Source organism: Sciurus vulgaris (assembly GCF_902686455.1).
Source record: "Sciurus vulgaris genome assembly, chromosome: 16".
In the NCBI taxonomy this organism is placed as follows: Eukaryota; Metazoa; Chordata; class Mammalia; order Rodentia; family Sciuridae; genus Sciurus; species Sciurus vulgaris.
Window position 1 is genome coordinate 2,954,726 of NC_136477.1, and position 60,722 is coordinate 3,015,447.

Consider the following 60,722-nt stretch of genomic DNA (forward strand, 5'->3'; position numbering starts at 1 on the left):
GAAGCCGGAGCTCCGATCTTCAGGTGGGGCAAATCCCATCCTGAGATGCCTGCTGGAGACGTGAAGCTCAATGTGAGGTACCTCTCATGCATCAGGCTACTGAATACTGGGAGGTTTCATTAGTATATGACTGTTATACAGTAGATTTTCTTTCTTCTCCTTTTAAAAAAAAAATTAACTTTTTATTTCTTTACTTTCTTGCTTTCTTTTCCTTTTGTTTACCTGTTCCCTCAGAGTCTCTTTCTCCCTTTTTTGCATGCTAACATCCAATTTCTTTTGATTACCCTCTCACCCTTTCTATTTTCTAGAACTTCTGTATATTCTTTTCTTATCTCATTAACAGCCACACTCTACATCCCTCTGCATCCTCTTTGTCCTCCATTAGAAACTGCAGACCTTACTGCAAACCTGTTTGTTTTACCGAAGATAATATTTGAACTCATTTTGTTTATTATGACAATTTTGTTATTGTCCTCATAGGGGCTATTTGGTCTAGGATTGCATGGTGTCTGATTTGGGCACTGCTAATATTGATCTCCCCTTGAAGAAAAGGTTTTGGAAACCTATAGGGCCACTATAAGCCTATAGGGGGAAATCTGCAATACCCCAGGTCTGCACTGCTAGAGGGGAAGATACATGAACAACATGAAAAAACAAGGGAAGAAAATGATCCAAACAAATGTAGATTCTATACCAATAGAATCCAGTGACAATATGTTAGAAGAAATGTCAGAAAAGGACTTCAGATTATACATGATTAAGATGATTCACAAAGCAAAGGATGAGATAAGAGAGCAAATGCAGGCAATGAATGATCATACCAATAAGCTGAAAGAGCAACTGCAGGAAGCAAAAGATCATTTCAACAAAGAGATAGAGATTCTCAAAAAAAAAAAAAAAAAAAAAAAAAACAAACAACAACAATAACAAAAAAAAAAAAAAAAAAAAAAAACGGAAATCCTTGAAATGAAGGAAACAATAAACCAAATAAAAAACTCAATGGAAAGCATCACCAACAGACCAGACCACTTGGAAGACAGAACCTCAGACAATGAAGACAAAATATTTAATCTTGAAAATAAAGTTGCCCAAACAGAGAAGATGGTAAGAAATCATGAACAGAATCTCCAAGAACTATGGGACATCATGAAAAGAACAAATTTAAGAATTATTGGGATTGAGGAAGGCACAGAGATACAAACCAAAAGAATGAACAACCTATTCAATGAAATAATATCAAAAATTTCCCAAGCCTGAAGAATGAAATGGAAAATCAAATACAAGAGGCTTACAGAACACCAAATGCACAGAATCACAACAGATCCACACCAAGGCACATTATAATGAAAATGCCTAATGTACAAAATAAAGATAGGATTTTGAAGGCCTCGAGAGAAAAGCATCAGATTACATATAGGGGGAGACCAATACAGATAGCAGCCGACTTCTCAACCCAGACTCTAAAAGCTAGAAGGGCCTGGACCAACATATTTCAAGCTCTGAAAGAACATGGTTGCCAACCAAGAATCCTATACCCAGCAAAACTAACCTTCAGATTTGAAGATGAAATAAAATCCTTCCATGATAAACAAAAGAAAAGAATTTACAAATAGAAAGCCTGTGCTACAGAATGTTCTCAACAAAATACGCCATGAGGAGGAAATGAAAAACAACAATGGAGGTCAGCAAAGGGAGGAACTACCTTAGAGAAAAACCACTCAAAGGAGAAACCAAGCCAACTTAAAAACCAAAAATAAGCCAAATGACTGGGAATACAAATCATTTCTCAATAATAACCCTGAACGTTAATGGCCTAAACTCCTCAATCAAAGGACATAGACTGGCAGAATGGATTAAAAAGAAAGACCCAACAATATGCTGCCTGCAAGAGACTCATCTCATAGAAAAAGACATCCACAGACTAAAGGTGAAAGGATGGGAAAAAACCTACCACACACATGGACTCAGTATAAAAGCTGGGGTTTCCATCCTTATATCAGATAAAGGGGACTTCAAGCCAAAGTTAGTCAGAAGGGATAAAGAACGACATTTCATGCTGCTTAAGGGAACCTTAAATCAGGAAGACATAACGATAGTAAATATTTATGCCCCAAACAATGGTGCATCCCTGTACATCAAACAAATCCTTCTCAATTTCAAGAATCACATAGACCACAACACAATAATTCTGGGTGACTTTAACGCACCGCTGTCACCACTAGATAGATCTTCCAAACAAAATCCAACCAAAGAAACCATAGAACTCAATAACACAATCAATAACCTAGACTTAATAGACATATATAGAACATTCCATCCATCAATGAGCGGATACACTTTCGTCTCAGCAGCACATGGAACCTTCTTGAAAATAGACCATATGTTATGCCACAAAGCAGCCCTTAGGAAATGCAAAAAAATAGAGATACTGCCTTGTGTTCTATCAGATCATAATGGACTGAGAGTAGAAATCAATGACAAAATAAAAAAAGGAAATTACTCCAAGACTTGGAGACTAAATAATATGCTATTGAATGAAACATAGGTAACAAAAAACATCAGGGAGGAGATTAAAAAATTCTTAGAGGTCAATGAGAATGACGATACAACATATCAAAATCTCTGGGACACTATGAAAGTGGTACTAAGAGGAAAATTAATTGCATGGAGTGCATTCCAGAAAAGAATGAAAAGTCAACAATTAAATGACCAAATATTACAGCTCAAAGCCCTAGAAAAAGAAGAACAGAATAACAGCAAAAGTAGTAGAAGACAGGAAATAATTAAAATCAGAGCTGAAATCAATGAAATTGAAACAAAAGAAACAATTCAAAAAATTGACAAAACAAAAAGTTGGTTCTTTGAGAAAGTAAGCAAAATAGATAAACCCTTAGCCACACTAACAAACAGGAGAGAGAAGACTCAAATTACTAAAATACATGATGCAAAAGGAAATATCACGACAGACACCACTGAGATACATAACATAATGAGAAGTTACTTTGAAAATCTGTATTCCAACAAAATAAAAAGTACCAAAGACATTGACAAATTTCTAGAGACATATGCTCCTCCCAAACTGAACCAGGAGGACTTACACGATTTAAACAGATCAATATCAAGCAATGAAATAGAAGAAGCCATTAAAAATCTACCATCTAAGAAAAGCCCAGGACCAGACAGATTCTCAGCTGAGTTCTACAAGACCTTCAAAGAATAACTCATTCCAATACTTCTCAAAGTATTCCAGGAAATAGAAAAGGAGGGTACCCTACCAAACTCATTCTATGAAGCTAATATCACCCTCATAACCAAACCAGCCAAAGACACATCAAAGAAAGAAAATTGTAGACCAATATCCTTGATGAATATAGATGCAAAGATCCTTAACAAAATATTGGCAAACCGTATCCAAAAACATATTAAGAAAATTGTGCACCATGATCAAGTGGGGTTCATCCCTGGAATGCAAGGATGGTTCAACATTTGTAAATCAATAAACATAATCCATCATGTCAATAGACTTAAGGATAAGAATCATATGGTTATTTCAATTGATGCAGAAAAAGCATTTGACAAAATACAACACCCCTTCATGCTCAAAACACTAGAAAAAATAGGGATAGTAGGAACATTCCTGAATATTGTAAAGGCTATTTATGCTAAGCCCACGGCCAATGTCATTCTTAATGGAGAAAAACTGAAACCATTCCCTTTAAAAACAGGAGCAAGACAGGGATGTCCTCTTTCACCACTTCTATTCAACACTGTCCTCGAAACTCTAGCCAGAGCAATTAGGCAGACTAAAGAAATTAAAGGGATACGAATAGGAAAAGAGGAACTTAAGCTGTCACTATTTGCGGATGACATGATTCTATATTTAGAGGATCCAAAAACCTCCTCCAGAAAACTTCTAGACCTCATCAATGAATTCAGCAAAACAGCAGGCTATAAAATCAACACGCATAAATCTACAGCATTTTTATACGCAAGTGATGAAACAGCTGAAAGGGAAATGAGGAAAACAACTCCATTTGCAATAGCCTCAAAAAAAAAAAAATACTTGGGTATCAATCTAACCAAAGAGTTAAAAGATCTCTACAATGAAAACTACAAAACACTGAAGAAAGAAATTAAGGAAGACCTTAGAAGATGGAAAGATCTCCCATGTTCCTGGATAGGCAGAATTAATATTGTCAAAATGGCCATACTACCAAAAGTGCTATACAGATTCAATGCAATTCCAATTAAAATCCCAATGACGTACCTTACAGAAATAGAGCAAGCATTCATAAAATTCATCTGGAAGAATAAAAAACCCAGAATAGCTAAAGCAATCCTTAGCAGGAAGAAGGAAATAGGGGGTATCGCAATACCAGAACTTCAATTATACTACAAACCAATAGTCACAAAAACAGCATGGTATTGGCACCAAAATAGACAGGTAGATCAATGGTACAGAATAGAGGACACGGACACAAACCCAAATAAATACAATTTTCTCATACTAGACAAAGTTGCCAAAAATATGCAATGGAGAAAAGATAGCCTCTTCAACAAATGGTGCTGGGAAAACTGGAAATCTATATGCAACAGAATGAAAGTAAACCCCTATCTCTCACCCTGCACAAAACTCAACTCACAATGGATCAAGGACCTTGAAATCAGACCAGAGACCCTGCATCTTATTGAAGAAAAAGTAGGTCCACATCTTCACCTTGTTGGCTTAGGATCAGACTTCCTTTTTTAGCTATGGAAGTTTTCTTTATTGATTGCTTGATGTGTAACAATAATTGGCATCTTTTTCACACATTACAAAAAATTATAGTTGGCTCAGTATGCAACCTTTTAAGCATAGCCATATTATTTAACAAAAGAAGGGGAAAACCTATTCTACCCAATACAGCATTTACAAATGCACAAAACATGCCACTTTGGCTTGTATGTTGTCTAGATTAAAAAAAAAAAATCTCTTTTTAACATAAATAAGTTAGTATAATTTTTCAGTGTCTTTACAGAGTTATGTACACAGGTACACTTCAAATGGTTTTGTTTCATACACTTACACAGGCAATGAAGAAATACTGTTTAAAGATGTAGTATCCATTTCACTTATTCCACAAGTGTGCTTTTCTTTACATGCACTTTCCTTTAAAAACACTATTTTCCTTTGGGCAAATTAACAATTAGAGAAGCTTTAAATTAAAAATTATTTCATTTTTTTCATGTGTGTGTGTGTGTGAAGCTACTTCTCAATCTTTAAAAATACCTAGGGATTTTGAATTATTTTTGCTGTGTCTACACAGCTCAAAGGGAAAACTATGACACTTTCTTAACAAATTTGGTAAATACAGATGGTCAGTTCTGAGCATTCAGAAATCTCCACAGAGTGCCCCAGATTTTTGCCAATTACTTGAAGAGATTACCAAACTGCTGAATAATTAACTGGTAAATTCCAATTTTAAGGGAAACTGGGTGTGGCAGGGGAGGCAGGAGTTGGAGACACTGAGAAGAATAGTTGTTGCTGTTTTGGGGGGTTTTGTATTTAAAGACATTTGCTGCTACATAACGGAATCAGAAGAACTCCCAAAAAGAATAAGCTTCATGTAAAAATAAATAGTAACTATTTGTAGCCAGTTTTCAAATTTTGATGATTTTAAAAATGAAGTATCAGTCTCACTGAAAGGGACATTACATCTTTAAAGAAAACAATTCAAGCCCTTCCCCAAAATTGCTTCTCTTATGCAAATCAAATATTTTTCTCCTTGCTGTAAAAAGAAGCAAGTTCTTCATCCCCACCCATGCCAATTCCTCATCCCCACCCTGCCCTCCCTTCCCCAATGTTTATGTGCTACATAAAGGTAAAAACTATATACACAGGTAGTACAATGAAGCAAATAAGGAAAAACCTAATTGCACAATGCTACATCCAACGCTTTTAGAGGCAGGTCATTTAAGAGTGCCTAAAATTTTAGTGTTATTGTGTTGTTGCTTTTCAGTGCTTATACAGGATGTCCATTCCATGGAGTCAGCGATATGTATTTAAATTTTTTCATGTATATCTTCCTTGCTTCATCAAGCAATGATGTATCTGATAAACAAGGAAACATATCCTTAATTCGAGCTGTTTACGTTTGACGTCTTCGGAGGCCTGGCTTCTTGGGCGTCTGCTCCACAGAACCAGCACTTGGGGAACCGTCTGAAACATTTTCTTCTGTTCTGTTGGCTCTTTTGTTTTGAGGAGAAGAATCATCTGTTGCGGGTCGCTTCCTTATTCCTGCGCACTGCTCCGCTAACCCAGTCTGGCTGTCTGACGGGTCAGTCTTTTGGTCTACCAAGTGCGTGTCCTCTGAGTTTGCCTGGGACCCAATTAAAGGCACCGCCTGGCGGTTCCCGCAGGATCAGACTTCCTTAACAGGACTCCCATAGCACAAGAAATAAAAGCAAGAATCAATAACTGGGACAGATTCAAACTGAAAAGCTTTCTCTCAGCAAAGGAAACTATCAGCAATGCGAAGAGAGAGCCTTCAGAGTGGGAGAATATCTTTGCCACTCATACTTCAGATAGAGCACTAATCTCCAGAATCTATAAAGAACTCAAAAAACTCTACACCAAGAATACAAATAACCCAATCAACAAATGGGCTAAGGAAATGAACAGACACTTCACAGAAGAAGATCTACAAGCAATCAACAGATATATGAAAATATGTTCAACATCTTTAGTAACAAGAGAAATGCAAATCAAAACTACACTAAGATTCCATCTCACCCCAATTAGAATGGCGATTATCAAGAACACAAGCAACAATAGGTGTTGGAGAGGATGTGGGGAAAAAGGTACACTCATACATTGCTGGTGGGGTTGCAAATTAGTGTAGCCACTGTGGAAAGCAATATGAAGATTCCTCAGAAAGCTTGGAATGGACCCACCATTTGACCCAGCTATCCCACTCCTCGGCCTATACCCAAAGGACTTAAAATCAGCACACTACAGAGATACAGCCACATCAATGTTCATAGCTGCTCAATTCACAATAGCCAGACTGTGGAACCAACCTAGATGCCCTTCAATTGATGAATGGATAAAGAAACTGTGGTATATATATACAATGGAAGATTACTCAGCTATAAAGAATAATAAAATCATGGTATTTGCAGGCAAATGGATGAAATTGGAGAATATCATGCTAAGTGAGATAAGCCAATCTCAAAAATCCAAAAGGCGCATCTCACTGATAAGTGGATGATGACACTTAATGGGGGGGTGGGAGGGGGACAAGAATGGAGGAAGGAGGGACTGTATAGAGGGAAAAGAGGGCTGGGAGGGGTGGGGGGGAAGGAAAAAAATAACGGAATGAATCAAACATCATTACTCTATGTAAATATATGATTATGCAAATGGTATGCTGTTACTCCATGTACAGAGACAACATGTATCCCATTTGTTTACAATAAAAATAAATTAAAAAAAACTATTCCCATTAAACAAAAACTTCTCATTCCCTCTTTGTCTCCACAATCCTATTTTCTATCTCTATGAATTGAACTCCTCTAGACACTTCATATCAGTGATATCTTGTGAATTTGTCTTTTTGTGACTGACTTATTTAACCTAGCATAATGTTTTTAAGGTTGATTCATGTTGGAGCATGTTTTTAATGCTTCTTTTCTTTTATGCCTGAGTTAAATTCCATTGCATGTATACATCATATTTTGTATATCTATTCTATTGATGGATACTTTTTTTTTCTACCTTTTGGCTATTTTGAAAAATCTGCTATGAACATGAATGTATCTTTGAATTCTTGCTTTCCATTCATTTGAAGTAGAATTGCTGAATCGTAAGGTATTTTATGGATTGAATGTTTCTATTGTAAAAAAAAAAAAAGAAACAATTTAAAAAAACTTTTTTAGATATTGAAAAAAAAAAAAGAACACAAACCAATAATAAGTGTTGGTGTGGATGTGGGGAAAAAGGCACACTCGTACATTGCTGGTGGAGTTGCAACTTTGTGCAACCGCTCTGGAAAGCAGTATGGAGATGCCTCAGAAAGCTTGAAATGGACCCACCATTTGACCCAGCTATCCCACTCCTTGGTTTATACCCAAAGGACTTAAAATCAGCATACTACAGTGATGCAGCCACATCAATGTTCATAGCAGCTCAATTCACAATACAAAGAACCCAGTCAATAAATGGGCTAAGGAAATGGGCAGATACATCACAGAAGAAAATATGTAGGTGATCAACAAATACATGAAAAAGTGCTCATCATCCCTGTTAATTAGAAAAATGCAAATCAAAACCACCCTAAGATTTCATCTAACTCCAATTAGAATGGCTGTTATCAAGAATAGCTTGTTATCAAGAATAGCTAGATTACAGAACCAACCTAGATGCCCTTCAATTGATGAATGGATAAAGAAACTGTGGTATATATACACAATGGAATATTACTCAGCCATAAAGAATAGGAAAATCATGGCATTTGCTGGTAAACGGATGAAGTTGGAAAATATGGTAAGTGAAATAGGCCAAGCCCAAAAGACCAAAGGCCGAATGTTTTCTCTGATACGTGCAAGACAATATATAATGATGGGGGTGGGGGAGAAAAGCATGAAGGAAATTTGGACGCTGTAGAGGAAAAAGGGGTGGGAGGGGTGCGGATGGAGAAACAGTAGGATGAAGCAGACAGCATCACCCTATAATATGTATGATTACATGAATGGCGTGAATATACATTGTGTACAACCATAGCAAAAGAAAAGCTGTACCCCATTTGTGTGCAATGAATCAAAATGTGTCTGCAAAAATAAAAAATATTCTAATTAAAAAACAAAACAAAGTCCGTCCAGACCGGAACCCAAGATGGCTACGCTTTTGTTGAGATTACTCTCGTGACTGCACCCAGAGCCGAGACCCCAAGATACTGCTCTAACTTGGAGGTCATCAGCTGACCGTGAGTTCTACAATTTCGAGGTCTTATTTAGACATGTTGGCCGTCACTGCTTCCAAGCTCACCTTAGTCCTCAGCTCTACATCAGAAACACTGTTCCATTGGGAACCACAGCCAAAGAAGAGATGGAGCGGTTCTGGAATAAGAACACAAGTTCAAACCGTCCTGTGTCTCCCCCTATTACCATCTACAGCTGGTCTCTTCCTATGGCAATGTCCATTTGCCACCGTGGCACCGGTATGGCCTTAAGTGGAGGGGTTTACCTCTTCGGCTTGTCTGCCCTGTTGCTCCCTGGAAATTTTGAGTCTTATTTGGAATTTGTGAAATCCCTGAGTCTGGGACCAGCAGTGATCCACGCAGCTAAGTTTGCACTTGTCTTTCCGCTCATGTATCATACCTGGAATGGAGTCCGACACTTGATGTGGGACCTAGGAAAAGGCCTGAAGATTACCCAGCTCTGCCATTCTGGAGTGGTCGTCTTAGTTCTTACTGTGTTGTCCTCTCTAGGGCTGGCAGCCATGTGAAGAGCTGAAGATCCCAGCATCATCTTTCTACACATTATTACATTGATTCACCTTCCTGTTTGTCACTCTTATCTCCAGTGAACCAAATTATCCTGATGTGTTTAAATCCTATTGTGCTTGTAGATCCCTTTGGAACTCAGAAGAGTAGCTTATAGAACCACAGTTCTATAACCACAGGTGCAGTTTCCGTCTTGTTTCTAATGATGGAGTGGCTGCAAAATCTCCCTTTTCCTGCCCACAGCTCACAGCCTCCTCTGAGCCAAGGAGCCCTTATTCTCTCTCCGTGTTGGACTTTTGATTTGTGCTGAGGGTCAGCATTTGGCTTCTTCTTCCTGAGGCAGTGGAAACAATGCCAGCTCTGTAGCCTGTGCCCTGGGAACTGGGGGTGAGGCTTTGGGTGCCACTGCCTGTGGGGTGTTGGCTTAAAGGACAGTTCTGTTCATTGGTCAGAGCCCAGGGCCTTTAGCACCCACACAGTGTGACTGAAAGAAGATAGGTAGGAGTAGAAAATTATCCAGGCCCAGCTACAGGGCTGGGCCCTGTAAAGAGGGTAAGTTGGTTCTTGGAGCAGATATTTTGGGAAGAAGATACATAGCAAGAAGATGATCCAGAAAATTATCATCGACTACAATGAAGAGTTTTGTTTTGTTTTTGCATTTCTGGCAAAGCAAACCTTTTAATGTCATGTTTTCTAATTCAAGTTCATGTATTATTTTTTTCTGAAACTGAATTAAAATACTCATTTAAAAAAACAAAACAAAACAAAACAAAACTCTGTGCTTCCAATATTCACGGGCTGGGAGTTCTTCCAGGCGCTAGCCTGCTCCCGGCCGCCGCTTGCCTGGCGTGCTTGTTAAAGGACCTTTTCTCTGTCAGTTTGGCTCGGGATGCGTGGGGTTGTAATTCTCATGACCGCGTAACAGTGTGGTAACAGTGGTCTTGCTTTTTTAGAGACCCCAGCACCCTTGAATCGCTGGCTCCTCTTTCTCCCTGTAGGTGCCAAAAGGCAGGAAGGAGCTGGAGCAGAGGGAAGTGCCCGCCAGCCTCATGCCCCACAGGAGGCCTGACCTGGGCCCTTGCTCCAGCTTGCTGAGGAATGTGCGGCGCGCCTGGGCCCCTGCGCCCCTGGATGCAGCGGCAGCGCTGCTCTGCCGCCGACACTTTAGTTGATATGGACACAACAACTTGATTTGGTTTATTTATTCTTACGTGCTGCTTGGATCGAACCCAGGGCTTCACACGCGGGAGGCAAGCGCTCTGCCCCTGAGCCTCAGGCCCGGCCCCGGCCTGCAGCTAATTTTTTAAGTGGACATGTTTCCTTCCCTTCCTGTCCCCCTGCTCCTCCCTCACCTCAGGGGAGACAGGTCACCTTTCCCGCCATCAGGGCCTGCGTGTCCTCGAGCCCAGGCACCACAGCAGCTGAGTCACCTCGTCAGCAGCCCCGTGCCTGCAGAGGGGCAGAGCCACAGCCTCCGGGACAGGGGTCCCCTATATCGCTCCTTTGCTTGAAAAACAATAAACTTCATCCTGTTTTTCAAAACCACGTCCTCGTTACTGGATCGGCACTGGGGACGAGGACTGAGCTTTGGCAACACTCAGGTCAGGCGGGGTTGCAGGTGGATTGCTTTTTGGCAAAGAAAGATTGTGGGGGTGCTCGGCACAGTGGGCCACTTAATGGGATCATTCTCTCAACCTGGCGTCCCCGCCATCTCACCTCTGTCCCCTTACAAAAGCAGGCTGTCTCCACCGTCCCCGCTCTCCCAGACACCCCACATTCTGAACAGGGGTGCGTGCCTGAAGCCAGGATGTGTCTGAGGACGGGGGCTGGGCACCCCGGCCCTGGGCTGCTCCCCGGGCCCCCGCCACCCGCGGGGCCTCGAGGACCACAGGTGCGGCCACCCACCTCGTCAGAAGGCAAAGGTGCTCACCGGTGTGGCACCGTCGGAAGCAGGTTCTGCTCCAGGCTGACTGCCCGCCCCCCTCAAAACTGAAGTGTGAAAAAAACCAAAGAACTTGAAAATGTGCCAGAGAAACTTCCAGAGGGCAGCCGGCCTGGCCGCACTTGCAAGGGAATAGAAGCCGGTCACCGGCTCCGCCTGGGCTCGCTGCTGCTCTCCTGCCCATCGCTGACCCGCCCGGTCGGCGTGGGACAGTGCAGGGAGGCCCGTGGCAGGTGCCTGGGCCCCAGCCCGCCCCGCTCCTCCCCTGCCTGGCCACCCTCCCCGTCCTCCCCAGGCCCTGCCGCCTCTGCGGCCCCTTGCCCTCCCTCGCCTTCACTTTCAAAGGCCCGAGGGCGTAAGCTCAGCTGACCTGCCAGCACCCCCCATCCTGGGTGGCTGGGGATCCCCGGCTCTGTGGACTCAGTGGCGTCGATGGCGGCTGGTGGCCTTGGCTGACCCCAGGAGCCCGCTGGTTCTTCCCTTGGAATCCTTCACCCTCCCGCCCCCTCTCTGTCTCTGGCTCCGTTAGGCCCGGGGCCCTGTCGAGGGACCTTCCTGCAGCCACGCCGGTCTGGGGCTTGGGGGTCCTCACCCTGTCACCAGCACCCAGGCCAGAGGCCCTGCTGGGGTCGCCGTGGGCTGGAGTGCGTCATCCGCCCACATCGTGCTGCCGAGAGCTTGGGCCCTGTGCCCGATGCCAATTCAATAACGACGCGGTTTTGAGACGAAGGAAAAGGAAGGCTTATTGCTTCTCTGGTAAAGGAGAAGAAGGGGAGTCCTGTCCCAGAGGCTGGGAGGGGCGGGGGCTCGGACAGGAGCTCGAGGGTCACAGTTCGAGGGTGTGCCGTGGGGGGTCCCAGGCCTCCAGGCGGCCAGGATTTGCTTGTCCACTAGTCCTCTCCCGGGTCCTCGGCAGGCACCTCCTCCTGGGCAGCACAGAGAGCTCAAGGTGGTCCTGTCCCTGCCCCCAGTGGGAGCGGGAGGAGAGAAAGAGGAAAGCCTGTCCCTTTCAAAATAAGCCTCAGAGCCCTGTGTGGACCACTGTCACCTGCCCTTCAGGAGCTTGTCCCTGAGGAGCTGGGAAGGCCGGAAGCCACCTGCCTGGAGAAGCAGCCCTCTCCTCTGCAGCACTGACCACCCCCCATGCTCTTGATGGCCTACGAAGACGGCAGCTTAGTGGCTGCCTGGGTTTTAACACCATTTTGCAGTTAGATCCCTTCTGTCCTTACAGAAAAATGGGCAGAGGTTCCTTCCATACAGCTTTCTGGATCCTTTATCAGGGGCTCCTGTAGGTGGCTGTCCTTCTTTGTCTCAGGATCCCTCTCTCCAAGAGGCACTTACTCCTGACCGACCCCTCCTGACCCCTTTGTCCCTCTGCCTCTGTTAATGATGGCCCTGGAGCAGCAGATGAAAAGACTGTCATCCCAGCAATCCTGGAGGCTGAGGCAGGAGGATCACAAGATGGAGGCCAGCCTTAGCAACTTAGTGAGAACCTGTCTTAAAATTAAAAAAAAATAAGTAAAAAGGCTTGAGGTGCAGCTCGGTGGTTTTAGGCAAAACACGGATGTAGGAATGAAGAACAAGGCCGCTCGACAGTAGCATAGGAGGGGGAGCCGGTGGAGACCTGAGCCCACCCCCGCTTACAGCCCAGGGGAGTGAGGGGTGCGGGGCTTCTGCCATCTGGCTGTTGCTAGGGGTTTGTCAGGGAAGGGGCCTTGGGGTCGGCACCTCCATTCTTTGAGGTGGCTGTGCTTCCATGTCCTAAGGTTTCAGTCCCGGTGACAGTTCTGTTTCTGTGTGGTGACAGGGTATGGCCTGGGGTTTAGGTCTGGTCGTTCTGGGTCGGAGGGACTGACAGAGTATATGGCGCCAACCGCCTCGTGCGCAGCTGACTTCTTAACTGTGCGGTCACGTGCGATGGAGTGGTTAAAAAGTAGCCCTGCCGGCCTCTGATCCTTACTTAGTGTCTTTGCCGTGGTTTCGGTAGTTAGGGACACTTTCCGGGTGGGCCTACGGGGAAGGTCCTGCCTGGGTGGGCGGGTGCTGATTTTCAAGATGGAGTGACTTTGGCCTGAGGACCTAGCAGTGACCGCTGCTCTAAGATGGAGGACGTGCTTCAGGAAGGCACTGGCCAAGATTCCCCCTGACAGTGGGAAGAGGAAACAGAGTAATAAAGACCAGAAATCGCTGAGGCAAGGGAAGTGGCGGGTGGACATGTCACCCACCCAGACAGGGTACAGGTGGGGAGTGGCAATTCACAGGAAAGGACCCCAACGGGATCACAGCAGTGGGGGACACAGGGGTGGACAGACCCTGCTTACCTGAGGCAGGAAAGGTGAACCCTGAAACTTGAAGACTATGGCAGAGTCCAGGGAACTCTAGAAAGGGTGAGTCAGCCATATTCCTAAACAGGGTGGCAGAAGCTTTCAGACACCAGGCCAGGACAGATCCTAACTCAGGACAGAAAGACCCTGACAGCCAGACCTGAGCATCAGGAGGCAATTGCAAAAACTAGAACAGGGACATCAGCCTCCTATGGCCACTAGTTAACGAGGCCTTTCAAGGTGTTTAATAATAGAGACAGGCCAGGCGAGGTGGTGCATGCCTATAATCCCTGTGACTTGGGAGGCTGAGGCAGGAGGATCACAAGTTCGAGGCCAGCCTCTGGAACTTAGTGAGGGTCTAAGCAACTTAGCAAGACCCTGTCTCAAAATTAAAAAAAATAAAAAGGACTGGGGATGCTGCTCAGGGTTGAGCACCTCTGGGTTCAATCTCTGGTACAAAAATAAAACAAAACAAAACAGGCCAGCGGAGAGGGCTGGGCTCGCAATCATCTAAAAGCCCCAGCTTTTGGCCGCCCTCAGCCAGCGCCTTCAAGGTGGCCCCAGCAGAGCCCTCCCGGAAGCCTGGGAATCTCTGCAGCCCCTGAGGCCCAGCCAGTTTGCTCTGTGCCACTGATGATACCCTGGCCGCGGGAGTGGCTGATGGTTCCCTCCCCAGGGTGACGGAGCAGCCAGAAGCTGACTCCGCCAGGGTCGCCCATGCCAACCAAGCTCGTGTGAGGACACAGGTCTTCATTAGCTGCGTCTGTGCCACACAGCAACAGGTGTCTGCAGGGGAGCAGCCCGACCCAAGTGTGCAGGTAGATGAAGGTAAAGCCACATCCTGGCCGGCGGCTGCAATCTATGGAGGCTGAGATCGCAGCCAGCAAGCGAGGCCGCGTCCCGGCCCCACCCCACGTCCCAGCGTGGGTTTCTACGTCAGGGTCCACTTGTGGGTGAGCACAAATGGAGGCTCACAGAGCGGCTGCAGTGTGCAACCCCGGGCGGCTCCAGGATCCCAGGTCAGCCTCACCCCGAGACGGCTCCGGCACGCTCCTCATCCATGCTGGGCGGCCGGCCGTCCTGGCTCACCTCCAGACTAGAGCGCTCCCCAGGGAGCCGGCTGGGAGCCCAGGTGACGCGCTGGGAGACGTCACCCGTTCACGCCAGGCCACTCATTAAGGAAGGGACACCCCCTGGGGCCTGGTAAGGGCCACACAACCTGGAAAGAAAGAGACCTCATGAGACTATTGAACAGGTTGTTCAAAGGGGGCCAATCTGCATACGAAATGACCCTGAGGGGCCCCCAGTGCTCCCCGACTTTTAAAGCCTGTTCATCACCGGGCACAGGTTCGGAGGCAGTTGGCGGAAGGTGGCAGTCGCCCTTGCCCGAGTTCCCCGCGTTCCCCCCCGAAGCCAGATGTGAGCATCTATCTACTAGTGTTTCCAGACGCTTCACAGGACGGGTAGCGCCTTCCCCAGCAGGTCAGAGAGGGCCGGAGCCCTACAGAAATGCCTTTCGCTCCTGGTTTTGGGCCCCCAAAGTCCCTCCAAAGGGACTTGCCCCAAAGGATCACCTATGGCCGCTGTGGAAGGACCCTAGCCAGTGCCGCTGTGTCCCCGCCCCAGGGCCCGGGGCGTCTCCAGGTGGGTACATTTGTCTAGAATTGAATCTGTTTCTTATGAGTCTGTACAGGGGACACAACAGACCAGCCGGGCACACCCGTGAGCGGAGCAGCCCTGGAGTGTCCCGGGATAGTGGCCTCCGTCCAGCCACCTGTCCCCCAGGACCAGGGGCCCCAGCGCTGCCAGCTGCCCGCCCCCCGCCCAGCCCGGGATGGGGGCTGTCCTCCTGCTGCTGGCACAGCCTGGGCAGGGGAGACTGGGAAGGAGACAGCGTGGCCAGCATGTCCAGTAGCACAGGTGGGGACAGCCTCCCTTTTGGAGGAGATGTGACTCTGACCTTACTCAGGGAAGGAGACCCCCAAACAGGGTCCCTTCTAGTCGACATTCCGCCTGACGCGTCCCTCCCTTGCGTCCACCTAAATCCGCCCTTCGTGCTCAATACTCGACCCCCACTTGCCAAGGTCACAGCCCCCCTTAGATGCTACAAAGACAACGCCTCCTGCTATCACTGTTCCAGAAACAAGCCCTGCACGTGTCCCGTCAACGTCTCTGCCGTCTCCCCTTGTTTGACCAGGTCCCCTGTTCACACAATCTGACCTGCTGGTGCCCCAGCAGCCGGGATGCGGGCGGCAGGTGCCTCCCCTGGAGTGGCCCCACACTCGGAGGGCGCCGCGGTCTGTGTGTGCGCCACCCTGGGGCCCTCGGCTGGCTGGCAGGAGGCACCATTGGCAAGGGAAAGGACCGTTATACCTGCGCTCCCCGGTGTTGGCGACCCTCTGTAACGCCTGCCACAGGGCCTCGGCCCAGGTTGCCTGGGCTCCACTTCTCTCAAAGAGGCTTCCTGGCGCGTCCCCGCAGAGGCACTGGCCCCACGCACAAGGGCGCACAGGCCAGGCCTGCCCCTGGCGGCGCACTGATCCTGGAGGGCCGCAGAGCCACCCAGACTGGCAGTGCAGGGGCTGGATATTCCTCCCGTGAGGACATCCTCGCAGCCTTGCACTGCCCCGTCGGGTTTGGCAGCATTCGTGAGAAACACCTTTGCGATACAGTCCTCCTCAGACTCCTTGCTGCACGTGGTCCGAGACAATCAACTCTCCCTGGACTACTTCCTGGCAGAACAAGGGGGCGTGTGTGTCCTTATCACCACGACCTGCTGCACCTACCTGAACAGCCAAAGAGGTGGCAGCGGACAGGAGAAGCTCTGTGAGCCGGTCCCAGACCCCGACCCACAGGGCCACAGCCAGGGTCTGGCTTCTGCCACTCGTCAGACTGCTGGTTAGCCTTGTGCTGCTCCTTGCCTTCGGCTTACTCCTGCTTGGATTAGTTCAGCTTGTTTATTCAAGAATCCAGAAAAAAAAAAAAAAAAAAAAGAATCCAGAAGTTTCAAGAAGAATTGACGGTTGCCCAGGAGTACAAGGCCCTCCTGGTCCTCCTGGACCAGGAGCCTGTGCTGCCCACCTGTCCCCTGTGGATCAGGCATTAGAAGTTTGTAACCTCCAGGGATTCATGGAATCGACGTCCCTATACCAGCAGGAAGAAGTTACGAGGAGAGACCCTCCCCGCAAACCTGATGTCCTTTGTATAGGATGTGGCCCCAGCCGGAAGTCTGCTTCCAGACACCTCCCATCCCTCAGAACTGCAGTGCTTGCCAGGAAATCACCTTTGGAACTGTGCCCACAGCAGTAAAAATCCCCACCTCGAGCTTTGCCCAGCCTGCACTTGTGCGTAAGTCTGCCAACCCGACGTTTTCTGTTCTGGGATTGAACCCAGGGGTGCTGTACGACCCCAGCCTGTTTTGTTTTGTTTTGAGATGATAACGCTGTTGCCCAGGCTAGACTTGAACTTGCCATCCTCCTGCCACAGCTTGCTGGGTGGCCGGGATGACAGGCAAGTGCCACCGCGCCGGCCTGCCCCACACATTCTTAAACGAAGCTCCAATAAAACCTGGGCCGTGAGCTCGTGCTGGCTGGAGTCCCCTTGTTTCTATCAGCAGAGTCCAGGTTCCTCCTCCAACTTCGGCCACTAGGCCTGGAGGTGCCTGGGCCCAAGGCCTCCTGCAGTCCAGTCATGGTGGTGGACCTGGGGGTGCACTAGGCCCTGAAAGAGGAGGGCCTGGGCTTTGGCTTCCTCCTCCGGGTCACCGCCAGCCCCATCCTGCTCCCTGAATGCTCCTGGAGGCCTGAGTTTCTGGATTCCTGCTCCCATGCCCAAGCCTCCGTTTTCCTGTTGATTCCAACAGGCTTGAGATAGCTGCCGCCCCCAAGAAAAACAGCGCCCCGAAGCTACAGGAATGAGGCCTTGGTGGAGGTGGGGCACAGCCAAGCGAGCTCCAGGTCTCGGGGTGAGCCAGGCCTGCCGATCCTGGAGATTCCTGTTGTGTTCCTGTAGATTCCAAGAAACGTAGCGGAAGAGTAGCAAAGTAGAAAGCAGAGAGCAGGTCTCCGCCTTCTTTCTCACGGTTACTGGGATTTTCTGGGGGAGTGTTAGAGGGTCTTGCCCAAGCCCCACCTCTCAACTCTGATAAAACACTACATTACAGGTGTGTGGTTCACTTTCAGTACCACGGATTGAACCCAGGACGTTTGACCACTGAGCTGTACTGCTCGCCATCTTTATTTTTATTTGAAATAGTGTCTCACTACGTTGCTTTAGTGTGTTGCTAAGATGCCCAAGCCGACCTCAAACTTTCCATCCTCCTGCCTCAGCCTCCCCAGTCCCTGGGATGGTGGGCATGTGCCACTGTACCTGCAACTGCACTAGATTTCTAAACTTTTACTGTGCCTGTTTTTACCCAGAGGCGTCCAAGCAAGACCTACGAGGATGGGAGAAAAGCTGTAATACAATACCATGAGACTGTGCTAACAACCCAAGGGCCTCTCAGTCATTCTGGCCTGACTGCTACACCCTTTACAGAATTGGTGGTGGGTGTGAAGCAGACCAGGTGCCCCCTCCCAAAAGACCCTTGCCGTACTTAAGCCACCCCTCTTGACAGACAGCAGAATGTCTGCAGGTTATTGTGGTTGGTGGTTTCCTCTTTCTTGCAAATGCCAGGTCTGCACACTGCAAGCCTGCACATAAAAGCTCACCTCTTTTTCTTTCTGAGCCTCTCCTTGCTGGAGTCTAAGTCCCAACTGAACCTTGCTTGCGCTTTCCTGCTCACTTGCCTCTATTTCCTTTCCACATCTCCAGCTCAAAAGTTCCCCTCTGTGGTCTCAGATTGTGGCACTCCTGCACCCACAGCCTGCAACTCAGTACGTGGTGGTCTCGGGTGGGACCTCAAGTCTCCCCAAAGCGGAGGTCCCGGGCCTCAGTTTCCTCCTCCAGAGCCCCACCAACCTCCCGCCTCAGTTTCCCCGCTCATTCCAACAGGCCGAGCCACTCCTGAGCCCAAGGCTGCAATCTAGTAGGCGGTGGCCTTGGGCGGAGTCACTACCCCCAAGAGAGCGGAGGTCGGGGCCACGTCCTTCCCTCCAGGCCGCCCTCCGACCGGTTTTCTTAAGGGTCCGGAAGGCGGGAGTTCAGAGTCTCCAGCGCGGGGCGGAGCCAGGCGACGGGGGCGCGACGGGGCGGAGCCGCATGACGCAGGAGGGGCGGGGCGGAGCCCGGTGACGTGAGGGGAGGGGCGGAGCGCGGGGCGGCCGCGGCCATGGCAGGTACGGCGGGCCCGGGCGGCGGGCGAGGCTGTGCGCGCGGGGGCTGCACCCGCCGTGCGTGCGCGGCCGTCTCAGCCTGTCGCTGCCCCGCAGCTCCGGAGCCGCTGTCCCCCGCGGGCGGCGCGGGCGAGGAGGCGCCGGATGAGGACGAGGACGAGGCGGAGGCCGAGGACCCCGAGCGGCCGGCGGGCGCGGGCGGTGGGCGCGGCGGCGTTGGCGGGGCCGGGCCGGGGCTCTGCGGCGCGCTGGGGGGCGCGCTCACCAGGCGCGCGGTCACGCTGCGGGTGCTGCTCAAAGACGCCCTGCTGGAGCCCGGCGCCGGGGTGCTGTCCATCTACTACCTGGTGAGCGTCCCCGTTACCCCCATCCGCGCTCGGACAGGAAGGGAAACCGAGGCCCAGAGCGCCCTTGCCGCAGGACGAGCCCCCGCCGTGGGGAGGGAAAACTGAGCCCCGGAGCAGCCGGGCCCGGACGGAGCCCCTTGGGAGCTGGAGGACCCGGTTCATCCAAAGCCCCGCTCTGCAGTTGAGAATCTAAGGCCACGAGGGGCCTCCTGGCTGTGTGACCCCGCAGCTTCTCTGGGTGGCAGCAGTTTCCCCCTGTGTACAATTGGGTGTTTTTCCTCTCCCGAGCCCTTTCGTTTGGATTCAGTGAATAAAGCACTCCACACATTTCTGCCGTCCAGCAAGGACTTTAAAAGCACGCACTGTCATGGTTACTATTGCTTGAGTTTTGCACTAAGCACCTGCTGTATGCTAAGCAGTATATTGGGTGCTTGGGATACAGCACTAATCAAATGGACCCTGTCCCTATCCCTAGGGGGCTCACAGTCCAGGTAGGAGGGGGCTGGCCTGGGAGAGAATCCTGGGCCTGGAATGGTCACTGTACTGGAGAGTGGAGCTATGCCTCAGGAGCAGGGTCAGGAGGAATTCCCTGGAGGGTGCCAGACCCTGTCTCCACAGGGGAAGAAGTTCATTGGGGATCTGCAGCCCGATGGGAGGATTGTGTGGCAGGAAACCGGGCAGGTCTTCAACTCTCCCAGTGCCTGGGCTACCCACTGCAAGAAACTGGTGAACCCTGCCAAGAAGTCGGGCTGTGGCTGGGCCTCTGTCAAGTACAAGGGCCAAAAACTGGACAAGTACAAGGCTGCCTGGCTCCGACGGCACCAGCTGCACATGCCTGTAGCTCCTGCCGATGAGGTATGTCCTTTGGCCCCTGCAGTAAACCCTCTTGGACTTACTGTTGGATGAGGGGTGCTCGACTGCACACAGCACTTCCAGTGCTGGGCCAGAGACGGTGACATGAACAGAGAACTGGAGGGGGATGGAGAAGCCATGAAGATATCTGGGAGAAGGTCCATGCAAAGGACCTGTGGCAGGACAGAATCTGGTGTGTTGGAAGCACAGCAAGGAGGCCATGAGACTGGAGCAGAGGGGGAGAGAGAAGTAGGGAAGGCAGGGGTGGTTCCTGAGGGCCCTGTAGGTTGCTAGAAGGACTTGACCTTTTCCCCAAGGCAGGTGGGAACCATGGAGGGCTGTGGACAGAAGAGGAAGACCTGACTCAGTGTTCACTGTGCCCTCTGGTGGCTGTTATAGGGAGGAAAGATGTAGGCAAGCCTTGGATATTTTTGAAAGTGCATCTGACAGGGATTAGTGCATCTGGTGAGATGGGAGACATGGAAGAGCAGGTGGGGGCCTAGCTGGGCACAGTCCTACCTGGGGTTGCCATGTTGAGACCTTGGGAGCTCCCCATGCAGAGACAATGGGCAGCTGGACCCCTAGTAAACAAGGCCACTCTGAAGAGTGTGGGTGGAGGAAGAGGCTCAAGGACGCCGTGTGGGTCCTCCTGCACCAGAAGAAACCTATAGAGGTGGCAGGGGAGCCCAGCAGGTGCTGGGTCTGGGTGTCAGGTGAGATGTGGCTAGGAGGAGGGGTCTTTAAGGGGCAGCCGCTGCTGAGAGGGTGAGGACAGGGACCTAGATGTGATCTTTGTATTTGAACCCAAAGAGGTCACCTTGGCTAGAGCCATTTTTTGGGGAGGCAGTCAGGGAAATCATAGTGATCCATGTCACTTGCTCAGGAACTGAGCTGGAGGGCTCAAGCCAAACGCTTTACACGTATGACCTCACTTCACCCTGACGCCACCCCCACGGGCTGGCGGTCACTGTGTAGTTGGACAGCTAAGAACGGAAGTGGAGGAGTTAGGGCTGTCCACTGAGGTCACACCACGCAGAGGCAGAGGGTGCGGGCCGGAGTTGTGCTTGCGCATTAGACCACCTCTGCTCGCTCTCGCCCTCTGGCCGTCGTGTTGGGCAATGGCATCTGGGGCTCGGGTCCACTAGAAGTCTGGGGTTGGGTGTTGCCCAGCTGAGGGTCCCACCGCTCCCCATGTCAGAGCCCGGCCAGCGAAGGGGAGGAGGAGGAGCTGCTGATGGAGGAAGAGGAAGAGGAGGTCCTGGCGGGGGTCTCAGCAGAGGACAAGAATCGGAGACCCCCGGGGAAGGGCCCCTCGGAGCCTGCGCACCCCGGTGAGGGGATCAGGGGAGGCAGGGCGGGAAGCGGGTGGCCCTGGAGTGTGGGAGGGGGCTGGGAGACACGGGCCGTGGTCTTCTCTGGACCCCTGCTGCCCAGTTGGTTCCCTGCCTGTTTGAGGCTGTGATGCTGGACTTCTGGGCACCGCGGCCCTGTTTCTTTACGTGCTCCCTGATTTCTTTGGCCCACTACCTGGTTTCCTGTGTGCTGCTGGGGACTGAACCAGGGCCTGGTGCATGTGAGGCAAGCACTCTGCCAACTGAGCTCCTAGCCCCTGAGCTCCATTTTTAAAAGTTTGATTTGTTGACACCTCACTTCCCAGCTGTCCCTGTCTGCTTCAGAAGGCCGCCTCTGGGTTTATTGATTTGATACCCAGATTGGCCAGGGGAGGGACTTACACTGCCTTTTCCATTTTCTCCTCCTCTACAGAGGCCACACCCCCAGGGAAGCGCGTGGAAAACAAGCCCCGTGTGCCTGTGCGCTACTGCATGCTGGGCAGTCGCGACTCTGCCAGGTCAGATGTGCCTCTGCAGCTCTGGCTGGCGTGAGGCGTGAGGGCAGGGCTGGGGTGGTGCAGGGAGGTAGTTTCGGGGATGAGGGAGGAGCCTGGGGTGCCTGGCTGTGGGACTCTCCGCTCCTCCAGGAACCCACACACATTGGTGGAAGTGACATCCTTCGCTGCCATCAACAAGTTCCAGCCCTTCAATGTGGCCATTTCTAGCAATGTCCTCTTTCTGCTGGTATGAGACTAATCTCCCACCTTGACCCTGTGTCCAGGCAAGGGGCTCTCTGGTCTGGGAAGGGGGCTGGGACACCCAGGAAGAAGGGAGGGAGGGAGGGGGTCTTGGAATGGCAACTGTGTGAGAGCAGGGAGCTTTGTTTGCTTTTGGTAAATGGCAGGTGCTCATTACGTGTCTGCTACGGGTAAATGGTAGGTGATCAATAAATATGTGGAGGAGGAAGCTGGGCTGACCCTGCAGGAGGGCAGGAGCAGCAGCCTGAGCCAGTGCCCTCCCCTGCCTCCCCTCCCCAGGACTTCCACAGCCACCTGACGAGGAGCGAGGTCGTGGGTTACCTGGGAGGCCGCTGGGACATCAACAGCCAGAGTGTGTATTTGGGGCCGGGTGGACAGGCGGATGCCAGGGCCAGGATTGACATCTCTTCCTCCCCGCGTCCCTGCAGTGCTGACGGTGCTGAGGGCCTTCCCCTGTCGGAGCCGCCTGGGGGATGCTGATACGGCAGCTGCCACTGAAGAGGAGGTGAGGGGCTGCCTGGGAGGGATGCAGCCATCCTGGCAGCTGTCAGGTTACACTCAGCCCGTGTGCGGTGGGCATGTGACGGTGCCTGGCCCCAGCCTGGTCGTACAGTCTTTGCAAACGCTACCAGCCGTAGACCCTTGGTGTCCCATAAGACCTAAGGTGTCGTCATGTCACCCAGCGTCATGCCTGGCACTGAGCCAGCCAGGGGCTGTTGCTGTGCTTTTTAGATTTTTTGTGGTGCTGGGGCTGGAACTCAAGGCTCCCGCAGGACAGGCAGACACTCTACCGCTGAGCCACATCCCAGCCCTTTCCAGTTGAGTTTGAGACAGGGTCCCGCTAGGTGGCCGCGCTGGCCTGGGACCTGTGGCTCAGCCAGGGTGCTCCTGGGTCCCAGGGTGCGCTCCACCACCGCCGGGTTCTTGGTCGTGCTGTCGCGTGGAGCTTTGCCCCTGGGACTGCAGGACTCTGCACCCCCTCCTCCAGGCTGCGTTGCAGTGCCGTGCAGGGTCGGGTGAGCAGGCGCCGGCTGGGCATGAGCATTTCCCACCTCTCCTTGTTGGTGACTGCTGGGAAGGGGCTGTCTGCAGGGAGCACCTGCATGGGCCAGGACAGCTGCCCTGCCACAGCTTCTGCACCCGACTGTCCATCCTAGACGGAGAGCGAGCGTGCAGACTCCCGTTCATGTCATTTTCTGTGTGCATACTGGGGACTGCCCAGGCCTCATGCATGCGAGGCCAGCACTCTACCAACTGTATCCCCAGCACACATCCTATCGGCACCTCACCACCTAGGACTCGTCCAGCAGAGGGAGAGTGTGTGCTTTCGGTGCTCCGCATGGGACTTGGGCACCCTTGGGTCCCAGCGTTCATAGGGTGCTGGTACCTGTCTCCTCACAGACAGAGGGGCCACTCTAGCTGCGTGAGTGCAGGCAGGCAGGCGCTGAGCAGAACCACCGACCCACCTCACGACAGGGTGTTTTCTAGCAGTTTCCTGACTGCCCACCCTGCTGCTGCCTCTGCCCAGATCTACCAGAGCCTGTTCCTGAGAGGCCTGTCCCTGGTGGGCTGGTACCACAGCCACCCGCACAGCCCAGCACTGCCCTCGCTGCAGGACATCGACACCCAGATGGATTACCAGCTGCGGCTGCAGGGCTCCAGCAACGGCTTCCAGCCCTGCCTGGCCCTGCTCTGCTGTGAGTCCTGGGCCAAAGAGTGGCCACCGGCTGGGCCAGCTGAGCCCCCAGCCCAGACCCCTCTCCTTCTCCTTCCCCAGCCCCGTACTACTCTGGCAACCCGGGACCTGAGTCCAAGATCTCACCCTTCTGGGTGATGCCTCCTCCTGAGGTAGGTGGGGCCGCTGGGGGTCCTTGGGAGGCCTGGGAGGGGTTGGGCAGGGCCTTTGGGCAGGTGTGCCCGGGGAGGAGGGCATGCTGGCTGTTCAAGACAGGGCACTGTTCTGGGCTTAGCTGGGGGTTGGGTCTGTTTCTCCCACTGATGGTCAGCCTGTGAGCTTCACTGAGGGCCTGTGTGCAGCATGCTGCTTAGTGAGGTGGCTTCCTTCCCAAGCCCTGCCTGGCTTTGCCGCCCAGGCCCCACTGGGGGTCAGTGGTTGGCCCTGGAGGGAACTCTGGGCTCCATCCCTCTTTCTGGCATCCGTTGGCAGGATCCCACCCTGGCCCCAGTGTCTGGCTCTGCCAAGGCCCAGCATGGTTTGCAGCCACAGATCCCAGTTCCAGGCCCTTGCTGTCCCCACTGCCATGGGTGGGGCAGGTGAGGTCTTTGACTGACTTGCGTTGCCCTCAGCAAAGGCCCAGTGACTACGGCATCCCCATGGAGGTGGAGATGGCCTATGTGCAGGATGGCTTCCTGACCAATGACATCCTGCACGAGATGGTGAGCTCACTGTGGGCAGGGCTGGGGTGGCAGGTGCCCCACGAGAGGCACCCAGCATGGCCAGGTTGGCTACTGATCCTAGGACAAGCCCCTGGCCCACCAAGGCCCCTCTCCCTGCTCCTGGGTAGCTCTGCACCCACCACTGGTTCTCCATGCAGAGAAACCAAGCTGCTCTGGGTTGTGCCCAGGTGCACATTCTTTAATGTGCAGCTGGAGATGGAGCCCAGGGCCTCGCACATGCCAGGCCAGTGCTTCCCACTGAGATGCACTCCAGCCCAGGATCACAGGCTTAATGGCCACGTGTTTATCTGTGCCAACAGAAGCCAACTTTGCTGGGTGCGGTGGCACACACCTGTAATCCCAGGGGCTCAGGAAGCTGAGGCAGGAGGATCATGAGTTCAGAGTCAACCTCAGCAACAGCGACGTGCTAAGCAACTCAGTGAAACCCTGTCTCTAAATAAAATACAGAAGTGCGCTGGGGACGTGCTCAGTGGGCCTCAGGGTACTTCAGGGTGCAGAATCACCCACATGAGTGACTGGGGGATGGTGCCTGCTCCAGGGAGGGTACTAGGGACACCCCTCAATTCAATCCTCTGTACCCACCCCTCCAAAAAAAACCCAATCTGTTCACCATAGCTGGGCCTTGGGTGTTGTTCTTTGGTCTGCAGCTAGAACAGGCAGGTAGGCAGGCCTGCTCCCCCAGACCCACAGAATGCAAGTCCACAGGGGCTGCAGCCCATGGGAAGGCAGCCAGACACCCTGTCCCTCCCTCCCAGATGCTGCTGGTGGAGTTCTACAAGGGCGCCCCGGACCTGGTGAGGTTCCAGCAGCCCTGGAGCCAGGAGCACAGCTACTTGGACAAACTTAAGGTAAGACCACATGCATCCCCAGGGGCTGCAGCCCCAAGTCCTGTGCATAGGGTACCCCAAGAAAGTGACCACAGTTAAGATAGAAATGGGAACAGCCCAGGTACGCAGCTCAGTGATGGAGTTGTACTGAGCATGCTCAAGGCCCTGGCTCTCTCCAGCACCAATAAACAACACCCCTCAGACCTCAGGACCCCCAGGCACCCCCACTGGAGAAGCCGCTCCATCCGATCCCATCTCACCCAGGGCCACCTGAAGAGGGCGCACAAGTTTTGGTTTGGAGCCTTGAGCGCTGGCAAGGCTGCTAGGCCAGTGGCTGGTTTGTGAGCCGGCTTCTTTGGCCACTGGCCCACCTGGCTGCCTCCTGAGGGGTCATTCACTTCCCGCTGGAAGGCTTCCTCCAAAAACTGCCTGCGGCACTTCATACAGAAGCTCATGGCCTTCCACGCACTCAGGACAGCAGCCCCATGGGGAGCTGCTCCTGGTCACCTCTCAAGTCTAGAGGCCCTGGGGTGAGGGCAGGATGGGATCGCGCAGGTATACCGCCCCCCACCAAAGAACCCCACAAATGGACTTCCACCTGCAGCCCCCTGGTCCTTGGTCAAGTGCACTGTTCCCCTTTGTGAGCTGGGACTTGGGAACGCTGCTCTGTGCTTGGCTGAGGATCTGGCTCTGCCAGGCTGGTTCACTGGGGTGGTAGCCCTGAGGGACAGGAAAGGGGTGGCCAGCCCTGAGCCATGAGCCTTGCTTGTTTCAGATCTCCTTGGCCAGCAGGACACCCAAGGACCAAGGTCTGTGCCACGTGTTGGAGCAGGTCTACAGTATCCTTAAGCAGGGGAGCTGAGGGTGCTGGCCTGAGGTCAAAGGTGGCTCTGGGCGACTGCCCAAGGACTCCATCTGCTGCCACCCCGTCCTGTGTGATGTAAATGGGCTTGGATAATAAAGAATGAACAGCTGGCAGCCTGTGCTGTGTCTCAGCGGGTGGGCAAAGGCTGGGTCCCAAGAGCAGCTTCCCCTCCAGTGGGAGGACACTGGGCTTCCGCAGCCAGCCCCATGGCGTGCACTGGGTGTGGGGCTGCTGTCTGGGCAGCAGGGCAGTTTGGGGTGCAGAGTCACCCACGTGAGTGACTCCAGGGAGCTGGCACCAGGGGTGCCCCTTGCTGGCCAGCACAGGGGGCTTAGACCCACCCTGCACCAACATGAGAGAAAAGGCTGTAGAAAGAAACATTTAATACTTTTTTTAAAAAAATTAGGTGTACAATTCCGTTCACCCTGGATGGTAAGCCAGGTCACATAGCCCCCCTCGGCAGAGGCTGCATGCCCCCATGTGGTGGCCACAAAGGGGTGGCAGGAAAGGGCAGAACCTGGTGTCCCAGGGGCTTTGTGGAGTCCTGGGGAGGGAATGTGAGTGTGGCCGAGCCCAGAGGCCCCTCCATTGAGTCAACTGTGGCTTAGTGACAGGAGTGGAAGCTGCTGGTCTGGGCAGGGGTCTTGGGGGCACAGCTGCCTGGCTTGGTCTAGGGAGGGGAGGTGCTGGCAGCCAGGTCAGGGTGCCACTCTTCAGGGCACTTGGCCTCTGACAGCCCAGGCCAGGCCATGGTCCCCAGTAAGCACAGCCCTCCAGTGCTCGGCTGGGAGTTAAGCTGGACACGTTGGCCTTGTGAGGGTGGCTTTGGGTGGGCAGGGTTGAGGGTGACAGGTTCCTGGGAGGGTGATGGGCCCAGGGCTGCTGGGAGAGGGCTTGTCCTTGAGCAGGCAGCCCCAGAAAACCTTGGCCTGCCTTGTCCCCAACCTCAGGCAGAGCCGACAGCAGGCTCTAAGTGATGAGGGATGCCCACTCAGGCCCGAGGGCGAGTGCAAGGCTCAGGGACAGCACCTCTGGGGCTTCGGGTGACTGGGGAGCCCAGAATAGGGGCCTGGCCCATCGCCAGCAACGGGCGGGGAGGGCAGGGACTTAAAACCAGGGATGTGGGCAGTCGGCCAGGGGTCTTGCCTCAGACCCACCCCATCCCATTAAGGCAGCAGAAGAGGTGGCAAGGAGCAGAGCTGGGCCCTGCAGGGAGGACCCGGGGTGGAAGGGAGTGGGGACCAGAGGGGTCCACCCTGTAGTCACCACCCTGGAGGGGCGGCAGGAACGTTAGTGTTTCTAAGAGCACCTTAGTGTTAGTCCCACCTCAGGCCCGCTGGTTGGGGGAGGTGGCCACGAGTGGGAAGGAAGGACCCAGCCTGGCCCTCAGGAGGACAGCCAGAGTGGGGAGGGGAGCCCCATGCCACCTGCGGGCCTCACCTGCCCAGAGGAGAGCTGCCTGCCCCGCTGGCCCTGCAGCCTGGTGTCAGGCTGCCTGGTGGACCCAAGTCAGCTGCTAAATGGAATGCAGGCGACCCAGCTGGCTAGACGGAGGGCGGGCGGCCGTGGCGCGTCACTGCGGCAGGGGCACGAGCACCTCCACGTAGCTGAGGGGGAAGAAGCCCGACTGGCCGTGCAGCATGCCCTCGTACCAGTTCTCGTCGATCTGGTTGGTGAGCGTGATGAGGTCGCCCTCGCGGAAGCCCAGCTCCCCGTCGTTCTCAGGCTCAAAGTCGTACAGTGCCTTGCAGCTGGGCTGGTCCAGGGGCGCTGGGAGTGGGAGAGGCGTGAGGGCCACTGTGCCCTCACCAGCCCTCACCAAGCCCTGCCCATTTCCCTGGTGGCCCTGCAGCTCCGCAGACCCTCCCTACACTGCTGGAGAAAGAGAGGTGGAGCTAGGTCTGCAAGTGGCCAGCCAGTGTTGCTGGGAGGCACTGGTGATGCCCAGTGTCCCAGGGAAGAGAAAGAGTGGCCAGACTGTTCACGGTCACTGCAGGAAAAAGCCTCAAGCCAGGCTGGTGCCTTGGTCCTCAGCATGTGAGCCCCAGGTGGGAGCTCTGGGCCCAGGAGAAAGACCCCTCCAGAATAGAAGAGAAGGCAGTGTTGCTAGCTGAGGCCCAGCCGTCAGCAGAGAATGAGCCATGACCTTGGGGAACACTCACGCATACTCCTACTGGGGGTCCGGATGGGCTTGTCAGAAGATCGGAAGGACGATGAAGCTGCTTGGGAACAGAACAGAGGCAGGCTGAGCATGGGGGGTGGGGCTGTTTCCTGATCCCTGGGGATCCCTCCTGCAGTCCAGGTGGACGTGGGCTTGGGTTCCCCAGGGGCCTGGCTCGGCACCCTGAGCAGCCTTCCCACCCCTTCTACCTGTGGTCCTAGGGGCTGTGGTGCAGGGGAAGCCCCCGTTGGATTGCTCAGGCTCTCCGAGGTCAAAGGGCTCCCGGGGCTTGGGCTTGGGCTCCCGCCTGGGGCGTGAGGAGGCTTCTCGCACCCTGTGAGGGGATGGTTGGCCGTGAGCACTCCGGGTCCAAGCTGATGCCCTAAGGCCTGTCACAGGGGGCACTGGACGGGGGACCTGGCTGGCTGGGAGCTCCTAGAACTAGCCAGAGACCCTGGGCTGCTGCCCTCCGCCGCACCTTGAGAAGCAGCAGACCACTTCTGGACAGCCCAATACGTGGGCTGCGCCGTGAAGCCCCAGCAGCCCAGGGAGCAGTCCCAACCTGCCCCGGCTCCCTCAGCCCAGCCCAGCCCACATGTCTCACAGGTGAGCCTCAGGCAGGGAGCTGGCTGGCTCAGCGCTCCTCTGACCTCTTGGCCTTCGGGTCACTCCTGCCGTCTCCCAGGGGGACCAGGACAGGTCTAATAATGTCTTGCTTCCTACTGTGGTCCCCACCCAACTCGGGCAGCCTGGGCGACTCTGGAAAGAGGCTCAGGGCCATGCTGTGGAACCTGCTCACGGGGCTGGCTCCCAGGCCAGGCTTGCTGTCCACACGACCAACAGAAGGTGCACGGTGGCCCCAGGCTTCAGGGAGTTCTGGCGGTGGGGCCCATCTGGGACTCCGCCACAGCGAGGCCAGCTACCTGCGCTTGAGCTTGTCGGCCAGCTCGTCCAGGATCTGCACCGCCTGCCGGTGGTAGTCCAGTTGTGCGTCCACCAGGGCTGACAGCTGGCTCACCTGCTCAATCTGTGGGACCAGCGGGGCTGGAGGGACACTGCTGTGGTGGCTCTCCCTGCTGACCCCACACTACAACCTAAACAGGCCCAAGATGTCTAGGGTTTGGGGAGTACTCCTGGCCTGTGGCAGCAGGCCAGCTGCTGCCCTCAGCCCCTCGACTCCCCTGCAGCCATGAGGCCTCCCTGGACATGTCCAGCCCACACTAAGCCCAAGTGTGCGGGGCTGCCCTGGCTCCTGTGACCGCCCCCCCGCCTGCAACACCCAGGCAGCCCCACAGAGTGGAGGGCACGGCAGGGTACGGCCACGCACGTCGGTCTCCAGGAGGTTGTGCATGCTGGTCTCGGCCACCTCCTTGGACTCCTCGAACTTCTCCAGGGCCTGGCGCAGTTCCTCGTCGGGGATCTTGCCCTGCCGCTTCTTCTTATAGTCAAAGTCCAGGCGGCGCCCTTCCAGCTTCTTCAGGTGGTGCTGCAGGTGGCAGGGACAAGTGTCATCTGGCAGCTCCCAGGAGAGACGGGAGAGCTGCCCCAACATGTGACCTGGCCACCAGGGACCACGACCCTGGGGGCTGGGCTGAGGCGGGAGCGTGTGACAGGCAGCACCTGGATCTCCTTCAGGTCTTTGTCACACAGGTTCTGCAGCGGGTCGATGAAGTTCTGCTTGACCTCTATATCCAGGGAGTCCTTCACCTCGGCCAGGCGCTTCATGGACTCCCCTGCGTCCAGCAGGGCATCACCTGCGGAGAAGAGGAGCATGGGGAAGCTGTCACGGGGGTCTTTCCTGCTGGGCCGTGATCCTCCCCAAAGCCTGCGTGGCCCCTCGCTCCACAGCCAAGAGTTTGGCAATTGGAATTTGCAACCAAACAAGGGCCCTTCCCCAGCGTCCCTCCCTGTGGTGAGGTTCAAGTGGACTTCCCTGCCTGCCCACCGGCACTGGTCTGGACAGTCCCCTGAGTGAGTAAGCTTTCCGCACCACTGTGTATCCCTGGCACTAAGGATGGTACTTGGCACCTAGAGGACTGGCTTGCTGAGCTGAGCGCCTGGGGACTGTGCTCACGGTTGCCCTGTAGGGGGCAGCATGCAGCTCACCAAAGTTGGACTCGCCACCCAGCTCCTTCCCGTGGCGGATCATGCACTCGCCCAGGAGGCCCTCCGACTGCGGGTAGCCGGGGTTCTTCACCTGGCCCCGGATCTTGGACACCGTGTTCAGCATTGTCAGCTTGGCCCGAGAGGCTGCAACAGGACCAGACAGGTGGACGCCATGGGGTTCCTCCTGCATCTGCCCCTTCCTAAAGTGCAGCTGGCACAGGACCTGTTTCCCAATCTTGACAACAGGACAGGCTACCAGGAGTGTGTCTCCCCTGTGGGCACCCCAGCAGCCACAAAAGGAGAATTGGCAGTGTGTAGGAGGGAGCCAGTCCCCAAGGGACTGCCCCTCCTCCCAGCACCTCTTTGTGACAAAAACCCTCTGGGCCTTCATCTGGGGAAGGTGGCAGGAGGGAGCAGTTGTCAGGTTCAGCCTCATGTGAGCACAGCTGTGGACCTCTGCCCCTTTCCGTTCTTGGCGCTGGCCTTCAGTGGCCACTGCTAGTCTTGCTGCTCACCGGTGCTCCTTACCTACCTCTGCAGGGCCAGGGGCAAGGTTCTGCCTGCTCTTAGCCCAGGAGACTCGGCCCCAGGCTCCAAGGGTGGAGCCCTGGCCAAATCAAGGAGATGGGCATCCCCTGTACACTGCTCAGGTGTGTCAGAAGGGCAAAGACGCTCTTTTCTGCAGGGCCTGCTGGCTTGGGGCGGGGGTGACTGGAGGGTAAGAGTGCTATGAGGAGCAAGTCAGTCCTACAGTGAACCCCTGCAGAGCAAGGTGAGCTGTCCACTCAAGTGGAAAACAAGTACATGATCCTCAAGACAGTGCTTGGACACCTCAGCCCACCCACCTGGGCAATGTAGTCCCTCTTCGTGCTCTGTTAATTTAAGATTCTTGTTGATATAAGAGGCCTGGACAGAGTCCAGACAGCAGGCTCGCCCTACCTGGGTTGGGCTGTAGGTACTCGATGGTTCTGACCAGCACTTCTGTCACTGCCTTGCTGGTGACATCCACCTTCTGTGAAGAGAGGCAGTGTTTGGGCTCCACAGCCATTGGCACCCGAGGTCAAACCAGGGTGCAGCCCTGGCCAGCCCTTGTCCATCACAGCCCTGTCAGAGTGGGCAGGTCCACTCGGGCTCCATGGTGGGGAGGTACCTCTGAAGCCCCTCCCTCAGCAGCACGGACCATCGTGTGAAGCCTGTGCTGTTCCCTACCTTCTCCATCTCTTTGAAGTCATCATCCAGCTTGGTCCCCTCAGCTCCTCCGACCTTCTCGCTGACCAGCTGGAGAACAAAAGGAGGGAGACCGTGTGAACCACAGGAGGAAGAGGCACCCTGGATGTATCCCAGTCACATCTGCTGAGCCACCGTGGCCTACAGGAATCCTGAACATGGTGGTGACAGCCAGATCGAAAAGTGGCTGGGCAAGACTGAGCAGCCCAGGTGGCACTGGGCAGCGCCAGGTGTGCACCCAGGACCAAATGCTACTCTTGGAGGGGAAGACCCATGGGGGGGGGGGGCAACCGCTGCTGTGACCCCACTGCAGGCCCCGAGCTTGTAGGGAGGTGTGTCCTTGTAATTGTGTGTCCCCCGGCCTTCCAGAGAGGCCTATGCAAACCTGCAGATGGTGATGGTGATATGGACTTTTCTCTAGTCAGTGTCCTGCAATCAACTGAAGAAAGGAAAACCACCCAACCTGCTTATAATTTGGTCCAGAGTCAGCTACCAGGTAAATGGTTTTAGGTGGAGGTGCAGGTAGCCAGATGGGTCCATCGCCTGTGCTGGATCCCTGCCCCTGCACACGCTCCTGAGCTGCAGATGGGAAGCCTGCCCCACAAGCATGCTGTGAGCTCCAGGCAGTTTAGAGGTGAGTACACACCTGGGTCTACTGTGACTATAATGGCCTCCAAGGGCAGCAACTCAGGGATGTGCACCAGGAACAGGAACACGAGGGTAAGCAGAACAAGAACATCACCCATGAGCCAAACCCTCTGACCAAGTGCCCACAGGTGAAAAAGTCCAGTGGTTGCCTGAGACTGGTCAGGAGCCTGGGCAGCACTGCTCCTGCTACATGCTGAGTGTTGGGTGCGGGTTCACATCCGTGCCACATGGTGGCTGGTCTCCTGGAAATGTGAGGGCCCCAGGGGAGGGCAGAGACCCGTAAGCCCCTGCACTGCGGTAGGTTCCTTGTCAGTGCTTTCTGGGCACTGTGAACGTGGAGCACCAAGGCAGGCTTGCTGCACCCTTCTGGAGTCCCAGTGCATCTGGCCAGGAGGGAGCTGGGGACAAGAAACGCACCTATCAGGGACAGGTGATATGCGGTTGTCCAGGCCAACCACAGACTCTCTTACAGACAGCTGGAGGAGGACTAGGAAAAGGGAAAGGGGCCAGCTCCCACCACCTGGGTAGGCCAGCTGCCGCCCCCCAAGGGCTCCTGTGCCTAGGAGCAGAGTACTCACTATACCCTGATGGGGCTAGTTCCTGGGGAGGACACCTTAGTTCTGGTTCAAGGCCTGCTGAGGGGACAGAGATGCTAACACACACAGAACTGGTGGCACTTCTAGAGACCCCTGCTCAGACGCTGTCTACCACCAGGTGTGCTTGCAGGGCCATACCGCAGGGGGGGCCAACCATGGCTGAGTGACAAGTGACAGCACTGTGACGGAATTGGGATGCCATCCTAGGTGGCAGTGATGCCTCAACTCAGGCTGAGGGTTCCCTGTTACCACAGCACCTCAGTTTCCCACCAGAGGCTCCCTGCCTCTCCAGGAGGGAATCTGAATGGCCTGTGTCTTCTGCACCTGGTCCTCAGCCACCTCTCCATAGGCTGGGACTCCTGGTGGCCTCACTTTGGGGATGGGCTCTGTCACAGGCTTCATGTCCACTGCCGAGTCCGTCGGTGGCTTCAGCAAGGCAGGACTGTGCACCAAGTCATCCTCTGCAGGGGCTGTGGCAGCCCTTCCAGGGCTGGCTCCCCTGTGACAGGGACAGGGATAGCACCCCTCCTCACATGGACACGAGGTCCCCCCGCCCTCGGGCCTGTGGCCTAAGCCTCTTGGCAGCCACTATGGGTCAGAGGCACCCAGGTACTCTCCCTCCACTGCTGCTGGGCCTGCAACTGACAGGAGGCAGATTCACCTTTCCCTTTCTCTTGGCCTTTCACTTTCTGTCAATCTGTGCCTGTCCCTAGCCCGTGGGCTGTGGAGAGAAGGGACTTCTCAGTCTTACAGACTCCTCCTGGTATTGGCTCAAGGGACTGGAGCTTAGCCAGATAGAAGGGGTCCAGAGTAAGGGTGTAGCCTCTTGAGTACCCAGAGAGGACAGATGGCCATGTGAATATGGGGGTCCTGAAGAAGTTGTGGGGGCTTGAGAGGCTGAGTCCTGTATTCCTGAAATCTCAGGCTGGGTTGAGGTCAGAGTGCAGAGGCCATGAGACCCATAGGAGGCCACTGAGATGGGCCTCTGATACCCTAGAGGGTTCCTGAGCCTCTCCCCTGTGTGCACAGGACCAGCTGCCTCTGTCCTCCCTGAGGTCTGGAGGACCAGAAACCCACCAGCTGTGCACTGCTCTGAACAGGTCGTCAGACCCAGGCCCCCTCAGGAAGTGGTGCTCTGTGCCTGGCTGGCTTCAGTTCTCAATTCCCCGTAGGAGGAGGGCTCACATTTCCCTGTGGCAGCCCCAGCTCCGAGACTTCCTGACTTACCACCAATGAAGGAAGTGAAACTGACCCATGAAACAGTGGACTGCCCAGAACCACTGGTGGGTGGAGTCTTCCCGCCTCATTTTTCAGCAGCAACCGGAGAGCAGCCTGATGCCTCAACTCAGATCGAGGGCTCCCATGTTCCTACACCCCATGTCCCTAGCACCCCGCAAGGCCAGCGCCCCTGGGGGCTAGGGCATGGCCAGCAGCCCCAAGGGGCCAATGTCCCTCCCACTTCTTTCCCGCCTCTCCCTCATGCCTCAGTCCCCTCTGGACCCAGAGTCCAGCCTTCCAGAGGGACAGGACAAGGGATTTGTAAGAGGTTTCCTTGGCAATCAGGGAACCTGGGAGCTGCAGGAGGTGGGGCTGAGACAGCACCTGGAAGGCAGCCTTCTGTGGAGCAGGCCCGCTCCTGGGCCCCGCAAGCACGTCTGGGATGGTGCTTCTCACGCCAGCAGGGGGAGCCTGGCTGCCCCTCTGCAGCCTCCCCACTTCTGCTCCTTGCTCACTTCCTCCTGGGCTGCTGAGGCTCCTATGAGATCCTCACTGTCCCTATCTGTGTCCTGGGCCACCAAATGCCCTGCTGGACCTCCCCTTGCAGCATAGTGGGCGCCACAGGGACTGTCACAGCACCCCTTGCTCACACCTTGCAACATCTCGCGTCAGGGAGACTACCAGGTGCCCCTTGGTCTCAGGGTCATGCGGCATCCTCCGCGCCTCTGCTCTGGCTAGCTGCCAGGAGGCAACAAGCCAGTCTTGCAGTCTGGGTATGTGTGCACACGTATGTGCTTGCACACTGGAATATGGTCACACACTATTAGACCAGGACATTGAATGTGCCCAGTCAATTGAGTGACATCACACCTCCTGACAGTTGGACCCTGTGGGGGTGGGATGAACGAGCTGTGGAAACCACCAGAAGACTCAGGCCCTCCGTCTCAGAGCCTCGCTTCTGGTGGGGACAGGCTACCAGTCCATTCCACATAAACACTGATTATGGGAAGAAGCCACAGCTGTACCCCTTCACTTTATCCTACCCATTGCCCAGAAAAGCTCTGGCAAGTCCTGTGTGAGAAACTTCTCAACTGTACGTGGCAGTTCCTGTGTTCAGTCTGCCCCTGGGGCTTCTTCTGCACTGGGGACCTGCTCCCCTCTCGGATAAGCCTGTGAAGGATACACTTTGGGAGGTGGGGGGCCAGGCCTGGGGTCAGCAGAGTAGCCATGGAGCCTGAGTCACTGGGGTGCCCAGGAGGGCAGTGAAAGTTCCTGCAGAGGCCGTGCCTAATGGTCCCTGCTGGGTGGGAACCAGGACTGAGAAGTTGCTGTTGCCCACCAGACGCATCCTCGGAACTTCCTGGCCCAGATCCTGACCCCCAGCATCAGCCCACGGTTGCCAGCAGAGGTCTGCTGCTCTGACCCTTGCGCACTGCCCCGAGCCTGGCCAGCTCACACACATTTGCAATCCTGAAACACATTCCACAGCATGGGACTCCTGGCTGCACAGGTGGTCCATTAGTATTAATGATGACGACCAGGGCTGGGGGTGGCTCAGTGGTACAGTGCTTGCCTATCATGTGCCAAGCCCTGGGCTCATCCCCATCACTGGGGGTGGGGAACCAAGCAACCAATCAAAAATGACCATAGGAGAAGCAGTTTTCTTTCAAAGACAACCGTTCTTCTGAGTCCTAAACCTTGGCCATCTTTGGGCAGAAGCAAGGAACTGACATACCGGAGGGAAAGATATGCCGTAGAGGAAATGCACAAAATGGGTTGCCAAGCCATGGCACAGGAGGTGGCAGGAAACCACCAGGCCAAGCCTGGGCATCAGCAATGGCCACCTAGTAGCAGTGGAGGAGCAGCCTGGATTCTGCAAAGTCCTATCCTGTGATGGGGGCCTAATTGCAAGAAACAGAATAGAGAACAAGTGGTCAGTTCGCAGACTCAGAAGGACAGAAGACAGCAGCATGGTGGAGTGGGAAGCCAAGGGCAGCTGCTGGGCCTCATTTCCTGGGGACTCTGGTGAGAGGTAACCTCCTGCAGGATGCCAGCAGTGGTCACCTGTCCCCTCTCGCAGAGGTGAGGGTTGGTGCTACCGTGCCCTCCTGCCCTCTACCTGTGAGCTTCTACCTGCCCAGCCATTAGCCCTGTGGTGACATTGTCCACACCACACCACACCACTCCCTTCTGAGTCCTTCTCAATGGAACTCTCAAGGGCATGTCTCAGTCCTGTTCCCCTCTCATGGAGGGAGCCTAGCTCAGCACCCTGTAGAACCAGGAACCCGGGCGGGGTTGGTGGGTGGCCCAGTTGGCAGCCAGTCAAGAGGGGACCCAAGGCGCTGTGTCCACCACAGCAACAAACCAGTGTCAGTTGGGGGCCCTGCTGAACATGCTGTTGACTGGATGCTGTGAGCTCCAGGGACTTGGGAGTGTGGTGAGTTTCTGTCCTGGTCTTGAGGAGACCACCCAAGGAGGCAAAGAAAAGAAATGAGGCAGAACAGCAACACAGAGAATGTGGAACGAAGACATGAAGCGACGGAGGAGGCCTGGCAGGGAAGAGCACAGGAACAGGCCACCAAGGTGCCAGTGGGCAAATCCAGCCAAGCAGGTGGGATGCAGGGAGAGGCGGGTAGGGTGTAGAATAGGAGCTGCCACCCTCTAGGCCCTGTGTCACCATGTCATTGACTAGTAACACCCACTAGATGACTATGTAGGGACACACCCGTTTTACAGATGGGGACATGGGTGAGGCCAAGGAACTCTGGGGCCCTGATGTTGTAGGCAGGGAAGCTGAATGACCAATCGCCTGTCCAACCTCACATCCCTGTAGGTGACCAGTTCTGACCACGCCCATGTTTGAGACAGGAAGAGGGGAGGCCTGGGTTTCAGGAAGTGGGGCTGTCAGACAGCTGTGTGTGCAACGCCACTGGACCATGGAGTTAAGGGAGGCCCAAGAGGTGGCTGGGACTGTCTTGGGCAGTGTGGAGATATCCCTGCACTGGGTGAGAGGGTAGAAGGGAAGGGAGGGGCTGAGGGCAGAGCTGTGGTCTCTAGATCCCTGTCCAGCTGCCTGGATCTGCAAAGCCACTGCCAGACACACCAGGAGCTACCCTCCCAGTTTCCATCAGTCTTCCTCCTGAGCTGGGCCAAAAAGTGGCACCCCTGTTGGCTGCTCTGCTGTGCAGCTGGCATCCTTGTAGCTCCTTCTGGGCTTGTGCTCTGGCACCTGACTTGGGGATGCTGGCAAAGACCCACAGGAGGGACTTGACAGCACACCAGACTCTCCAGGAAGGGGAATGACTAGCTGCCAAGTGCCCTACAGGGGCAGTACCACCCTGAGACACTGCCCTCACCAGGAACCTCTCAGTGGTCCCCGGTGTCACCAGGATGATGTCCAGAGGTGAGCTCCTCATGTATGGCTTGACTACTGAGATATCTGCTTATGGGACAATGAGAATTCCAAGTGAAAGGAAAAGCCATGGAGGGTGGCCCAGATGTCACCAGTAGAGGGTCCTGTCCCTGGAGCCTGCAGGCTGTCTTGTGAAAAGCACAGGACTTGCCACTCCTGAGTGGAAGCAGCACCGAAGCTGTGGGCACAGAGAAGTGCAGAGAGGAGCACGGGAGCCACAGGAGCACCACTGAGTGTCAAAGGTACTTCCTACTCTGGTCCCAGATGGATGAGGCAGGAGGATGGAGGAGGCTGGGAACGGGGAGAACCATGTGTCATGGCCCGCTCCACCTCAGGCCTGTGTCAATAGATGGCTGTGGCCACCACCCACTTCCATGATTGCAGGAGGTGAAACTTCCCCTTTTGTCACACACCAGGCATCTGAGGCTTCCCAGATGTGCCCGCCCCCTCTGCACGTCTAGATCACCCTTCTGCCATCAAAGGCCACGTGGTTTTTAGCAAGCAGGCTGTGAGCAGCAGCAGTGGAAAAGAATCAGGAAAAGGCTTCTGAAACTGCTTCCCAGATATACGCCTCCACTGGATCAAGCCCTAAGGGAGACCCATTGACCCCCCTGTACGGAATGTCAGGTTTTACTTGGGAATCAAGATTTGGTGGCAAAGCACAGTAGCACTAGAAGCCCAGGGTGTCCTCTTAGCCCATGGGGAAGTCCCCTGGGCTTGGGCTGATGGACAAGACATTAGTTGTGCATCAGAGTTACAATGGAGCTGGGAGTGGTGGCGCACGCCTGTGATGGCAGCTACTGGGGATCCCAGCTACCGAGGATGGCGAGTTTGAGGTCAGCCTCAGCAACCTGGTAAGGGCTTGTCTTCAAGATAAAAACGAGAAGGACTGAGGATGTGGCTCAGTTGTAGAATACCCCTGGGTTCAATTCCCATACCACCCCGCTCAAAAAAGGGCTCTGCTCCTGGCCAGCTCATGGGGGCTCTCAAAAGTCAAGGTCCTTCACTTGGGACTTGGCTTGTCAGAGGGCCAAGCCGGTTGTGGGGAGCCTGGCACTGGGGCCTTCCCTGATCAGGCCTCATCTCCGCAGGGTGTCTTCCATGACTGCAGAACCAGCCACTTTGGTCCCATCTCCGATGGCCTGAGGTCCCCTTTCCCAGTGTGGCTTCTTGAACTTGAGGATGGTGCCCAACCGGTATGGAGAATAAGCAAATTTGCTGGGTTTTGTTTGTTTTGGTACCAGGGATGGAATCCAGGGGCACTTCACCATTGAGCCACAGCCCCAGACCTTTTTATTTTGAGACAGGGCATCACTGTGTTACTGGGGCTGGCACTGAACTTGAGATCCTTCTGTCTCAGCTTCCTGAGCCACTGGGATTACAGGCATGCACCACTGTGCCCGGCTACAACTTGCTGCCTGGAAGGCAGCGAGCTGAGGGCCATTCCCAGTGACAGCTGCTGCTCCTCTGCCTGCACAGGCTGTTGGCGGCAGGGAGGGAACCTGCAGTGGTGGAGGTGCACCTGAACCATGCACCTGCGACCGGCACTGCGGGAACAGGAGGCAGAGGAGTTGCTGTCAGGGGGAGTTGCTTTAGACAGTAGTGGCAACAGCAAATGGACAAGACCACTCAGTGGCTGTCACAATGACAGGCTCTAAGAGGCAGACGTGTGTGTTACTGCCCCTGCAACAGAAAAGGGTCCTGTCTGATGACAGAGGTTCTATCAGGGCAGCTGCAGGCAGAGCCGCGCCTTTGCTCAGGGCTGGACAGAACTTGTCTTTACTGACAGCAAGGTCACCAGCCCCCTGGTGGAGGTTCCTGTCCACACCATCCATTCCTGATGAGATCCTGGGTCTGAGTCCCTTGGAAGGCCCCCACCCTGGCATTTCCCCCCAGGACCCCAGTGTGGCCTGCTCCCGAGTCTCCCCAACCCCAGGCCTCACCCCTACCCCGTGTTCACACACAGACCTCATCATTTGGCAGCTGAGGGCCTCTGGGATTTGCCTGCCTCATGCCCGGACTTTCCTCCCTTGGTTTTGGAGGCCGGGGCTCTGGCGTGCCTCCTGTTAAGGAAGCCTCTCCAAGCACATATTCTGCCTTAGCACCGCCTTGTCTCCACAGTGATGTTAAGGCCCAGAGCACAGGGCCCCATGGGCCTTGTTTCCTGCCATGGCCACCACATCATCTTGCAGTTGCAGTGATGACAACCTGGTGCCCACGCAGCAGTTGCCAGCACCCCGTCCTGACCCAGGATCTGTGCACTGCCTGGCGTCCACTATACTGCACTTGGTGGCACAGGCGGCCATGGTGATGCAGTGCTGCTGTTGTTCCTCCAGGCCCAGCGTGGACAAGACTAGGCAGATAGCCCATCTTCCTCGCCTCCCTCAGAGGTGACTCAGCAGCCCTTAGCAAGGGAGTAAGAAGACTCACACCCTGCTGGCCTGGCTCCCTGTGGGCGGGTGGGGGTATTCCCCTCACAGCCACTAGCCAAAGCCACTGCTGTGGGGCCATAGCCTGGGGTGGGCAGACCACCTCCTGTCCTCCACTCATCTGGGGACGCCTGCAGCAATCCTTGCTTCCTCATCTACAAGATGAGAATGCTAGCTAGGTCCAGCGCTAACGCCGTCAGTTGCCAGGTTTGTTCCACAAGCAGCAGGGCACTTAACACTGCTCCCTCTTCCACTCATGGCCTGCCAGTCCTGGCAGATCAGTCACGTCTGGGAGCAGTGCTGTGAGCTGGGCAGCAGGCCGTTCTCGGGGAAGCGCTGTCTGTGGGCGAGGCAGGACCACACAGCTGGTGTCCCGCTGCTCTCTCCATCGTCTGGGTCCTCCTCACCCAGGTGGTTCAGGTACAGCCTCAGGGCAGGTGTTTCCACTCAACAAATGGGATGAGTGGGAGGTTACTTTGCCCAAGGTCAGGCAGCAATCAAGTATGTGACGAAGCTGAATGAGTCCTGGGCTCCCACACGTCCCCCCATTCAGAGGCTGCTCCTACACCGATTTTGCTCCTTTTTTTCGAGGACCAGGGGCCATCAGGGTGCTGGCAGAGCATTAGCTGACTTAATGTGGGCACAAACCTGCTAGAGACTGAGGCCGGTTCCAAATTAGGCCACAGACCTCACCCCTTTCTGCCCGCTGGGGAAGGGTCCCTGCCAATCAAGGGTCACATCCCAGGTCCCTGGGAGAGGGTGGTCAGGACCTAGATTCCCATGGCAAATGGGCTTCCTTCCCTGTATTATGGGCGGGTGACAGAGTGAGTGGGAGGGCCTGGGAGCTCCAGTCCTCAACTGAAAAGTGGAAAGACTAACCTGCACTGTGTGGGGCTGGTGTAAAGTTCAAGAGACAACCCACACCAAGGGCCCAGAACATTCCAAAGCCTTCTACTAACAACAAGGGCACACTGGGAGTCATGCAGGCCTCTCATGATGCTGTGAACGCGGGAAGCAGCTAACAGGCCTCACTGACCATGGTTCCATACAGGCGCGGTCAGGAATGGCGAGGACTGAGCTCTCAGGTCCCGCACGGGAGCTGAGACGCAGACTGTGGGTGATGTGGTGGAGGCGACCTGCTTTCTTCACACAGGGGCAGAGACCAGGCTGACCCAGGGTCTGAACTGTGTGGGACACATGTGCCCTTGGCTTTGTAGGGGGGGCTTTACCCAAGGGCAGAGATGACCCAGCAGGTCACCCCTTTCCAAGAAACGAACAATATTGGTAGCTATCACCGGAGCAGCAGTGAATCAGCCTCTGCATTTAATTTTTCATCTTGGGGTCAAGTTGGCTGCATGTCACATGCTGATAAAATCAATTTCAGACCAAAAAAAAAAAACAAAAAAAAAAACAAAAAAAAAAAAAAAAAAAAAAAAAAAAAAAAAAAAAAAGACCCAAGCCACAAAAAAAAGAGGCAATAAGTCCCCAGAGTCCCTGCTGGGCAGGGCAGCACAGTTCTGCATTAGGAGCCTGTGGGGAGCTGCTGGCTGAGGCATGATCAGCTTTCCACACATGCATGGAAATGATAAGGCGCTCTAGGAAGAACAACTCTTTCATCAAAGGCAGGGCTGACGCAAAAGAGCACTTCAGGAAGAGCCTGGACATGGGGCGCACAATCCTGTCAGGCAGGTGGCTGCTGCTCAGCCTGACAGCACTAGTCAGCTTCTGTATCCAACACTGAGAGCACAGCCTGGAGGTGCAGATCAGGGCCCAAGGAGGGTCACAGTTCCCTGAGAACTGAAATGCTAGGGTGACTGACCTAGAACCCTAGAGGACCTGTTCCTACCCACTCCTAAGACACACAAGAGCCATTTCCTAGTCCCTAAGATCCCTTCCACTTTGAATGGCCTAAGAAGCCACCTCCTGTGGGAAGTCCTCCTGATTGTCACTTTCTCCTTATCCAGAGAAGAGGGACCTAGGGTTGCCACTGCCCCCGCACAAGCCTCTACTCCTACCTGCTTGCTGTTCCACGGAGGTGCTAATCTCATACCCACCACGGGATCTTTTCCTTGGCTGCTCCTGCCTGAGCTGCCCTGTCCTGGACCCTGCTGTGCTGTCCCTGAACCAGCCCCTCACCTCTTACCCTGTCTTGTCTCATACCACCTATCACTATGTCTCCATCTGCTCGCTTCTGCCTACCCCCCACCCACTGCTGTACCCTGAGTCAGAGCAGAGCAGCATCTACCCTGGAATGAAGAACAGCCTGAGACTTCTAAGGGTGCCTGCTGCCACACCCCACCCCTGGAGGGGGCTGAACTCTGAGGAGCTGACCAGAGGATGCCATTCCTTCAGCAAGTTCACGTTTGTGGCTTCTGGGGGCCTGTGGCAGGGCTGGCCCTGGCTGGAGGTTCAGTCCTGCTTCCATGGCTGGCTCCCTCACCAGAGCTGAAGGTCTGGGAGAAATCACAAAGAACAAAGCAAGCCAGGTCAGATCTGGTCTGTATCCCAGGGACTAGACTATTCCAGGGCTTGGTGTTTCTTATTGACAGCCATCTCCTGAGAAAACTGTGGGTTTGGAGTCTGGGTATCCTTTCCAGGACACTGGAAAGGCAAGTCTGAAGGCCAAACAGAAAGAGCCCCTAAACCTGCTCAGCGGCAGCTGGTGAGGAGCTGGGCTGAGAAATGTGCCTTTGCCAGGTGACACCTGGCCAGGATCAGGGAAACCAGAATTCTGAGTCCTGACTACCAAATGTGCCTAAGCAGGCGGCAACCCCAGGACAGCACATGGCAGGGTGGGTGAGCAAGCGGGGGAGGCAGTCAGACATCCCGCACACCTGGGTGTTTGCTGACTGTGCTGCCAGCTGGGCTGTGTTGTATGCTGGCACCTGTCACCTTGCAGGACAGACCTGTCCTGGACCCAGACACTATTCCGGCTCTGGTTCCTGGCTCTCACTCACTAAACATAAAGGGCACCTTTATGTTAGAGCTGCTCTGAAAACCTGGAGCTGATGAAGTCCTAGCACTGACCAGCCAGGATCCACAGAGGAGGAAGCCAGGAGGATGCTGTGGGCACTGGCCAATGGCTGCTGCCCCTTTCCATTCACACTGCAGCAGTGGAGCTGGTGGCCTCTCCTCCCTGAAGCACACATGGCACTTGCTGATGCTGCCCCTCGTGCCCGGGAGAGGCTAGAGCACCCACACCTGGGAAGTCCTGGGGCGGGGGCTTTTCCCAGGATTCCACTCAGGTCACACGATGGAGAACAGCAGTTTTTAGGCCCTTTACCTGCCTGTGTGACTAGACCTCTCCCCTGGAGCTCAGTCACACTTGAGCACCACTACCTGGGAACAGTATCTCCTGCCTACCCCAACATACTCTGTCCCCACATATGGGCTTCCTGACAGCAGGGCTGGGCATCAAGAGAGTCAGTAGAAGTATATGTGGCACTGCATCCAGGATGTGCTCTCAGTTACTGAATATTTGTTGGGATGATGATATTTACTGAGGTAATAAGTAAACAACAAACAAATGAACCTGCTATCAGTGTGTCAGTAACAAGTCAAAACAGAATCATGCCCACAAGGTCACAGGGCAGGGCAGGTGACAGGGAGCAGGAGCCTAGACTGGCAGTCTCAGGACTCGGTCTGCTCTGCTCTGTCCGTCGAGGCTGTGACTCTTAGAAAGAATGCAAACTCAGGGCTCAGGATATAGAACAGGCAGGGCACTTGCCCCGCATGCAAGCAGCTCTGGGCTCCATCCCCAGCACTGTGTGTGGAGGGTAAATAAAGTCCCCCCAAATTGCAAACTCCCCTGGCCTCAGTTTTCTCAGCTATAGAGCAGGGGGACCAGGGATGGCCTGCTGTAAGGTGTGGGTGTGCAGGTATTTCAGGACCACAAGCTGCTGGACAGACCCCAGACCTCAGTCTACCATACACTGGGGAAATGCAGCCCACAGGAGCTAGGAGAGGGCTTTCCCTTAGGCCCCCATTTGGCACTGACATCCAGTTTTCCTAGAGTGAGAGACTACATGGACACCCTTCTATCAGAAGGACAAAAGGAACATCCTTCTCAGAGTAACACCCACCTCTGGGTTGCACACACCCACCCACTGGGACAGAGCCAATGTGTGGAGCACAAACTGAACCCACGCTTGAGCCACGGGCTCTTGAGGCCAGTGCTAGGGTCTAATCCTACACCACACAGCTCCCTGCACCAGACAAACATGCAGATGGCCATGACAGATCACTGTGACACTCTCTTGTGGGGAGTGAGACAGGAAGAAAAGAACAGGGTGCCAAGAGACAAATGGCTCAATGTGAAAGCTGGAGGAAAAGCTCCCCTGCGTCTGAAGCCCAGGGGTCCCATGGTCGCAGTGCCTGTGCCTCTTCCTGCTGCCCCATCAACCTGCCTGCACAGCCAGCGTCTCCTGACGCCCTGTGCATCCCTCTATCTGTTCCCAGTCTGGTAAACAAATCCTTCTATGGGACACCCCACCCTTGGAGATGGGGCTGGTGTACAATTTCTCCCAGGACACCAGGCCCACAGTCTGTACAGCAGAGTCTGTGGGACTCAAGGGAGTCAGACAGCTGCTGCAAGACAAACTCAAAAGTATTCGGCGATGCCTCAGGATTGAGATTTTTGATTTTTTGCAAGAGAAAAGCAGCCCTGTCCTCTGGTCGTCTCCCCAGGACTGATTTTGCTTCTCTGGTGTTGCCCCATGCCGGGGTCTGGCACAGCCACTCCCTGAGCTGAAAGCAGTAGAGTTTTCTAATCTCTTCTGCTCAACACCCTGGTTCAGTGGCCAAGGTTCCTCCAGCACAGCTGCTGCTCTTTGGAAGGACCAACCCACAGATGGATGCTGCCTGGCCCTCGGATGGAGGAACAGCAACCTGGGCCTTCTCCTGCCTGCTGGCCTAGGGAGGTGCCCAGGGTGGGGTCACTTGCCAGGCTAGAGACTCTGCTCCCTCTTTCTTGCCTCTTCCTGCACCCCAATCTTGCCCATCTTCAGAGCCCATGGCGTGTGTGAACCATTTGGGTTTCCCTCCCACACAAAGGACACAGTCGCTTCCCATGGGTGCATCATCAATTACAGTCACCACCGTGCGCGTCTAGGACGCTCTTCCAGCCTGGGCTGACCCACTCTGATGGAACAGGATGACTGTCGGGGCCAGAGTCAGATGCCTGGATCAACCTTTTCAAGGTTGTACTTGTTCATTCAACAAGTACCTCGTTATGTTTTCTGTCCACCACAGGAGAGAAAAGAACGGTGAGCGACACAAGCACACACTAACAATGTCCCAGGCCGGAGGTGAGGTCTCTAGGCATGAGACACCTGGTGCTCTGTGCAGGGAGAGGGCCAGCAAAGAGCCCCTGGGACGCCCTGGCACTGGTTGTGAAGGAGGAAGGAAGCAGATGTGAGGAAAGGAAGAAAGAAGGGGACATGGAGATCTGTGCCAGCGAGGGCTGGCTCAGAAGCAAAGCTCAGACAGAATTTTGAAAGGTCCATCTTGAAGACATAGAGGGTCATTAAGAAGAGTGTCTGGCATGAGCCTTCAGCATCCTTCTGTCACAAGGAGTGTGCCACCAAGCTGAGGATGGCTCTAAGCATGACGGATGGGATTGATGCAGGGGTTTTCTGGGTGTGGGGTATCCTCAGGGGTGGACAAGAAAGAGCATTTCCCCCACAGATCTGAACATATGGCCAGTTTTCACAATTCAGCTTAATTCTTACTAACTTCGGCCATTAAACTGGAGGTTAGGTAGTGGAGACCCACATACACTCTGCTACAGCTTGAACTTTAAGTGGCCCCTAAATGCCCACGTTAGAGGCTTGGCCCCCAGTTTGGAGCTACTGGGAGATAATAGCACCTTTAAGAGGTAGGGCCTGGTGGGGACTTCGTCCCTTGACCAGGAGGTGAACTGTTTTGCTCCACCACGTGCTCCTGCCTTGCCACAGGTCCAAAGCAACAAGCCAACCCAGAAAACTGGGCCAAAGTAAATCTTTTTCTTTAAAAGTTAGCTCCCCTGGGGATGTTGTTATAGAGACAGAAAGCTAACTAAACACTGACCATTGCTCTTAAAGGCAACACACTGGGGGTAGGTTCCTGCTGGCCTCTGGTCACTCTGCTTTCATCAGCTGATCAATAAATGATGTTGTTCTGTATGCGTTTGTTTAAAGACACCTTTGATTCATTCACACTGACCCCACAGTCAACAGTATGACCCCAGTGCTCACGCCTGAGGCTTTTCTAATAGAACGGCTTCCTCTGGGAGGCTCATCACAGTCTCCAGCCCTCAGGGACCACCTTAGTCAGCCAAAGCCCCCAGAGTGTGAAAAACATGGCACTAAGCAGACCGTGAGAAGGATGCTGGTTCACACCATGACAGCTGGGATAGCAAGACAGTGCTGCAGCCTGTGGCCCCAGCTGGGAGCTACAGGGGGGATAAAATTTTCACTGCGTGAGCATCCATGAATGACCCTGAAGGAGCCCAAGTATTGATTTTGGGGCTACAGATACATTTCAGCGAGAAGGTATGTTTGCAAATTCTGAAAGAATAACTAGGATGGACATCTACATGACCCTGCCAAGCCCCTGAGGGGGAGTCGGGGAGGCCAGGTAAGGTTCTTTCTGTAAGCTCAGCTTCCCTATGGAAAACAAAACTGGAAATATGGGCTCTGGAGGCTGGTGAAGATGGCGACTGCAGTAACGGAGGTCTCAGCTGACAGCAGCGTGGCCACCTTTGGTGCACCCCAGGTCCAGCTCTCTCTGGACGAGAGTTGATCCTGTGCCTGGGGAGCAACCCCCAGTTGGCCGTGGCCCTCAGAGACACAGAGCACAACAGGATGGCTGAAATATCACACTTCACTAGTTCTGAGTTCCCAACTTTAGGTCGTGTGAACTGAATACCTGTTTTGTTTGTTTTTCCCAGGCTGGGACCACTGAAAACCTGTGTGGTTGTACTGAACAAGGCACAGCTCTAGAGAAACTCGCAGACTCATGCCCAGGACAGCCACATGACTCTTGCCACCCCATGATGTAGAAGAGCAAAAACTCAGAGACATCCCAAATGCCCACTGGCAGAATGGACAAATGCTTGGTGGTGTGACTCCCCAAGGGGAGCTAAAGAGCTGCGGAAAGAAACTGGAGCAATGTGGACTGAAGTAAACAGCTTGCAGACGATGCCCAGCCAAGACAGCAGGCTCCACGGCACTGCAGGGTCCCACCTGGAGGACGCACCACACCACCTATTTCTCTGGATCGATCCCAAGAGTGACAAAGGCAGGGGCAGGGCTACACTGCACTGGGGCTGCCTGTCCTATTTTAAGCTGGGCCGTGCACCTGACTCTTTTTCTGGCTATTCCACAGACCTCTCTTGATGTCTGAAACTCCTTATAGCTTTTTTCCCCCTTCAGCGCTGGGGAGCTAAATCCAGGATCTGATGCATGCTCGGCAAGCACTCAGCCACGGAACCATCTCCTCAGCCCTTTATAAACTCTAACGAGGGCTCCAGAAACACCACCATCGCAGACCAAGGCACCTTTCTCCTACTTCCACTTCTTTGCAGTACTCCTCCTGGGCTTCCAACCCAGGAATGCCCAACATTCCAGTGCAGAGAGGGCAGAGGAGCCTGCTCTGGTCTTCCGCCCCTGCACTGGGCAGCACGGGTACAGAAAGAACACTTGGCTGCCCTGCATGTGTGGGGAGGAAGCCAGAGGGGAAGGAGGCTTCCCAGAGACTCTGCAGCTGTGAATGAGAACAAAGAAGCCAAGGGAAGAGAAGTCATGTCCCCGTGACCCCAAAGTGTCACACAGGCCCATCCACCAGCCCCACAGCAGCTCAGATTCCTCAGGGGTGACATGTGGACTTGACCAAGAAGCAAAAGACTAATTCAGTAGTTCCTGCCCCCTCCGGCAGTGCTGGGAATAGAACCCAGGGTCCCATATATGCTAAGCAAGCACTCCACTACTGAGTTGTAACCCCAGGCCTTTTATTTTATGTTGAGACAGGGTCTCCCTCAAAGGCTGCCCTTCAACTTGCAATCCTACAGAGTAGCTGGGATGATAGGCAACTGCCACCATGCCTCCTTACTGATTTGGCTTTTTTTTTTTTTTTAAAGTCTTTCTAAAAGAATAGCAATGTGTCTCACTCTCAGAGAATATGCACACTGGAGGCCTTCGGGACAGATGATGGACAACTTAGGCCAAGGAAGACCAGGGGATAGAGAAATTCCACCCTAGATTCCTAGGCTGCATTTCTAGCCACAAAGCCAGGGCTTGAAAAGTCAGGGTTGCCTGTTCATCTCAAACAATCAGGACTCCAAGGAGCCGAGGCCTCAGAGTGAAGGACACCTACCTATCTGCCAGAATCAAGTCATGGCAGGGTTGAGGAGGGATCCTTGGGAGCCCATGTGTTATGACTCTCATGGTGGGGAACGAAAGGGGCAGAGAGGGGCTGGGGCCGGGCTCAGTGGCAGAGAACTTGCCTAGCACGTGTGAGGCATTGGGTTCCATCCTTAGCCCCGCATAAAAATAAATAAATAAGTAAATAAATAAAATAAAGGTACTGTGTTCACCTATAACTAAAATAAAGGACAGAGAGCTCCCTAGGGCTCCATTCCCCAGGAGCTTTCTGTGAACAAAAGCCTCTGCTCAATGCTGGGGCAAGACCCAGAAAAACCACTGGTTACCGTCTTGCTTAAAGAAAACAGGTTTAGACTGGAGTATACTGGCAAAATCTATTGAAATCATTGGCCAGGGTGGCATTTAGGACTAAGAATATCAATTGAAGGGCCTGGGGAGATAGCTCAGTCAGTAGAGTACTTGCCTTATAAGCACAAGGCCCTGGGTTCGATCCCCAGCACCCAAAAAAAAAGAATATCAATTGATGACACCACTGAATGCCAAGCCCTTCCCCAAGCACCAAGGACTTGGCCATAGCCGGTTTACCTGAAGCCACAAGCCATCCTCTGAACCTCACCCAGGTCCACCGGATCACCTGAGTCTTCATTTGAGACTATGCAGGGCACAGCAGTGGACATGAGAGAGTAAAGAAGACAAGCAGTACTATGTCCCACAGCCTGTGGGGTGAGGGGACAAGTCCACGAACCACATGGTTAGAATGCTATTTCTGCTGCGGTCCTTCCTATGCTGCTCCTTCTGGTCAGAAGGCACTCCTGGGTGGGCGCCACTGCAGAGTGTGAACAAGGGCAGCCAGGAGAACCAACGGCACTGTTCCACTGCTGCTGTATTTGTTGCTCCAGTTACTATTACTGAAAACAAAGATAAGACCAAGATCCCTTCTTAAAGCAATTTAAAAAGTGAGCTTATTATAGGGCTGGAGATACAGCTCAGTTGGTAGAGGGCTTGCCTTGGAAGCACAAGGCCCTGGGTTCATCCCCAGCACCGCAAAAAAAAAAAAAAAAAAAAAAAAAAGTGAGCTTATTATAAAGGAAAAAAGTCAAATTGACCAATGTGCTCAAGTTAGAGTACACATAGCAGGTGAGGAGCCCTGGGGGGGTCAGTGCTTTGCTGCAGGCCACAGTGTGGTGGTCTATGCTGGCACTCAGGCTGAGGGAGAGGGAATCAGCAAGCCAGAGTCACAGGCAAGTGGGAGTGTCAATGGGAATACTGGGATTGGGAAGAGAGGTTTGGAAGTCAGGTACAGAGAGGGTAGTGGATACTGAGGAGGTGGTAGGCCAAGACAAAATGCAAAGTCCACAGGGAGAACCCAGGGGAACAAGCTGAAGGAGCCCAGAGAAGGGTCAAAACAGGGTCAGGCTTGGTGGCCTCACCTGTAATCCCAACAGCTCAGGAGGCTGAGGCAAGAGGATTGCGAGTTCAAAGACAGCCTTGGTAACTTAACAAGACCACGAGAAATTCAGTGAGATGCCATCTCTAAATAAAATACAAAAGAGGGCTGGGGATGTGGCCCAGTGGTTAAGTGCCCCTGAGGTCAATCCCCAGTACCAAAAACAAAAACAAACAAACAAACAATAACAACAACAACAAAAAACAGGTCTTGGACCTGGCAAGGGGGCACACTCCTGTAATTCCAGCAGGAGGCTGAGGCAGGAGGATCCCAAGTTTGAGGCCAGCCTCAGCAACTTAGTGAGGCCCTAAGCAAGTCAGCAAGACCCTGTCTCAAAAAAGAAAAAGTGCTGGGGTGTGGCTTAGTGCTTAAAGCACCCATAAGTGGTCACTGAATCATACCCATGTTCAATCCTGGGTATAAAACAAAGAAAAAAACAGGCCTTGGTATGGAGTTTGGTTGATGAGGTGTCAGGCACAAGTGAGGTTAAAGACAGTGAAGTCTAAGAAAGGGCCTGGACCTGGGGAGCAGGTTTTTGGAGGCCAGGGCGTGGTCTATCTTAGGGAAAATCTGAAATAAGGAAACCACCTCCAAGGGGGCCTGGAGGCTAGGCAGCCCTAAGAACATCTGCACCTGGGCCTCCTTCAAGGAAGAAAGCATACATCCTTTCTCTGCTTCTCAGGGCCTGCTTGGTGGGATCCACCTCACCAGACTACAAGAGACACCAGTCAGGTCCTTCAGGTCTCAGCTGAGTGCAGGTCATTCTTGGACCTTGTGCCTGGAGCACATCCTAAGCCAAAGGGAACAATCTCTGAGCTAATTTTTTTTTAGACTTGTCAGACCTGTTCCTGACCCAGTTCTCGGAAGGTCTTCTCAACCACCCAAGTCCCCGGAAATCTGCCAGGACTGGGCAGAAACCGGGTCAGGAGATTAGGACTGGTGCTAGCTGCCACAGGGGTCACTGTGGGAGGCCCCAGCGAGGGACAGCCCCACTCCTGCTCCGAGACGGAACATACCAATTTGACTTGGTCAGGTGTATTTCTGATGAGCTTGTGGGCAAGTCACTACCCAGCATGCCAGGCCTAGCACAAGGTACCCGGCTCACCACCTGCTGTCTGACGGAAGAGGACTCTGATGCAAGGATTGGACTGTGATGTGGGTGGGAAGCCAAGAGGCCAGATACTCAAAGGGTGGAAGACTCCCCTCCAGCAGGTGGTTCCAAGAGATGCGAATATGAAGGAGGCACACAGAGCTTTATAGGCAGACAGGAAGAGGGCAGAGAGCACCACCAGCCAGGAGGCAGAGAACATGGACACACAGGACAGCGCTCAGAGAACGGCAGAGCTGACCAGTTTGACTACATGTGTCACCCAGGGAGGAGGAGAGTGGGATTTAAAACTGGGACCCAGGCAAGGACTATAGAACACCCCAAATGCCAGGGAACAGGTAGGGCCTGCTTTAGGGCCTGCTTTGCAAGGCCATTTGCCCTTACAGTCAATATTCACCAAGTTCATGGGACAGGCTACAGCAGTGAGCAGAAATACTTAGTTCTACCTGCAGAGTCTATAAGCCAGTGATGAGGACGATGGTATAATCAATCACCCAAGTCAATTTTACCGCTGCTGAGACAAAGAGGATGCCCCCAGAAGGGCAGAAGTGGAGAGCGAAAGAGAGCTGTCCACCCTTGAGGCTTCATTGGGCATCTGGTATTTGCAGAAATCATTGTTACCTGCCAGGACCGTGAGTCTCTGCAGCTCTGCAGACACCCACACAGGGTGCTGGGTTGTAGCCAGGTGGGGAAGCTAACTGGCCACAGTCCTGTCCAAAAGCGGTCAGGGGGCCAGTGCTGAGTCAGGTCCGGGGAGGAAACAGCCATCTATTTTCCTGCTGTGGGGGAAGTCTCCACATGACCCCACGCTCAGGGACCAGTCAGCAAGTTTTTCTAGGAGCCAAGTGGAAAAGGAAGATGCAGTCATCCTCTAGGAGCCTACGTGTGGGGCCCTGTGACTGCCCAACGGAAAATGAGCAGAAATGCACCCCAGAGGAGTGCTCAGGAAAAGCGCCTGCCAGGCCTGGCTGCGTGGAGGGGTGGGGTAGGGAGTGGGGGTGGAGGCAGCAGCTGCTAAGCAGCCTGCACGTTCTCCCCCAGCTTTCCAAGGACAGTTCTGAGAAGGAACCCGAAGAGCCCGCCCCTGACACTTCCTGGGCATGTGAAAAAAGCCATTAGGGATTGAGAGCAGAGGGTGTAAAGGTCCCTCGGTGGGCCTGCTGAGTTCCTCCCCAACTGGGGTCAAAGGGGCCTAAGAAGCCTGGAGCCCGATCAAAGGACCCTCTTAGGCCTCAGAGATCTCCCTCCAGCCTGGGAAAGCAGAAGGGCAGGAGGCAATTTTCTGTTCCTCCATCCACCCACCTGCTGGCAGTGCCGAGATGCACCTTGCCTCTGAAGTCCTAGCAGGGAAGTAGCTGCAGCCTCCAAATTAAACACTAACTTTCCCCAGATGAGATCAGTTTCAGAATATTGGAGACAAGGGAAAAGGAGGACAAGGGCTGAAGTAGGTGCCAACCCAGGTCCCTGGGCCAAAGACTACTGCACACAGACACGGAGGCCAGCAGCAGTCTGAGCTGGATGGGCCCACCTGAAAGGTTTTCTGAGGAACAGGAGGAATAAGTATGTATGACGTGCATACGGTCAACTGAAAGTGGAACGGGGTGCTCACGCCACCATGTGTGCTAATACCCCCATGGTGGCTACCCTGACAAGAGGCTGATGGAAGGTGAGCATGGGCGAACTTTCTTGAAGATCTTTCTGAGTCTTTGATAGGTCTAGGGTCTCAAAGATGTGATACCCCTAGTTTCAACAAAGGAACAGGGAGACACCATGAACCCCTTACCTGGCAGGCTGTGATTAAGTGGCACATGGACTATAATTAAGCACAATGGAGCTTGGCATTAACACACCCAGATAAGCAGGGCGATTAGCTCCTGTGGAGCTCCAACAAGCCTTTAGAGAACACAGGATTCTGAGTCAGATGTGAACTTTTGGCTCTCAGCTAATATGTGGCCTTATGTACAGCGTCACACATGGCAGAAATCAGAACAAGGGCTGAGGGTGTGACTCAGTGGAAGAGCCTGTGCTCAGCAAGCTTAAGGTCCTGGATTCTATCCCCAGCACCCCAAAGTAAAAAAGAAAAAAATCAGCTAGGCACGGTGGCGCACACCTATAATCCCAGCAGCTTGGGAGGCTGAGGCAGGAGGATCGTAAGTTCAAAGCCAGCCTCGGCAACAGTGAGGCACTAAGCAACTCAGTGAGACCCTGTCTCTGTATAAAATACAAAAAAGGGCTGAAGGTATGACCCAGTGGTTGAGTGCCTCTGAGTTCAATCTCTGGTACCAAAAAAAAAAAGAAAAAGAAACAAAAAAATCAGAATAGGGTGACCACTCAGTCCCAGCTTAAGAACAGGAGTAGGCAGGAAGCTGCTGGGTCATAGAGCACTCCTGGCTGACTCACAGTGGGTCTGAGAGGCAAGTGGGAGGAGCTGCTCTTACAGACCAGGGCAGGAAGTGGTGGGGTGGGTTTAAGGAGCCCCAGGCTTCTTCAGGGAAGAATGGTCTCAAACTTCTTCCCTATCTCCACAGTCTGACTGGCAGCAGCTCAGGCCTCAAACCATGACTGCTTATACCACCATGCAAGAAAGAGACAGAAAGCCACATCAGGAGAGGGGGACCTGCCATCCAGGGATGCCCCTGGGGACCCCACACCAAGGCAAATGCCAGGTCATTGTGGTTTCTTGCAAGAGTGGACTTAATTAGTTCCCATAAAATGTGGACATCACAAAGGCAAAACCACTCTCCACATGTGCTGCTGGTTCCTCCTGTGGGGAGAGGCTGTTCCAGAGGATGGGGTGCTCAGCACCGCCTTGGATGCCTGGCCCTGACCCTCTCTGCAGATGATGCACACAGGACTCTGAATCGCCTCTCTCCCATACACAGGCTGCATACTTTTATTCACACAGAAGCAAAGGGGATATGAACTCCACATTCCATGTTTCTTACTAACAAGTCAAGCACTTTGCTGGAAAGCAAAAGCCTGCATCCACAAAACGAGGTCTGAAAACAGGTCTAAGTTGGGGGTGGAGCTCAGCAGAGTGTGCATGCCTAGCATGCACAAGGCCCTGGTTCAATCACCAGTTAAAAAAAAAAAGAAAAAACAAAAAAAGAAAAATAGAGCAGAGCAAGCAGGATTTGGGGACATTGCAAGACACCAAATTCTTACTCTGACCTACTGCCTTTCTCATAGGTCGGGATCCAGGGCCCCAGCCTTTAGTTCCCCTTTTTACCCTCAAGTCTCTCAAAGGAAGAATGAGTTCCCTGTCACAAGGCATGGAACCTGAGTCTAGGAAGCATCCAACATACTTCAAAGCCATGGAGACTGACTGGGGTAAACTCAGTAGGGTAGAGCACTATCTAGCATGGGCAAGGCTGGGGATTTGGTACCCAGCATCTCTCTCTCACACACACAAAGCCATTTGAGGGGGCAGTCATGAATTCTCTTCACTCAGACACCAATCTTTCCTTTCAAACTGTCTACCTCTTTTTAGGCAAAAAGGGGACGGGGGCAGGGGGACAACAGGTCAGCATTCCAGGCAGCTGCCAGGGCCATCCCCAGTTACACTCTCAAATCTCCACACAGCCTGGTCACAAAACGATCAGAAAACCAGCAAGCAGTTTAGGTCTCACCCAAACACACACGGCAAGGAGAAGTGGGTTTCTGAGTTTGCATCTTGCTACTAGGGTTTTAAATATATACATAAACTTCCTGAGTTCCCCGGAAACACTGAGTCCCCCAGTTCTAGATGTACAGAAACACCAGGGAGTGCTGAGAAGTGTACTGCCTGGGCACCAGGGAGGCAACTTTGTACTGCCTGCTTTTCTATTGGTCCTGACATCCCCTGCCTTGTAAGTAAAACCTCCTTACAAACTTTCCCCCCATATGAGCCAAAACCGATTTTGAGTGTGACCTGCTGGGTGATGACTGGAATGAGATCTGCTAAGGTGGTTACCAGAACCACCAAGGAGAGGCTACAGACTTCAGTGGTATCGCAGCAGGAAACCCAGTTTCTTTTTCTGGGCTCCTGTTCCCCCTCCTCCTAGCTTCTGTTTCTCAAGTTAGACACTGTTACAAGTCTCTGAAATTCAGAATGTTTCCATGCAGGGGTTCTCAAGCTCAGCACTGCTGACCTTATGGGGCTGGATGATTCTTGGAAGGGGAAGGGGGCTGTCCTGTGCATCCAAGGGTGTTTGGCAACATTCCGGCCTCTTTACACTTGATGCCATTGGTACCTTCTCCCCAGATCATGACAATTCAAAACCATCTCAAACATTTCCAGACAGAGGAGTGGAAAAGAGTGAGAGTCACCCCTGCATAAGAAGCCCTCACCCATGATTATACCATCTGAAAAATATCAGATACCAAAGGACCCTAAGGGTATTCCTAAGATCTGGGATGAGGGTCTTAGGGGGTCTAAATACAAAGATTTAATATGTGTAAATAACTTAATTCTTGGGCTAGGGCAATCTGCTATGTGTGCTGTAGGATACTCAGAAGCATCCCTGGCCTCCACCTATTGGAAGTAGTACCCCATCAAGTAGTGATGACCAAACATGCTCCCAGATATTATTGATTTTGTGTAAAAAAAAAAAAGGGGGGGGGGGAGTACATTCATCTTAGACCAGTCAAGTGACACCAGTCAAGACTCCTGGTTAAGAGCAAGCTGCCCGGTGACACAGTGAGAACTCCATCATGTTAGCTATCACTACTTAAGGGGAGGGATCTCTTCTTGACAGGTGACTGGATTCTGAAGGCACAGGGGAGGGTCAAAGAGGTGTTACTAAGAAGAAAAGAAGCACAGATAGATGGATACAGTCAGATAAACAAGTGAGATGCCAGAGAACTGTGGAAACGATTGCAGAAGAAGATGGAATGCAGCCAGGGTGATTCCTGAGAACACAACCTGCGCATCGATTGGGAGACCAAAAGCGCTCTGCATGGAGGCTGAGCGATCACAATAATCCTGTGGGACAGGGCCTTGGAATGTTCAAACAGTAAACTGATCCTAACCATCAGCTTACTCAACTGTGCTTTCCAGGTTTAAAGGCACTGTGCACAGGCCCAAGAGAGAAAAGGTTCTGGTGGTTAGCCTGAGAGGGCAAGCAGGTCCCTCTGGCAGTGTCTACAGGGGACTGCACGGGCCACCAGTAGGACCTGATAGCTGAGAGAGGGCAGAGCTTTCAAGACTTCCCTACATGAGGGAATCAAGGAATTCTTCCAAGACCTCTGGAGACACTATTTCCACAGGAGACAGGACATCAAGGTCCAGGCCAGTGAGCTGCATTCTAAGGTGCTTCCACTGGGCATGTGGGGGCTAAACGCCTGCCAGATAAGGCCTAACCCACTTAATTCCACCCTACTAGCAAAGGGGCAGTACTCTCAGTAACAATCTTAAAATTCCTCAGGAATAAATCTCGCTTTCTCCAGGGTTTAGCCATCATCTGCTGTCTAGAGATACACCCCAAACACCTTCACCCTTAGACAACCACTGGGTTCCTTATGTTTTCCTTCCAGGGGCAAAAGACACCAGCCACATGTTACTAGGAACTCATTTCTCTTCCCTTTTGTTGGGCCTTTCCAAATTACAGGTGGAGCTCTGTTTGCCTAAGGTCTTTGTTGGTTCCTCTGTGGAATCAGTGCACATGAACTCTACACCCAAGGTCCTTAACGCATGGATCAATAGGAATCAAGGCATCTAGTGTTCCTTGGATCTGAAACTGTACACTGAATTTTACACTTGCCTAGTTTTCTTGGTTCCACAGCTTTCCCTGGATTTACGAGTAGTGGGTCTTGAACTTTACAAAAAAAATCTGTCACATGTAAAATACGTTTAGTGTTGGATTCAGCATTCTGTTTCTGGGAATGTATCCTGTAAAACCAAACCCACCTGTGAGTAGTCATATTCACAGGCTATTCATTTTGGTAACTTTTGTAGTAGTAAGTTACTGGATAATATAAACAACTATTAATATACAATTGATTAAATAAACTACAGTACACTTAATAGGATGGAATACCATGTGTCCACTAGAAAGATCCAAACTGCATGCTGTGGCTCCTGAGTTGTCCCAGCTACTTGGGAGTCTGATATAGGAGGATCACTTGAGTCCAGGAGTTTGAGGTCAGCATGGGTACCATAGAGAGACACCCCTCTGGGGGATGTGGGGGGAATCCAAGAAGTTCTAGGAATATGCTTTAGTGCAGAAGTTTGGGAGGAGAGGGAAGGGAGAAATGGTTCTGCCCCTAGGAGACACTGGGTGATGTCTGAAAACAGTTTTGGTTGTCAAGACTGGAGGTGCTCCTGGCACCGCACTGGTGGAGGCCGGGATGCTCCACCACACCCTGCAGTAGCCAGCACAGCCCCACCCCAGAAAATAATCTGCCCCCAGATGTCAACGACGCCAAGGCAGGGACTCTCTGGTCCCCGTGTGACCTCCAGGACACATTTAACAAAAACACAGGATTAGGTGGAGCATGGTATCGCTATGGGCGCTTGCTCTAAAGGGGAGGTGGGCGCGCATTTCGGGGAAGGCACGTAAGGATTTCCTGACAGTGCCGTTTCTGGGGAGAGCGGACACTCGCCTTTCACTCTACCCTTCGACCTGTACCGTGTCCACCAGCGGGAATCTGGAGACCCCTCTCTGGACGCAAATGCCCCTGCCCCTGGGCTATCTGGTAAGCGCCCTGGGCCCACCGCCTCGCGACTCTGTTTCTTCGCCTTCTCTCCCCGCATGGCGCCTTGAGGGCCGGAGGACGGCGCGGGGTGCACGTCCCGGCCAGCCTCTGGGAGCACCCCTCCCGGCCGGGGGCTCTGCCGACCCTTCCCAGAGGCTGGAGCCCCCGGGGCGGCCAGGGCCTGGGCCGCCCTCGCCGCGTCAGCCCCCGGTGCTGCCCTCCCGGTGCGGGACACGTGCCAACGCCGCCCCTCGACCCCCGGCGTCCCCGGTCCAGCAGGGCCGGGCCTGGCCCCCGCCTCGGGCCCCGCTCACCTGGCTCGCCTTGTAGAACTGCTTCTTCAGCCCCGCCACCGACATGCTGCCCGCCGCCGTCGGGCCTCCCGCCCGGACCGAGCGAACCGCAGGCCCCGCGCAGGCCAGAGGATCCCGGGCGCTGCCGACCCCTCGCGTGCCTCCGCGGGCCCCGTCGGCGCCGCCCCCGCCGCCCGCTGGCCAGCTCCGCGCCCGCCCCGGCGCCGCCTCAGCCGCTCGCGCGCCCGCGCGGCCAGGATATTACATGGCAACCGCACACTTCCGGTGCCGGTCCCCCGCGCGCCCGGCCCTGTCTGCGCACGCGCGCCCCCTGCCGGCCAGAGGACGCAGGCGCACTTGGTCTGGGCGCGTGGAGGGGTCGGGGAGAGCCTCCTCCGCCAGCGAGTAGAGACCGCAGAGCCTAGAGGGGCCGCGGAGGCTGCAGCGCCCCCGCGAGTCGCGAAGGCCGAACGAAAGTATCAGGAAAGGCTCAGAGTCCTGAAGGTCTCCGCTTGGGAATGCCAGCGGGCTCAGAATTCTCCAGCTACCTGTCTGCTCATCTCAAGAAGCCCAGTTCCTCTGTGTGCTCAGGCCCCGATCCCCGGCCTGTGGCGTGTCGGTCTGTTCAGATGTGCCATTTGGTTTTGCCCTGATCGTGCATCCCAACGCCTTCTCGCTGGCTTCCACGCTCGGGTTCTCCCCTCCATTCATCCCACACTGGCAGTCAGAACGATGCTTCTAGAATTCAATTCAGACCACATCGTCTTCTGCTTAAAGTCCACACAGGGGCCATAGGATGCACTCCAAGCTTCCTAACATGGCTACAAACCCTGTAGAGTTTGGCTCCTTTGGTTCTTCCCATCTCTGCTCTTATCCCTAGTTAATGATCGCTGTTGCACACTCCCCCGGCCTGTCCCCCGTGCTGGGGATGGCGACCAGGGCCTCGCACGTGTTAGCTACCTCCCAGATGCACTAGGGGACCTTAAAAATATTGCTTTCTTGCACATTCTTCCCCAAACTTGACCTCATCCCTTGTGTACAGGAGGGCTGCTTTAGTCAGCATTTTCACGCTTGTGACCTAGAGACCTGACCAGAACCGTTTTAGAGGAGGAAGAGTTTATTTGGTGCTCACAGTTTCAGAGGACTCAATCCATAGACGGCCAGCTCCATTGCTCTGGACCCAAGATGAGGCAGAACACCTTGGCAGAAGAGTGTGATGGAGGAAAGACATTCAGAGTATGGCCACCAAGAAGCAGAGAGAGAGAGAGAGAGCTCAGCTCAACAAGGACAAAATATAAACCTCAATTCACAGCCCCAGTGACCCACCTCTTCCAGCCACACCCTACCTGCTGACAGGTAGGGTTAATTAATCGAGTTAATCCATTCAAGTGGATTAATGCACCGATTAGTTTAGGGCTTTCATAACCAATCATTTTACCTCTGTTCTTGTATTCTCACACATGAGATTTTGGCGGATATCGCGTGTCTAAACCATAATAAGGACTCTTCTTGGAATGTCACCTCCTTCAGGAAGCCTCCCCAAATAGATGATCTTTGCTGTTATTGATTCTCGTACCAACTGTTATTGATAAAAATGTATTGAATGAATTGGAATGAATAAATGACTCTAAAAAGAGCTTGGAACTTTAGTGTTGAAGTTGTTGACAGGTCTGAGTGATATTTTTGAACCAGAAGATAGCTGGTTTCTTTGAACCAGAAGAAATTTTTCAAGTGCTTCAAGAGAAGATACTAGATTAGATCAGAAAATAATGAGGCTATTATGAATACTTTGAGTTCTGAGTGGTTTGGAAAAGCTCCCTCTCTGATTCTGATACACACTGAACTGTGCTCATTGCAGAATGCCAGAATGTCAGAGAAGGGGGAGGAAGCACTCTATGGCTTCAGACAGGGAAACTGAAGTATTCAGCAATAATGTGGCTTGCCTAAAACGATGTCCTTTAGTTTCCCATTTCTCCATATATTCCAACTCTATGGATCTAATTATTCAATCTAATCCTCAACAGAATCTAAACTTGGGCTACATTCCAATCTTTTCTCATCATATCCATTTCTGTGATATTAAATTGCTGAAGAAAACCTATTTATAGACTCACAGTCTGACACCGAAGCTGTTTTCTTATGAGGCTTTGTGTGTGTGTGCGTGCGCCTGTGTGCTTGGGATGGAATCAGGGGACTTTTGCATGCTTGACAAGCACTCTACCACTGAGCTACACACCCCCAGCCCTGTGTGAGGTTGTTAACCTGCGTGACGTAAACAATTCCATCAAAATTGTTTACATCAAAATTTTAGCAGTCACTCAAATATTTGTTGAGCACCTAGTATGAATCAATCACTACCAGGTCCTGGTGATGAATAATACTTGCCTTCATTGAGCTAATAAGAAAAAAAATTACGTGTTAGTAAAATTGATTTATTAGTCAATTGATACCCAAATATGTAGTCACAGTTATCTTCAAGGAAAAGAAGTGTTGTGGGCACTCGATTTTGTTACAGATGGAGGAGATAAAGGTTTCTTGACGGGTTGATCTAAGATCTGAAAGTTGGTTAAAATCAGCCAGGAAAAGAGCTGCCTGCGGAGGAAAACAGGCATGTGCAACAATC

The 60,722-nt window shown here is 53.4% G+C and overlaps 3 protein-coding genes across 12 annotated transcripts; 2 read left to right on the top strand and 1 right to left on the bottom strand.

Moving 5' to 3' along the window:
• The first annotated feature begins 8,964 nt into the window (after window positions 1-8,964).
• On the top strand, window positions 8,965-10,088 carry LOC306645985 (succinate dehydrogenase cytochrome b560 subunit, mitochondrial-like). The gene has a single exon (XM_079114252.1). It carries the CDS (start codon window positions 9,086-9,088, stop codon window positions 9,482-9,484), a length of 399 nt encoding a protein of 132 aa, XP_078970378.1. The 5' UTR covers window positions 8,965-9,085; the 3' UTR covers window positions 9,485-10,088.
• An 8,901-nt stretch (window positions 10,089-18,989) lies between these two features.
• On the top strand, window positions 18,990-26,532 carry MPND (MPN domain containing). 8 transcript variants are annotated; one of them, XM_079116186.1, is made up of 13 exons: window positions 18,990-19,024; window positions 19,118-19,368; window positions 19,987-20,223; window positions 21,419-21,551; window positions 21,985-22,069; window positions 22,199-22,295; window positions 22,589-22,661; window positions 22,738-22,814; window positions 23,838-24,006; window positions 24,063-24,157; window positions 24,617-24,706; window positions 25,483-25,575; window positions 26,330-26,532. In XM_079116186.1, the coding sequence occupies exons 1-13, from the start codon at window positions 19,018-19,020 to the stop codon at window positions 26,414-26,416; spliced, it is 1,494 nt and encodes a 497-aa protein (XP_078972312.1). In that variant the 5' UTR covers window positions 18,990-19,017; the 3' UTR covers window positions 26,417-26,532. The 8 variants fall into 8 exon arrangements, with proteins under 8 accessions (XP_078972312.1, XP_078972313.1, XP_078972316.1 ...); XM_079116187.1 differs by having other exon boundaries at window positions 24,087-24,157; XM_079116190.1 differs by lacking the exons at window positions 25,483-25,575; window positions 26,330-26,532 and having other exon boundaries at window positions 23,798-24,006; window positions 24,617-24,710.
• A 506-nt stretch (window positions 26,533-27,038) lies between these two features.
• SH3GL1 (SH3 domain containing GRB2 like 1, endophilin A2) lies at window positions 27,039-58,373 on the bottom strand. Of its 3 annotated transcripts, none has more exons than XM_079116200.1 (10): window positions 58,121-58,373; window positions 31,896-31,964; window positions 31,626-31,698; window positions 30,687-30,830; window positions 30,201-30,334; window positions 29,908-30,066; window positions 29,504-29,607; window positions 28,790-28,914; window positions 28,582-28,638; window positions 27,039-28,189 (listed from the first exon to the last, which is right to left on the bottom strand). In XM_079116200.1, exons 1-10 carry the CDS (start codon window positions 58,163-58,165, stop codon window positions 27,993-27,995), a joined length of 1,107 nt encoding a protein of 368 aa, XP_078972326.1. In that variant the 5' UTR covers window positions 58,166-58,373; the 3' UTR covers window positions 27,039-27,992. The 3 variants fall into 3 exon arrangements, with proteins under 3 accessions (XP_078972326.1, XP_078972325.1, XP_078972327.1); XM_079116199.1 differs by having other exon boundaries at window positions 28,582-28,641; XM_079116201.1 differs by lacking the exon at window positions 28,790-28,914 and having other exon boundaries at window positions 28,048-28,189.
• Window positions 58,374-60,722: the final 2,349 nt, after the last annotated feature.

Excerpts from the sequence above, each read along its gene's own strand:
- LOC306645985 (XM_079114252.1), top strand. The coding sequence starts at position 9,086 with ATGGAGCGGTTCTGGAATAAGAACACAAGTTCAAACCGTCCTGTGTCT.
- MPND (XM_079116186.1), top strand. Across the intron at positions 24,007-24,062 it reads CTGCCTGGCCCTGCTCTGCT|ACCCCTCTCCTTCTCCTTCC; the intron begins GTGAGTCCTGGG and ends CCCCCAGCCCAG. Across the intron at positions 24,158-24,616 it reads GGGTGATGCCTCCTCCTGAG|CAAAGGCCCAGTGACTACGG; the intron begins GTAGGTGGGGCC and ends CGTTGCCCTCAG.
- SH3GL1 (XM_079116199.1), bottom strand. The coding sequence starts at position 58,165 with ATGTCGGTGGCGGGGCTGAAGAAGCAGTTCTACAAGGCGAGCCAG. Across the intron at positions 30,067-30,200 it reads AAGACCTGAAGGAGATCCAG|CACCACCTGAAGAAGCTGGA; the intron begins GTGCTGCCTGTC and ends TGCCACCTGCAG. Across the intron at positions 29,608-29,907 it reads ACAACCTCCTGGAGACCGAC|ATTGAGCAGGTGAGCCAGCT; the intron begins GTGCGTGGCCGT and ends CTGGTCCCACAG.